Raw genomic sequence first — 72,089 nt, forward strand, 5'->3', positions numbered from 1 at the left:
GGGAACAAACGCGAGTTAATGACATCATAGTTGAAATCAAGAAACAGAAATGGGCATGGGCAGGATATGTAATGAGGAGGGAAGATAACCGATGGCCATTAAGGGTTTCGGACTGGATTCCAAGGGAAGGGAAGCGTAGCAGGTGGCGGCAGAAACTTGGGTTAAGAAGTTTGCAGGGACAGCATGGCCACAACTAGCACATGACCGGGGTAGTTGGAGAAGTATGGGAGAGGCCCTTGCCATGCAGTGGGCGTAACCAGGCTGCTGCGGCTGATGATGATGGTGATGGCCCCCAGATTTCAAGTTGCCCCACCCCGAAATTTTCATGCCACTTCTCGCGCGTTCGTCGACGCCTTCTGCAGCTGGCTGGCTCTATCTTAAAAGCGATCGTTACGCTATGGAGGGAGGCACGGAGTTTTATCGTTGGGTAACCATAGAAATGCTTGCGCATTTAAAATTCACACAGAACATCCTGTGGGAATTGTAGAAGTATGCGTAAGAATTGTGCCACTTGCCCTACTCTACGCAGCACGGTGTCATTATCTATGTTATCAATCTTGATCCGGCCAGTACAAACGACAGTGCTGCGGCGACACGAACTGGTGCGGGCGGCGGCGCAAAGTGCTTTGATAACGCAAGCAAAGTACTGCAGGTGGCGGCGCCAGGTGCGTTGATCACGTTCCGATTTTTATAAGGCATTATCGCTGTTTAGCCCCTTATCTATGCGCGCCGAACCATTATGAACCGTGACCGAACGTACTGAGATGGCACTTTTCGCTCGGTGCTTTTTGCTAGTCTTGTTAACGAATATAGGTCGGGATGCTTTGGTCTTGAATATAGGTCACTATATATATTCGGGCATGGTACCACCGGGCGGATCGCACCTTGAAAGCGATCTGCGATGCCGACAAAGAGTGCCGACTGCTGATAGCCGCGCCCGCTGTGTTCTTGCTGCTTACGTAGTGTTGAAGAAAGGCGGGCGGACCCGTATCTTGAAAGCGATCTGCGAAACTGAGAGTTACGTGAGCGCAGTGTTCTCGCCACTTCACTGGCGTTGCAGCGAGATGCAGCAGCAAAGTGAATTATCTCGCTGTTCTAGGCGCTATCCTTAAAGCGGTCGTCTTACGGGATGGACGGAGGGACGGTTTTCTCCTTTGGTAAGCATAGAAATGCTTACGCATTAAAACGTGTTGAAGATTGACCCAAATATAATTTAGAAAAAAATAACAATATCTTGACGATGACGCACATTTATTTACTATAAACTCGGTCACTAAACTTCCCTAAAGTTTATGCCTAAAGCTGTCGTCTCGTTGAAACCTGTCAAAGAAGGATTCCTCGTCGGACGCTTCGGAGGCGTCCTCGGCACCTCAAACTACGCCGTTCTCGGTGGAGTCGAGGGCGCTGGATAAGCAGCATTGCCGAAAGCCATCAGGGTGTATCCGGCAAGCGTGACGGAGGTACACCGTCAGCTCGGTGCTTTTTGCTAGTTTTGTTAACGAGTATAGGTGAATGAATGTATGGTGTTTGTTGGCGCAAGCGCCAGGTATGGCCAAAGAGCGCCAAAGTATAGTAGGCCGGGACGAATATAGGTCTGGATGCTTTGGTCTCGAATATAGGTCGCTATAGTGGGATATAACTTAAGTCTGTAGTGAAGCCCCGACCACGGCCTCATAACCGCCAGCCACTGTTCCTCCGCAAAGCTGCAAATAGTTCGTATTTCAAGATATCCTGGTTAGGTAAATAAAGTGGCAAACACAAAAATAAAATTATAAGCGTACTTTTATACATTTTCACTCGTCTATTGTAGTGGAAGGGTGAAAGCCTAATTCGTTAATGAACTAAAATAAAACATTTGCTTCGCTGCAACCATTTATTGTCCAGTTTCACTTCAACTTCGTGTGAAGTTTTGTGAGTAAAACGGGCTCAACAGTGAAACGAACTGTACCGTGAACTTTTAAGAGTGAAATGCTCAAACTCCATGTACTTTGTGCATGTGTGTTGCACCCCTCGCAGCTTCCGCCGATGAATAGGCTCTTGAAGAACAACAGATGATCCAAAGGTGTTCAGTACGACGCTATTTTGAAAAGGTCGCATGACGATAATTTTCTTTGCTTATGTGATTGGCTTGCGGTGTTACACAACCCAACGTGGTCCGTGTGCCTTGGTTGCCAACTGCTGTTTTTTTAACTTGTATTCTACTATAGCTCATATTGAGTAGCATTCTGAATATATGAAAAAAAAAAACGTTGTTCTGCATTGTCCTGTATTGGAATAAATACGTTACGTCGCCTACACGAAGCACAAATATGAACAAGTAATATGTGATTTGACGTAGAATTGCGCTCAGACGTTGTAGTCGCAATATATAAATAGTTTCTCTTTCTCTCTCTGGTATTTTCTCGAGAAAAACTTTCCATACCAAGAACAAGTACTCTGCGGTGCAGGCGGAGTGAGACTTCGATACGGCCGCACTACTTGCGCAGCGCTCTCTCCCATTTTCCTCAGTGCATATATATATATCAACGTCGGGCTATTCAGATACGTACCACTCGTAAGGAAAGCCGCCACAGAGCGCACGGCCTCTGCGTACATGCCTTCGTCCAGGTCGGAGAGCTGCTCCATGCGATAGACGGCCAGGGGCGCCGCCTCGTCCACGCAGATCACGGGGATCCTGTACGGCCCGAGGTATTCCACGCGCACGTCGAACCACAGCGCGGCACGCCAGTTCATGACCAGCTCCATAATGATGTCGAGTACTTCCATGCGCTGCGGTGGGAACGACGAATGGCTTGCGCTTTCAACTACTGTATGTGAAAATAATCATGCGGCTTCTTGCATCGACCGGATAACTGTACATCCCGCCGAGTATAACGTTGGAACGGAGAGAGAAAAGTCGGCACTTTTTGCGCTTATGAAGAAGGTTTCTGTTGGAGTTGACACCTATTTTCCTGCTCAAAAACGTTTAAATCCACGAGTGCTCTTACATGGCAACCGCTGAAGCAATTTAGGTAAAGTATTTTGTATTTAGGGAAAGAAAGGTAACTCAACAGAATGTTGGGAGTGGACTTTTGATTCAGGTCCTCGAGTAGGTTATCAAAGTTCTTTGAAATCTATATTGGTCTGTGAAAGTGAAGCAATATGTTGAGTGAATGAATGTGTGTGCTTTAGCGGCGCAAGGGACAGGTATGGCGAAAGAGCGCAGTGGAGTGAGTTCGTAGTGGAGTGATGAATTCGGAGAAGTACACGGGAGATGGCTGTAAAGATGCCTAAAAATATTTGCTGTAAAGTGCGTAAAATTTACATGTAATAACATTATGGCAATGACTAATGAGGTGGTACTATGACCATGAAAAACCTGTTGCGAAAGAATGATACAATATGGAAAATATCTCAGATACGAAAATTGGCAAGAAGCACTACTGCCTAAGCAGAGCCCTTGAAACACAAGGGCCTCGAGGCAGGCGCTATACAATACTTCTATCACAGCTGCATCCTCTGGAAAGAGGATAGGCCACGGATTTATTGGGCTAATAACATTTATGACAAGATTTTTCAAGAAACCTTGGGATGCTTTGTTTCTAAAAAGCGGTTCTTCACCAAGAAACATAATGGGATGGAGAGGGACATGACAGCGGTACGCTAGAAGAAACTGTTTCTTTCTCTCTGTTTCGGCTTCCCGACACTCCAGGAGGACGTGGTGGGCGGTCAGCCTCTCACCGCATCTACTACAGGTTTGCTGTTCATCACCAGTCAGCAAAAACTTGTGGGTGCCATATGTGTGTACGACAGAGCCGACATATATAGACATATGTACATATGTACACATATACACATATGTTTGACAGAGCCGACATATGTACGACATACGTGTGGACGACAGAGCAGGACATCAGTTCATCGTGTTTTCATTGCGGAGGGCCAGAAACGTAGCTGTGGCTTAATGAAGTGCAGCTTATTATTTTTTACGCGTCCCAAAAGCGTCGCCAGTGGCTTCACAGTTTCCATCGCCGAAGAGATTTCAGATCTGTGGAAGAGATAGCAGCGGCACGATTAATACCTTGCGATGTAGTTGATATGGCCAACTGGTCTGCTTGCACATTGCCCTCGATGCCTCTATGGCCAGGCACCCCGCGCAGAATTACATGCTGGTTAGATATATACGCTCTACAAAGAACGAAATAGAGTTCAATAAGTACAGGATTTTTGTATTTACAGAGTGACATCAATGATTTTAGGATGCCTAGGGAGTCTGTAAACATGATTGCTTTTTGAATTTTTTAATTCCTTATATGCTTCAGAGCGGGTAATAGTGCATGAGCCTCAGCTGTAAATATACTTTTTTCCGGGTGCGGTACACCGGATTCCAACAGGTATGGACCGACGGCTGCATAGGACCCCCCGGGTTGTGACTTGGAAGCGTCTGTGTAAAAATCTGCGCACGAGTACTTGCACTTGAGTTCTAGGAAACGCACTTGAATATATGCCTCTGGAGCATGCTTAGAGATATCGGCAAAGAATGTGTTACACTGTATGAGCTGCCACTGTCATGGCGGTAACAGTTTCGCTGGAGCCATAGGATAATGTTCAAAAACTGGAACACCCATTTCCCCACTATGGTTCCTCAGATGCAAAGAGCACGGCTTTCTCGCTGCAGGTCGATTATGGAAGAGTGTGGCATCGTTTATGGTTGAATAAGAAGGATGCTCAATGTTCGCCTGCACTTTCAGAAGATACGTAAAACTTCGATATAACCGCTGCTGATGAAGTGACCACTGGTCACCGATTCCAGTCTGCATAGAAGCTCTGGATCAGACTCGTCCTGAAAGCATCGGTGGCGAGACGGATAGCCAGATGGTGAACGGGGTCTAGGATTTTTAATGCATTTGGCGTTGTGAAATCCAAAGTTATAGCTTCCTACTCAAGGCGTGAGCGGATAAGACTGTTGTACAATATCAGGGAACACTTTCGATCACTACCCCATGTTGTGCCTGACAGAAGCTTAAAGAGGTTCATTGTGTTCATACATTTCTTAGCTTAGTCTAAAATAATTCCCAGGAATTTATGTTTGCGGTCAGAAAGAGTTGGTCTGCCTTGATCGTTATGCTTGGCTGTGGTGTTACCCCTTTTTTGTCTGAAAAATGTACGCGAGTACTTTTTTGGATGTTTATTTTGAAGCCGTTCACATCTACCCATTTAGACAATTAGTTCATTCGAAGCTGCACTTGTCATTCGCAGATAGTAGCATTGCAGAACTTGAAACTTAACTGCACGTCAGCGATATTACGCGGAATAAAAGGTTGCGCGAGGAATGACTTTATGCAGGGAGTTCATGTTTACAATAAAGAATGTGCAACTAAGAACGCCCCCTTTGCGGGACACCAGTCTCTTAGGCGATTGATCTAGATAAAGCATTGTCCACTTTTACGCGAGAAGTTCGGTTAGACAGATGACTTTGAATCGTGTTTAACATGTTCCCATGGACGCCCATCGCGGAAAGATCGCGGAGAATCCCGAATGGCTGTGCCGTGTCGTACGCTTTCTATAGGTCTAGGAATACTGAAAGCAAAAACTGCGTATGAATAAGCGCATCTCTGAGGTTTGCCTCGTTGCGAACAAGGTGGTCTGTTGTCGACCTTTCCTCGCTGAAACCACATTGAAGGGAGTCTAGTTTGTTGTTACTTGTAGCTGCTGGCTATGGCCGGGTCTCTGCCTTGTTTAAATACAGGGATGACTGGCTTCTTTCCATGACTGTGAAATATACGCAGCCGCCCACGTGACATTAAACAGAGATAAGGTTGTTTTCAGTATTTCATGGTGTACATACCTCATCATTTTGTAGAGGATACGATCGCCAGCTGGCGCTGAATTGTTGCAACAAGCGAGAGATACGTTAAGTTGAGCTGAAGTAAATAGGCAATTCTAAGCCTCATTCGATGAACCTTTGCGGTTAAGGGGCTGCCACTCTTCGCGTTCTTTGAATATTAGGAATATTTCTGTACATTGTGATGCAGTTGATAAATATTGAAAGTGTTCGCTTCGACAATCCGCCTGATCTTCCAGGCTATCAGCTTGGCTACTTACTATGGGTAAGAGATGTGACTCCCGACCTATTAATTTATTTACGCTATTCCACACTTTTGTTCATCGATGTACGAATTTATACTCGAGATGTGCCTATCCCAACTTTCTCTCTTTGCCTGTCGACGCATTCTCCTGCCATGTGACTTGACCTGTTGGAAGTTATTAACGTTTTGTTTTGATTTTTGCGCGCTTTCCGGCATTCGTCGTTCGACCATGGGATGCAACGCTTATTAGCCAGTCCGTTAGGTCGCTTAATACATTTCGTTTCAGCGTTACTAATAAAACCTGTTAGATATGGCACAGCATCGTCTATATTAAAATCAAGAATGTCATATCCATCCACCTAAATGTGTGAGCTCCCGGAAAAGTTCCCAGTTCGCTGATTCGATGTTCCATCGAGGAAAGTGCGCGAGCATGCATGTTGTTTTGTTAGGTTGAACACAATTGGGAAGTCGTTCCCAGTTCGCTGATTCGATGTTCCATCGAGGAAAGTGCGCGAGCATGCATGTTGTTTTGTTAGGTTGAACACAATTGGGAAGTCGTCACTCCCAAAGGGGTTCTTGAAAGCGCACCACTCCAGAGACGGAATTAGCGTGCTTGACATTACGCTTTAGTCTATGTAGGAGTATGCGTTATGTGTAACGCTGTGTACGTTAGCTCTTTCTTGTTATGTATACACGCGCAAGAAGAGAAAATATAATATTCTAATAGGCGTCCTTGTGCATCGCTACGAGAGTCGCCCCGTAGGGTGCTATGAGCGGGTAGCAAATTGGATATCTACCGGCTAACGTGCCTGCCTTTCTCATCTTTTTTTATCTCTCTGTACGTCACCAACGACTATGTATGGCGGAGGAAGTTCATCATTGAAGCTTTTAAATTGAAACTGCGTCTTGGAAAGTTGATAGCAAGGAAGTATGTAAATTGAACTAATCGTGGCTATAGTGTACCGAACAGTACTGCTCACACAGCAAATACCTCAAGGGACGTTCGGAGGTATCATTGCCGGCAGGCAACATTTTTATCGCGTATAAGACAGCGACACCACCCAATGAGGCGGTAGCGTCGTCGTGATTTCTGCGAAAAATGAGGTATTGCCTCAGAACGTTTGCATTTACTGATTTCAGCTGCGTCTCCTGGACACACAGCACCCTCGGACTATATTTAAGGAGGAGCTCTTTAACGTCATCAAGGTTGTGGAGAAGGCCTCTGAAGTTCTATTGTAACATTTGCATGTTCATGTTCAGAAGAAATTTGTGCTGTGTATGAAGGAAATTACATTTAGTTTACAGAGCCCTTGTCGGGCTTTATGATACGAACTTTCTATTTTTTGAGCGATCGCGAGAATCTCGCCGCTCCTTAGGCGCGGGCGGCGCCTTTTGACTAGGAGTCATGTCCATCGCCTCCTGACGGGCGCTGGGTACCCGCTCTTAGGAGCGGTTTGTTTGAGGAGAGGGCCCCTTTACAAGGGACAAGGCCTTTGAGGCCACCAGCCCGGAGGTCGATGGACCCTTCTAGGACGGCGGAGCAGTGCTAGCCGCAGCCGCCGAGGGGCCGGATAGCGTCACTGCCGGCTCACTATCTGTGGTTCGGACAGCCGTCGGAGGCCGTCATAGCGCTGTGTTAGGGTTGGCGTATGACACCACGTGGCGACAGGTCATTCACCCTAACTCCTGAGCCGGAGCCCACGTGCATCGGAGAGGTCATTCACCCTCCCCCTCCTGAACCGGAGCCCACGTGCACCGGAGAGGTCATTCAACCGACCTTCTCCCCGGATTCGTCGATGAGAGGATCGACCTCTCCTCCCCGTGCTTGGTATTGCAGGAGGAGGGGCCCTCTCTCCGTGCCTGTCACGTGTCATCGATGGAAGCAAGATCCCGCCCACACTTGTAGAGAGCTATTTAAGGGGCTCCGAAATGTACTTTGAGAGACTTCTTCTTGAGACTTCATACTTCATGCTTTCCTTATTTTCTTTCAACTACCTTTGAATAAACCGTGCAAGTTTCGCACTAGAAAATCGTCTCGCCCCTGCTTGGTCGCCATGATCTACCGGATGCCTGCAGCCCGCCGACAACGCCACGCTACCCAATAAGTAATGTCGGTCGAGCTTCGATAGGCAGGCGTCGCTACTTCTCGGCAGCAGTACGGTACGCTACCCTGGAGTACGCAACAAACTGGGGGCAGCGGTGGGGTACGGAATCCTGGAGACCCCTACTTGGACGACAACTACGAGATCGTAGCCTCTTCGTCCTGGCAACAACGTTCGGAAGGAAGGTGTCTGGATCATGACTGCATATGGTTAGTGCACGGCTTTTCTTCACTGAGATATCACTTGGCTTTTACGTATTTTTTGGAAAGTACATAGCAGTGATTTTTCTTTAAACCGCTGACGGAAGTTTGAGTACGTCAAGGTTGTATTGAGTGAAGGTTCAGCAGCACTAAGGGCAGCCATGAACTTGAAGGCACTAAAGAAGCCGGAATTGTTGAGCTTGGCCAAAGAGTTGGGCCTCCAAATTGCCGAATCAAAGAGAAAGCCGGAGATCATTGAGGCGATCGGAGCGACCGGGGCAGACGACGAGGAACTGACGGAATGCCTCGAGAGCATTAAAGAAAAAGAAGAAGAGCGTAAGCGCCTCGAGAAAGAGGAAAAAGAAGAGCGCGAGCGCGCCGCACGTGAGGCCAAAGAAGAGCGCGACCGTGTTGCACGTGACGCACTCGAAATGAAGCGCCTAGAGATTGAGCTTCTGAAAGCACAAAATAGCGAAAGACCTAGCACAGAGGCACGTGAAAGCGAGCGCAGAATGACAGACTTGATGGCACCCTACGCAGTAGGAGGGGACATAGGTCGTTTTCTGGTGCAGTTTGAGCGCACGTGTGAGTAGGCAAAATTCGCGAGAAACACGTGGCCGCAACGCTTGCTTACGTTACTGCCACGTGAGGTTGCTGATATTATCGCCCGCATGGGTAAAGAAGAAGCAGAGGACTTCGATGAAGTCAAAGCGACCCTACTTAATAGTATAGATTATCAGCGGAAGCATTCAAGCGACAGTTCAGGGAAGTCAAGAAGACCAAGAGTGAGTCATATTCAAATTTTGCGTAGACCTTGGAGGTAAACCTGAAGGAATGGCTCAGAGAAGAGGGTGCACTCGGCGATGCCGAAAAGACAATGCAGTGCGTTGCCTTAGAACAGTTCTACCGCCGGCTGCCAGTAAACATCAAGCATTGGGTTCAGGATAGGCCAGGCGTTGACACTATCACGAGGGCGGCCAATCTCGCTGAGGAGTACGTAACTCGCCGTGCGGACGAAGGCAGCGAAGCTCCTAAGGAGGAGATGAATAAATGCAGACCCGACAAGCCAGAACGATGGTCAAAGTCGAGTCGGTATAAAGCAAAGGAAAGATCAGATTCAGGGAAAAGTAGTGACGAGGACAGCGAAGGAGAAAGGGAGTCACCCGAACAGAGGGCAGAAAAGCAAAAGAAAAAGGCTTTCGAGGCCAAGAAACCAGTAGTTTGCTACAACTGCCGGCAAACGGGGCATATCTCCGTGGGATGCAGAAATCCCAAACTAGTGTTGATGTCACTAAGTAGTAACGCAGAGAATCTGAACTTGCTAGAACCGTACGTTCGAGACCTCGTGGTAAACGGCAAACCGTGTAGAGTGCTTCGCGACTCGGCAGCCACAATGGACGTAGTGCATCCGTCGTACGTAGATGCAGGCCAGTTCACGGGAGAATGTGCTTAGATAAGGCAAGCCGTACAGGCCTCCAGTGTTTGTCTCCCGGTGGCCAAAATTCGTATTGAAGGCCCTTTCGGAGTACTGGACACTGAAGCCGCCGTCTCGGCACATCTTCTGCCGCAGTATCCGTATTTGCTTTCTAACAAATCAGAGGATTTGCTACGACGCAAGGGAATCGGGTTTAGTGAGGGAACAGTGCAAGCCCTAACTCGTTCCAAGGCAAAGGAGCTCGCGGCTAAAGCAGTGGATGAAAGTCCAATGGTGAAAGAAACCGGTTTGACAGCTGATTGGTCAACTAGTACTAAACAGGATAGCCCTATAGGGGATGAGGCGGAAAGTACGCCAGCTAATGAAAAAACCAGGAAAGCAGCGGAGCCTGAAATGTGGCGAGAAGCAGAATGCAGCAAGTTATTGAACGTAAGCCCTGCCACAATGATTGCCGAGCAGGAAATGCGTAAAGCACAAAACAAGGCTGAGCATTACTATGAAAGGACGGCTCGCACGCGACGCTTTGAAGTTGCGGAAAAGCGAATGATCGTGAAACCCTCTTTGATTAACCAACCTGAGGAAATGCCTGTCGACTTTCCAGAGTTACCAGCAGTGACGGAGACAAAACACATTGACGAGACCATTGATAAGTTAGTAGAACAGGCGGAGTTGAATCCCATTCAGAGGGCCGAACTGAGGGAACTCGTGTTTGAATTTAAAGACGTATTTTCAGACACACCGGGCAGGACGACTGCGATCGTTCACGATATCGAGTTAACCTCGTCGGACCCGGTTCGTTCGAAAGCTTATCGCGTTTCGCCTCGTCAACGTGAAGTCATGACCGCTGAAATAAACAAGATGTTAGAGCTAGGTGTAAACGAGCCAGGAGAGAGTGATTATACCTCGCCTCTTATCTTGGTTGAGGTCCCAGGAAAAGAGCCGCGGCCATGTATCGACTACCGCAGGCTCAATTTAATCACGAAGGACCAGACTTATCCAATACCGCATATCGAGGAAAGGCTTGAGAAAGTGAGCAGTGCTAATTTCATTTCTACGCTCGATTTAGTCAGAAGGTATTGGCAGGTTCCGTTTACCGAGAGGGCAAGCAGGCTTGCAGCGTTTATTTCCCCGATGGGAACCTTTTGTCCGAAAGTCCTGAGTTTTGGAGTAAAGAATGCGCCATATTGCTTCTCCAGCCTTATGGACCAGGTGCTACGAGGAATGGAGGACGTTGAACTTCCCTATCTCGATGACATAGCTATCTTTTCTTCATCATGGGCGGACCATATGCAACACCTGCGAACCGTGTTGCGTCGGCTACGAGAGGCCAACTTAACTGTTAAGGCTCCCAAATGCCAATTAGGGCGCGGAGGTAGCTTGTCTAGGTCATGTAATAGGGCAAGGCCATCGTCGGCCTTCCGAGGTTAAACTGACAGCGATAGACAACTTCCCGCAACCACGCACCAAGCGGGACATCAGATCATTCCTTGGTTTGGCGGGTTATTACCAAAGATATATTCCGCGGTATTCCGAGATTGCGAGTCCTTTAACGGATGCTCTCAGAAAAACAGAACCACAAACGGTAAAGTGGGATGACACGAAAGAAAAGGCTTTTAGTATGCTGAAAAACGCACTAACGAGTCAGCCAGTGTTGAACGCGCCCGACTACTCTAAGCCATTCATTCTTCAGTGTGATGCCAGTGACAGGGGTATGGGGGTGGTGCTCTGCCAAAAGAAATATGACGAGAACGAACATCCTGTACTGTACGCCGGTAGAAAGCTTTCAGTTCGTGAGGAAGCATACAGTGCATCAGAAAAGGAATGCGCCTGCGTAGTTTGGGCGGTACAGAAGCTAGCTTGCTATATCGCTGGCTCAAGATTCACCATAGAGACTGACCACTGTCCCCTCACATGGCTGCAGTCCATGTCTACGAAAAACGGTCGTCTTTTGCGCTGGAGCTTGGCTCTTCAACAGTACACCTTCGATATTCGCTACAAGAAGGGTAAGCATAACGGCAATGCCGACGGTTTAAGTCGTTGCCCCTAGAGTATCGAAAGCCTCATGCTCATCCGGGTTTCCGTGGCATATTTTTCGTGCATTCATATGTTTTTCCGAAGTGAAGCCGATTGTTAGCTGATTTTAATAACCACGTCTTACCGCTTTCAAGAAATGGCTGTTCTTAGTGTTAAGGGGGGAAGGACGCGCGTAGGAAATGGGAAAGGTGTAGCGGGTTTTCTTTTTTTGTTAAAAGCCGGGTGTGTCTTGGGGGAGAGTGGTCGTGTGCTCGCTGCTTTGTGGTTGTGGGTCCGGCACCGTTCTGTGGTGATTGCTTGGCCTCGCAGGAGACGAAAAGTTGCGAGACCTGCTGGCAAAGACCAATTTCACCGGACCGGACCAAGGAGAAAAGTCAAGAGCGCCACCAAGGACGGAAGACCACTCCCCGGAATCTACCTGCTACGAACGAAGGGTTCGGGATCTCTACGGGGAATGCTGATACCGAAACGCCGATCCCTCGTACAGCGGCTGCTGGCCCCTACACGTCGGGATCTTCCTCCCCCGCCGGAGATGCTGTTAGGGTTGACGTCTGACACCACGTGGCGACAGGTCATTCACCCTAAACCCTGAGCCGGAGACCACGTGCACCGGAGAGGTCATTCACCTTACCCCTGAACCTGAGCCCACGTGCACCGGAGAGGTCATTCACCCTCCCCCACCTGAACCGGAGCCCACGTGCACCGGACAGGTCATTCACCCGACCTTCTCCCCGGATTCGTCGATGAGAGGATCGACCTCTCCTCCCCGTGCTTGGTATTGCAGGAGGAGGGGCCCTCTCTCCGTGCCTGTCACGTGTCATCGATGGAAGCAAGATCCCGCCCACACTTGTAGAGAGCTATTTAAGGGGCTCCGAAATGTACTTTGAGAGACTTCTTCTTGAGACTTCATACTTCATGCTTTCCTTATTTTCTTTCAACTACCTTTGAATAAACCGTGCAAGTTTCGCACTAGCAAATCGTCTCGCCCCTGCTTGGTCGCCATGATCTACCGGATGCCTGCAGCCCGCCGACAACGCCACGCTACCCAATAAGTAATGTCGGTCGAGCTTCGATAGGCAGGCGTCGCTACTTCTCGGCAGAAGTACGGTACGCTACCGTGGAGTACGCAACAGCTGCCACCTGTCGCGCCACTTCGGCAAAGCTATTCTTTTGCAGGAAGGATACCCGGCTGCGTGCGTCCTTAAACGAAATATCTTCTCCGATTTTTATTGCCGCTATTTTTGTTTTTTCCAAGATGGATAGGACCGCGAGTACGGCTTGCTCCCCATCACAATTCACACAGTGCGGACCGTTCTCGCATGATTCAGGCGGTTGTTTACGGTCGCTACATTTGGCACAGTTTAGTCGGCCTCGGCAGTTCTGAGCAACTGTGGCCGAAAATTTGGCATTTAAAGCATCGGATGGGTCAACTGTTTCGGGTAGCAAACGTGGACCGAATGTCAGAATTAGATATTAGTTTATATTTCTTTACCATCAGGCCTTATTTTGATTTGTTTTGCACTGATAACGATGTGCTCACTCCAGCCTTCAAGTAGTTCAGCCTCTGTCCGATGAATCATGTCACTATCGTATACGACACGGCTGGTGTTCGTGGTACAATGCGGGGTCACATTCACTCCAAATGACGCAAGATTTGGCAGCCTTTCATATGATTCTTGTTGCTGAATTCTCTCTTTGACGGCCAAAAAACCCAAATGCTTCTTCGGCGCGTCCTCGTTTGTGAGGGCGATCAGGAAGCGGGGGAAAAGAACTTGCTGTAGATATACGTAGAATTCTCGGCAGCACAGCCAGCCACCCACCATGTAGCCCAATGTGGGGACGCTGCGGGACTGTGAAAAGACAGGCCCTGCATGCGCCAGCTGTAGGCACTACTATAACCAAGTATGGTATACCTAAGTTTCACTACCCACACCAGCTTAACCCTTGCTGTCTGGGAAAAGGGAAGTAGATGTCATAGAAAAGAAGACAGGAACAATTTAAAGAAAGAAAGACGAAGATTAGAGAGAAGGACAGGGAAAGGCAACTACCGATTTCCCGCATGTGGGTCATTCCGAGGGTGCCGTCTACGCGAAGCGGAGACCACAAAAGGTGTGTTGGCTCCGCAGAGAGGCCATAAAGATCGAAACACACGGCACTGGCCCAACCCCCAGGATCCCCATTTCCCCGAACATGGCTAGGTCGCGTAAGGTTAAGCGTGGGAGGGTCGAAACCCCCATGTGTGCGGGTCCGTGCTGTCCTAACTCACCAAACGCCTGCTGGCGCAGACGCCCCTGCGGGCGGAGGAAGCACAACGTTGACGATTGCGTAGAAAAGGCGATGCCACAGTTTCGTTAACTGTGAATAGCCGTGTGAAAAGTATATATATATATATATATATATATATATATATATATATATATATATATATATATATATATATTGTCAAGAAGACAGAGCCGAGCTCGGGCTGGGGGCTCACTCGGCAAGCGCGAGGACGCAGGGGACGTCAAGGTAGAATAGGGCAGCCGGCCCGGTGAACGGGTGTTTTCATTGTGTCTGCTTTACAATGGCGAAGTCGCGAAACATGGAGCCATCGGCTCTTAATTCGTCTCCGTCCACGAACCTTCGAAGCGGACAAGTCATTTCGGACTCACCGTGACTGCCGACCAGGGACGGCGTCCAAGCCTCCACGGCGACTCCACGGCAGGACTTCAACACCTAACTTGGCCGGGCCTTGTACATTCGGCAGAACAGCTGGACAACATGGCAAGCAGCTCTACTTCCTGCATTCGATGCGCCGCACTTACTCCACTCTCTGCGAATGCAATTCCAGATTTTTATGGGTTTAAGGACGACACCACGAAATGGGTCTGCACCGTCGGCTCTGTTGCCGCAAAACACTTCTGCCTCGAGTCCATCAAGAAATATATCACAGAAGGGCGTCTCCGAGGACCTGCTGAGGCCTGGCATCGCTTATGGAAGCCAAAATGCGTCAAGGCCAACTTGAAGAGCAGCACTAACGTTCGCATGTGCAGCTGTTCCGCGTGCTTACGACGCTCGGTTCATAGAAACGAGGTCACGCCGGCAAGCAGCAACAGAAGACATCGTGGCCTACGCCTACGACAAACTGTGCCTCTTACAAGCTTGCAATAGCCTGGACTTCTCTGCGGCCCGACAGTATGTCGTCGACGGCATACATGACCCAACCCACGCGGCCATGCTTTCTGCACAGACAGTCCAGGATGATATGGAGACTTTCGTTCGACGGGTGACGCAGTTGCAGGAAACTGCTAGAGGGAGCCTGGATGCTGGCTCCTCACAGTAGCTCATTACATCGGACGCGTTTGCTTGTCGTGCTGTCGTTGCGGCCATGGACAACAGAACTGCCCACAAGTTCCCCGCCAAACAATCCAACACGAAACGCGACTGCTTGCAACAGTTGAGGTCCGCGTCAACCGGGTGAGGAGCTTACCACTCTTGATCACACTGGAGCTTAGCGCATGGTGCTGTTACGACGCCACGCTCGAGTCACCTTCTAGCCTTGGACCGAGGACTCCTGCGGGGCTTCGGTGGTTTCGTATTGCCTGTCGTTGCGCTTGACCTGCAGCTCCACACTGAAGCCGGAAACACGTTCCTTGCCGTCTTCGAGGACCTGTCTGCGGACATGGTACTGGGAGGCGACTACCTCCTCTCTGGTGAATGTCAGCTCACCGTAGACGGTGGTGCGGCCCACCTCCGCTGCTCGACTCCGAGTACTCTGTCGGTTAAATATTTCGAAGGTGAGCGGGCAACCCTGCATACACTGTCATCTGTAATCAAAAGGCACAGATCGCTCTTTGCCGATAGTATGGAACAACTTCCTGGAACCAGCTTGCTGAAATATCCTCTACCAACTGACAATCATCCACCGGTGACCATACCGTTGCGTTGTCGTCGTTGCACCGTCACCTTCAAAAAAATTAGGCGCACAGTTCGAAAGGCCCTCCAATATTACCGCACGCATGGGTGAGAACATTTGGCATGTGTGGTGCTCGGCATCTGACTAACACGCAGCCAAGAGAAAGCGAAACAACTTTCCCGTGCATGTGTCCAACATGAACTACGTCCCTCAGGAAACCTAAAGTACTGGGCGCTGTGTTTCTTGTTTAGTGGCACACCAGTCGCAGCATGGCGGGGTAGAAAGGAAACAGAGCGGAGCTCGCTCGGGCTAGCGGCTTGCTCGGCAAGCTCGAGGAAAGATATAGGAAGACGAGACAGATGAGAACAGCCAGCCCGGTGAACAGGTGTTGTCTCGGTACTCCTCTGATATATATATATATATATATATATATATATATATATATATATATATATATATATATATATATATATATATATATATATATATATATATATATATATATATATATATTGTAGCGAAGTGACGCAGCCGTGAGATATCAGACGCATCAACTCACCAGGGAGACGGAAGAAGAATGGGGATGAGCTCTGGCAGGGGAAAGTCCAAATCCGCAGGTACGACGACGAAAGTACATTTAAATAACTAGGTTTATTCACTTGGCATCTGCCGTAAGTTTAAACTGTACAAAAATATTTACAAACAGAACGATGTCATACCCGTCGTCGTCGGCCTGCCTGACCAGCCTGGTCTCCCCTGGTGAAGTTGCGCCGTGTCTGCTGCGGTCTACTTGCTCACTCTCAAAACTAACCCAAACTATTCCTTAAATAAGTTTCCCCAGCATCCAAGGGACCCGCGGACCGGCGGGAGGCGCAGGCTTCTTCACCAATGGGTTACTTCGTTACTCCGACCAATCAGGCAAGCCGACATCATCCAATAAGCGGCAGAGTTCAAGGGGTCAAAAAATGGTCGCGTCAACACTCCTTACACAAAAGCACTCTGACCATAACTGATCAGCTTTTGACAGCCGAGCGTGGGAAGACGACGCGACATGTGCAGGTGCGACGTCAGGCGCGGCGGTGGCGGCGGCCGCGCGGCAGCACTGTCCGCGGCGCCGTCGAGGTCATTTGTGTACAAAGGTTTGCCCAGCGTCAAGGACCCCACAAAATTCCCCGAAAGACAGCAAAGAGGGCCGCGGTACACTCTCTTCGCGACACCTCCCCCCTACGAAAAAGAGTGTCCCACTCGTTACAAATCATTACTGCAAAATAAAACATGGCTCAAGAAGTTAAACGCGCACATTAGGGATTCATATAAAAAACTGAAGTATCCGTAAGGAAGATTTAGCATCACGTAAAACAAAACAAACAAGTTTTGACAAAATGGAAACAAGATGCACAAGACAAGAAACAAAGTTCATTCGCGCGCGCTACACAATAAAATTACCAATGAAGGTTATTCGCTTGCGTTGTAATACACATCAGTGTCCGTGTCGTAAGCAGTGATAGTTCTCGGATCGGCCTCGTTGTGGAATGTCTTCCAGTCGGAGTGAAGTTCAGTCCCATCGTCCGAGTCTTCTACGACGCGCACTCTTTCACAAGTCTCTGTCTCGTACACACGATCGCTACGCGAACCGCACTCGCGCACACCACCATTCAAATCGCACTCGCGCACAGCACCACTTGGATCACACACCTCCTCTCGATGTCCGTCAACAGACTCGTCGTCCGCGTCGTCATTATCCGAGCACTGTCTGACGTGGCACGGTTTTAAGCGCGCAACATTAACAATGTCGCGTTTTTTGCCAGTTCTATCCACTACCTCCCAGTTGTTCTCGCCGATTCGGCTAACAAGACGGAAAGGCCCGTGGTACCGGTGAAGGAGTTTTGTTGTCTTTCCCCGAGCTCTGAAGGGAGTCCACAAATACACCAAGTCCCACGCATGGTAGACTGCACTACGTCGTTTAGCGTCGTAACTATGTTTGTTCTTTACTTGCTGACGCCTCACCCGTTCGATCACTAGCTCGCGAGCACGCTGCAGCCGGAGGGCCACTTTCCTGGCGTCCAGTGTGCAGTCGAAACCGCGTTCCGCGCCTAGCGCTACATCTATAGGAAGTGTGGGCTCATGTCCGTGAAGAAGAAAGAATGGGGTGAACCCGGTGGTCTCGTGGGTAGAAGAATTGTATGCAAAGAACACGTACGGAAGAAATTCGTCCCAGTCGCGATGGTGCGAAGAAACGTACATGCTGAACATATCGGCCAACGTGCGGTTGAAGCGCTCGCACAAGCCGTTCGCTTGAGGATGGTACGCTGTAGTAGTGGCATGCTCGCTACCTATAAGTCGGAAAATTTCTTCAGTCAGGTTGGCGACAAAATGCTGCCCCCGATCTGTTATCACTTTTTCTGGTGCCCCATGGCGTAAGACAATTTGCTCGACGAAGGCTTTAGCAGCTTCTGCAGCAGTGGCCGCTGTACACGCGAAAGCCTCGACCCATTTCGTGTGGTAGTCAGTAACCACGAGGATGCAGCGGTTTCCTGCTTTGCTTTTAGTGAAAGGGCCAAGAAAATCCATGCCCACTTGTTGGAAAGGGCGACCTGCAGGTGGGATCGGCTGGAGAAAACCGGTCGGCTTTCCGGGTGGTAGCTTTCGCGTCTGACAGTCAGGGCAGGAGAGGACATACTTGGTGACGTGGCAAAACATATTTGGCCAGAAATAGCGGCTGCGAATTTTCTCCCATGTGCGCTTGACACCGAGGTGGCCTGCCGTGATGTCGTCATGGCAGTGCCTCAGAACCTCCGATCTCAAACACTTGGGGACAACGAGTGCTGCGCGATCTTCCTGAAAGCCTTTCGCTCTTCTGTACAATACACCGTCGACCAGCCGAAAGCTCCGTGCCGTTCTTTTCGTTTTTCTGACAACGGGCGCACTCGGCTGCTCTAGGTGCTGTATGATTTCTTGCATCCAGGAATCCTCTCTCTGCCTTTCCCCCATGTCCACATGATCCAGCGCGAGCAACGGTAATGGGTTTTCTTCGCTTGCTGGTGCGGGATCATGAGGAATGCGGGAAAGCGTGTCCGCATTTCCATTCTTCAGGCCAGGGCGATGCCGCAACGTTATGTCGAACTCCTGAAGCAACAGAGACCATCTCATAAGGCGACCATTCGGATTTCTCACTTTCATTAGCCAGGCCAGGCTAGCTTGGTCGGTCACGACTGTGACCTTAGACCCAAAAATGTACGGACGAAACTGTCCGCAGGCGTACACGACAGCGAGACATTCTTTCTCAGTGGTGCTGTAGTTCATCTCAGCCTTATTAAGGTGTCGGCTAGCATAGGCAATGACTCTCTCTTGGGATCCGATTTTCTGAACTAGTACGGCACCAATTCCATAATCACAGGCATCAGTGTGCACCTCTATCGGCTTCCCCGGGTCAAACTGACGCAAAACGGGCGCCGTGATCAGCTTCTCCTTGAGGGATTGCATAGCCGCTTCGCAAGCCGCATCCCAGACGAAAGGGACATCCTTTCTAGTGAGGTTAGTGAGTGGCCGAGAAATACGAGAGAAATCCTTGATAAATCGCCGATAGTAGTTGCAGATTCCGAGAAAGCTCTGTACACCTTTCTTGTTTTTTGGTGGGGAAAACTTTTCAATCGCGACCACTTTGTCTGGGTCCGGTCGGATGTTCTCGCCAGTGAGAATGGGACCAAGGTACTTAATCTCCTGTCGCGAAAAGCTGCACTTTTCCGGCTTCAGCCGCAAGTTCGCCGCGTCCAAGGCCGAGAATACGCTTTTCAAATCTTGCAAATGAGCGGTCATGTCCTTAGAGAAAATTACAATGTCGTCCAAGTAAGCCAAGCATACCTTCCAAAGCAGACCACTGAGTACTTTGTTAATCATTCTCTGAAACGTGGCCGGGGCGTTACACAGACCAAAGGGAACAACATTGAACTCATACAAGCCGGGCCCACAGGCAAACGCGATCTTCGGCTTATCTTCCTCCTTGATTTTCACTTGCCAATAGCCCGATGTAAGATCAAGTGTTGTGAAGTATTTTGAGCCCTGTAGCACGTCGAGAATGTCATCGATTCGCGGCAGTGGATGTACATCTTTCTTCGTAACTTCATTCACCCTTCGAAAGTCGACACAAAAACGCCATGACCCGTTCGGCTTTTTTACGAGGACGACAGGTGATGACCAGGGACTGCGAGATTCCCTTATTATCCCATCGCGCAGCATTTCCTCTACTTGCTTCTCAATCAGGTTCCTTTCAAAAGGAGAGTGACGGTAGGGATGCTGATGAATTTATTCATATACCCTAAGGGCCCATTCGGGCATTACATAGGGGGGGGGGGAGCCAGCTACAATTGGAAACATGTAGAAAAAGAACATTGGTAAGATACAGTGACAGTGACATAATTATATACAGAAAGAATAACATACGCAAGTAGGCACTCAACACAGAAATAATCACACATTTAGGAAAACCTTCAACTTCTTAACAAAAATATCATGGTTAATGGCAGATACAATGTCCCTCGGTAGTCTATTCCAATGATATATTGCCAAAAGTAATGGTGAATGACGGTACAGATTAGTGCGAGAAAAAAGAGGTTGCACTTTAAATGGGTGATCAAAACGCTGAAAAATAGTATGAGCTGCATTGATGTAAGATTCGCGGAACGGGGATCTACTATGATAAAGCGCGTGAAAATGTGATAACAATGTTATTAGTCGGCGGTTTTGAAGAGAGGGCAATGAAAGTGATTCCTTGATGTCCGTAACACTGTAGTTTCGCGAGTATTTTTTTTGTGATATATCTTGCTGCTTTATTTTGTAATGCTTCGAGCTGATCGATCAGATAGGTCTGATGCGGATTCCAAATAATGGATGCATACTCTACCTTGGAACGAACAAGCGTAGTGGTCGAGAATCGCCTGTGTCGATAACGTGTTCTGCCATAGACGTCTGCTGAATGGGGTTGTTATCGCCAGTGAATAGGTGGCGGAAGTTGTCAATGAGCGAAAGCAACTCAGCCCTTTCACCTGGACGTACGTGGTCTACAGTCTCCACGTCAAAATCCCGAGAGTCTTGTGTGTCTTCGGGTGCGATGACTGCCAGTTGTGCATTGTGGATAGAAGTAGCCCATCCAAGCTTTGTTCCGCTGAGCAAATTTACTGGCGACATGGTGGGATTAGAATCCGAATCATTAGATCCGAATCACACCTGTCCCATGCACGACCTTGGTCACGGTACGAGCAACGTGAAGTACGTTTTTGAGCGTGCTGTTCGGTTCGATGAGATGGACTCCGTCCCTTGCGACATTTACTTGGACAGCGATTTCAGTGCGAGGTTCAATGCGAATATGCTCGTGGCACCGCGCACTGAGTGCATCATTGTGTGCCAGGGTGCTCGAATTTACATGCAACCGAAAAGTTTCACCGTTGAGTTGGAGCTCACTCTTGGAGAAATCTATTAAAAGACGCACTGCTCGACAAAACGGGAGACCACCTAATAGCTCGTAGGGACAGTCCTTCACAATCAAAAACTTCTCGCGAACAGTTGTGGAGTCGAAATCAAGAGTTATTTCAGTTTCACCTTGGGGGGAGAGCAAGCTTCCGCCGATTCCTCTGATGAAGACATCTTTTCTTGATTTTGATGAAGCACATATTTTTTCAGCGAAATGCGACGAGATGACATTTACCGAGGAGCTAGTATCAATTACGAGTTTTGTGTTGGTACCATTTGCTCGTATGGGTACTGCTAGAAGTTGACTATCTGACATAGTGCATACGGGACGGCTGGACTGGCTCCCTAGGCCCGGCCGTTCTCGTTTCCCGGATGGTTGGGTTGCCGACCCTGATTATTATTGGGCTCTCTCTGTTGGTTTCTGTCATCTTGAAACCGCGTCCAGCATTGGTGCGCGACGTGACCGATGCGACGGCATAGCTGGCATCGTGGACGCCCGTTGTCGGCACGGGAATTTCTTGCCGGCCAAGGCACCGGAGGACGGCGTACGTCTTCTTCAATAGCCTTCAGGCGGTCCGATAATGTGGCTATAGAGTCCGCGATCGCCCTTAAGTCCCTATCGCGGTCGGTGGCCTCTCGCGGGCGAAGATGTTCTGCCGCAGCGCAGGTAGCGAGACATGCCGGAGGCGACTGCGTTGTTACCACGGCGGGGGTCACTCCCGCGAAGGGTGCCGCGGCGAGTGGGTACCATGACTGCTGGCCGGCAGGGAGGTGGGTGCCGATCGCTTCTGGTTGGTATGTACGCGTCATCAAAACAGCCTGATTAATCCGCTGCAGAATTTGCAAGAAAGTTGAGCAATTGTCCGGATTAGCCATGATTATCTTCTCCTGCACGTCTGGACGCAGGCCGCGCATGAGGTGCCGTAGCCGTTCCTCTTCTGTCATAGAGGGATTAATTTTCGCGCACAGCTGCAGAACATCGTAGTAGTATTGTTGGGGGGACTCTGATGGCAGCTGCGTTCGGTTTTGGAGTCGCAAATGTGCGATCTCAACTGAGTGACGACTTGTGAAGGATGTTTTTAAGAGCGTCGCCCACTCTTCCCATGTATTAGGGGCACCCGTTAGAATTTGTGTGGTGTGCTACTTTTTCGCATTGCCATCTAATGCCAAATAAAAAAATTTTGCTTTCGTCCCTTCATCCCAGTTGTTGAGGGAGGCTACGTGTTCGTAACAAAGCAGCCACTCGGTTATTGACTCTTCCGGTGTGCCTCTAAAGACTGGCGGTCCGACGAAAGGTTTAGCTTGAGGGGTGGACATGGTAGCGAGAACAGTAGGGGGTTCGGTTATATTCGAGCTGTTAGAGCTAGGTTCTTGGGGTTTGTTGCCACGCCCATGATATTAGTGCGTGGCCTTCGGTACCCAGCACACTCCACCACTTTGTAGCGAAGTGACGCAGCCGTGAGATATTAGACGCATCAACTCACCAGGGAGACGGAAGAAGAATGGGGATGAGCTCTGGCAGGGGAAAGTCCAAATCCGCAGGTACGACGACGAGAGTACATATAAATAACTAGGTTTATTCACTTGGCATCTGCCGTAAGTTTAAACTGTACAAAAATATTTACAAACAGAACGATGTCATACCCGTCGTCGTCGGCCTGCCTGACCGGCCTGGTCTCCCCTGGTGAAGTTGCGCCGTGTCTGCTGCGGTCTGCTTGCTCACTCTCAAAACTACCCCAAACTATTCCTTAAATAAGTTTCCCCAGCATCCAAGGGACCCGCGGACCGGCGGGAGGCGCAGGCTTCTTCACCAATGGGTTACTTCGTTACTCCGACCAATCAGGCAAGCCGACATCATCCAATAAGCGGCAGAGTTCAAGGGGTCAAAAATGGTCGCGTCAACACTCCTTACACAAAAGCACTCTGACCATAACTGATCAGCTTTTGACAGCAGAGCGTGGGAAGACGACGCGACATGTGCAGGTGCGACGTCAGGCGCGGCGGTGGCGGCGGCCGCGCGGCAGCACTGTCCGCGGCGCCGTCGAGGTCATTTGTGTACAAAGGTTTGCCCAGCGTCAAGGACCCCACAAAATTCCACGAAAGACAGCAAAGAGGGCCGCGGTACACTCTCTTCGCGACAATATATAAATTGCGCTAAGGCTAGAGGAAGAACGGAGGAAGAGGACAACGAAGTGCACTTGTCTTTGCAGCGGCTCGGTGTCGGCGTGTCCCTTTTTCATCAATTCATCTTTAAACAAACGTACCCCATCGTAACAGTTTTGGTTGACGGTGCGGGGTAACACAACGGCGGCCCCGAATAACGACGACGAACCGCCCGCAGAAGTGCAATCCATGTAGCTTCACCGAATTCGCCGAATTGCCGGTCTGCCACCACAGAGAGCTTCCGACGGGGACAACTCGCCACCTTCTTCCAGCTACCCATGGCAGCCCTACATCGATTACTACATCGGTTACTCACCCAGACCACCCGCAGTTTCGCAAGAGTGGGATGGCTGTGCCAGTTATCCTGCTACTGACAATTTCGGTGCGTCCTGTGAACGCCCCATCTGCTTCCAATGCGGCATTCGCGGTCATGTCGCCAGGTTTTGTCCTAATCGCCGTCGCACATCACTACCGTCCCATGTGCGACCGCACACTTTTTATCGGCGTAGCAATCGGCATGGCGACGGGATACGCTGGCCTTCTGACTCCGATAGTAGGACAAACCACCAGGCGATTTACTATAGCGACTCAGCAGCTTCTGTGCAGAGCTTGACGCTGTCGCCTTCACGCCAGCGCAAGTCTCCATCTCCACGACGACTTCTCACGTCACCGCTGCCGGGAAACTAGGTGGCGCGACCAATAGAGGTGAGGTCGCCAGTCATCATCAACTACACGCCCCTATGCCTCCGCCAGTCACTATGTGTCATAACAAAATTCGGGTTTTAGTGGACGGTGTCGCTACGTTGGCCTTAGTGGACACAGGAGCGAGTGTCTCCGTTATCAACCCGGATTTGAGAACCTGCCTAGGCCGTAAAGTGATGTTTCGCTGGAATAACGCTAATGCATTTCGTTCTGTGAACGGAGAGTTGCTCCGACCTATTGGAGTGAGCCCCACGAACGTTTATTTCTCTGATAACGTGTATCAAGCCGAATTTGCAGTGCTTGCTCAATCCATTCATCGTAATTTTTGGCCTCGATTTCCTACAACAGTGCGGTGCCACTGTTGACTGCGGTACTGGCGAGCTTTTCCTGTCTCCTCTTGCCGACCAACCTGATACCTGTTCATGCGCTCTCGCCGTCATTGAAGGTGCTGCCTTACCAGTACGTTCCTTATCCAGAGTTCGAGTTGCTGCTTGCGGTGTCGACGACGATACAATTGCTGCAATTGTTGAGCCTGTGCCTTCGATGGTCGTGAAGAAAAGTGTGCTCGTACCTCGATGCGTCCTCTCTGTGGCCCGTGGAACAACTACACTGTGGGTGTCACATTTAGCCTCCCAGTCTGTTGTGCTACCCAGCGGTAGGCGACTTGCGTCTTGTGAAGTGGATACCAGTCTCAGCATAGACGCTTTAACTGATGACTCGTCACAGGAATCCCGAGGGCATGGGGCTGACCACCATGTCCCTGAAGACTCGTTGCCTTTAAAAAATAATCGACAAGTCACTGTCTACAGAGAAGCGTCAAACCCTGGTCAGCGTCCTTAGCAAGCATGCGTCACTATTTGATTTCGTGCAGAACGCTAACAAAGTTCGCGTTCCAACTACGCGAGCTCGCCACAGGATCGACACGGGGTCCGCGCATCCCGTCAGGCAGAAGCCTTACCGCGTGTTCGTGTCAGAGCGCAAGATCATCAACAGGTCGACAACATGCTAGCCAAGGGCGTCACCCAAGACTCCTCCAGCCCTTGGGCTGCTCCGGTCGTCTTTGTGAAAAAAAAAGATGGGTCCTGAAGGTTTTGAGTCGACTACAGGCGTCTCAGTTCCGTGACGAAAAAGGATGTGTGTCCACTTCCCCAGATCGGGGACGTTATCGACTGCCTTCATTCCGCATCCTACTTTTCATCTGTAGACCTCCGATTGGGCTACTGGCAGATACCCATGCATTCAGCTCAGAAAGAGGAAACCGCTTTTGTGACCCCAGACGGCTTGTTTGAATTCAACGTCGTGCCGTTTGGTTTATACGACGCGCCTGCAACATTTGAAAGGTTTATGGACACGGTACTGCGCGGCCTGAAATGGGAGGTTTGTTTGTGCTACCCAGACGAGGTCGTCATTTTTGGCCGCACTTTTAAAGAGCACAACCATCGGCTGGACATTGTTCTGACGTGCCCTGAACAAGCTGCCCTTACCCTCAACTCCAAGAAATGTCATTTCGGCCAACGAGAGGCGCTAGTACTTAGACATCTAGAGGACAATCAGGGGGTACGACCAGACCTACAGAAGGTCGCTGGAGTTAGCGGCATTAAACAACCACAGTCACAACGCGAGCTGACGAGCTTCTTCGGTCTTTACTCGTACTTCCGACGTTTCGTACCCAATTTTGCCGATACTGCCTACCCTCTGACTTGATTGTTGCGCAAGGATAACCTTTTCACCTGGACAGCAGACTACGATTCCTCGTTTCGTCAACTGAAGTTCCTGATCTCTTCTGGACCCATACTTGACCATTTTGACCTCTCTGCCACAACGGAATTGCACACCGACGCGAGTGTAATCGGCCTCGGCTCCATCATCGTCCAACGTTTTGGTGACGCCGAGCATGCCATTGCCTATGCCAGCCATTCGTTAAGCAAGTCCAAACAGAAGTACGCCGTCACTGAGCAAGAGCGTTTCACTGTGGTCTTTGCAGTCCAGAAGTTCCGCCCATATCTCTTCGGGCGCCGCTTCACGATCGCTACTGATCACCATTCATTATGTTGCTTAACTGGTCTCCGCGACCCGTCTGGCCGCCTTGGTCGATGGGCGCTACGTTTGCAGGAATTTGACTTTGCAGTCCGTTACAACAGTGGCCGACATCATGCGGACGCCGACTGTCTCTCGAGGCTCCCTCTACCAAGAAGTGAATGGGACGCCGGCAATTTTGATGAGTTTCTGGCCGCCATCGACATTTTCTTCCTGACCTGGCCACTTTCCGGGAAGAGCAGCATGACGACCGCAGGCTGGATTCCCTCTTCGCCTCAGCTGCTCAACCAACAGGTAAAAATGTCTTTGTCATCCAAGATGACCTGCTCTACAAGAAGAATTATGTAGCTGATGGCGCCCGCCTCCTCTTAGTGGTCCCCAAGAATTTGATAACCCACGTGCTCCGTGATATGCACGACGACTCGACCATTGGGCACCTAGGTTTCACCAGAACATATCCGCCGCATTCAGGGCAAATTCTACTGGACTAGTATGCGACGGAATATAGAAAATGTGTGGCCAGTTGTAATAAGTGCCGGCAACTCAAGCGCCCTAATATTGCTCCGGTCGGACACCTTCACCCTGTGGCGCCACCATCATCCCATTTCGAAATGGTTGGAGTCGAACTTCTCGGCCCATTCCCGCGCTCAACAAACGACAACCGTTGGATTATAGTCTGCGCCGACCACCTGACTCGCTATGCTGAAACCGAAGCGATGCCAACAGCCACGGCTCTTGACGTTTCTAGCTTCCTCCTGTCCTCCGTTATACTGCGTCATGGACCCCCTCGTGATATTGTGAGTGATCGTGGTCGCCAGTTCGTGGCCGACGTAGTCGAAGAGCTGTTGCGTCTCTGTGCTTGTCAGTTTCGCCACGCGACCCCGTATCACCCGCAGACAAATGGTCTCGTGGGGCGCAGTAACAGAACTTTGACCAACATGCTTTCGATATACAGCCTTGTCCACTCTTAGGTGAACACGGCTCACCGTGGCAGCGCTCCGCGGGGCGCCAGTGCGTCTGGCGCGGCCGCGCATCGAAGTGAAGCGGCGCAGGAACACACGGACCCAGGGGAGGTGCTTCGCGTCGTCTGCTACAGCGCTGGAGCGCGTCGCCTGCTGTAAAGTACACTTCGCTACACCCAGGTGACTGAGTGCCCCAGGCGACATTGCGGGAAGCCGCACTTCCCTAACTGGAGCATTTTCCAGCTGGTTCCGTCTACAGCTTGTGAACAGCCTGCTTAATCAATATACATAAACAGAAACAAGCTTCTCACCACATAAATCACTTAGCATGTTTTTTATAAGTGATGAGGGTAAAAATACAATCATTTTTCTCGCGCTCTTTATTAGGCTGGGCCCATTGTATTTTACTCTCACAGTAGTTAGTGTAGTGCGTACCAAGAAACCTATTAGGCGCGCTCTTGGTTGGAGTCATCATGTGATGAGCCTAGCGCGCCGTTTCGGGCATGTCTTGATGCTAGAACAAATGTGCTTAATTGGCTTCAGAAAACGACCTAAACCCGCTATATGTTTTGCAGAAAGTTAGAGAGCCATTGTTCCATCACGCATCATCATGTTTGCCATGGATTTTACCATTAAGGAGGGCAATACTATTACTTCGACAGCAACTAAGAAGTGGTATCCGCTGATTCGCACTCTCTTATTGACGCGTTAATGTCGCTGGTAGGAGAGCATGGAGCGCTTTACGCGATGTATCAAAGTGCTCTCCCCGGTATAGCAACTGATTTGGCGGCAATTTCGTTTACTCGCCCTTTTCATCTTCCTACATCCTATAAAAGAACTAAATTCATTTTCGTTTTTACAGTTTGGGTAAAATCACCGAAGCGGTGCCGGTCTTCTGACGGCTACCTGACGCTAGAAGTCGCATTCTCATTTAGAGGAATCGTCGGTCAATTATTTGATTACGTTGATTAGGTGAAGTAAAACATGTGGTGCCGACGTTTCCTTTTTTTTTCTCCTTGGAGTCAATGCACGCCACATGCGAATGCTGTTTCCGTCGGTTTTGAATAGGTAGTTGGAGTGGAAAATCTATAATCTACATGTCTGTTTTCTAGCTTATATTACGTCTTGCCGGGTAATTAGGTCGCTATTCGCTTCTATTTCATTTCAGTGCTTCCTCGGAATGGGCCATATGCATATTCTCACTAGCTTATCATAATTTGTTATTTGTGCGGTATACGTCCCGAAGCGCCATATGACATCTGAGTTACGCCATAGAGGTGGGCATCGGATAAATTTGGAGATTAGGAGGAATTTATTTCTTCTTTTATTTAGGGGGTAGGCGGGGGTGGGCTGGGCTGAGTGGGTGAAACCCAAATATGAATACGGCACAGGAACCCTTGCCGCGAACAAGCGATGCTGTTGCCGTCGTGGGGAAGTGGCCGGTACGTGTGTTGGACGAACGCGGCCAAGATATTTAAACCGGCGGTAATGATGCCGACCCGGTGTCGTCTGCCCACAGCATGCCGGTGGTCTGCAAACGGGCTCGCCATTTGTAAAAGCTAAGCCCGGCCCAGTCTACTTCCTAACTGACCATGGGCGTCAGCCCGATCAACCGCCGAGCCCCCCCCCCCCCCCCCCCCTTTTCTTTTTTTTTTTTTGCTTAGGTCATGCTACCCCATCTCTTAGCTTAATATGATGATGCGGTGCAGCCAACGACTACTCAACTGAGTGACTCGCCGCTCAGGAGTTAAAGATTCTGGGATGACTCGCCAAATCGAAAGACACCAGAGGTGTTTCCATTAAATGCATTTCCGTCGACTTGCATGATGAATTGCATATTGTTCGGTTGCTGGATGCCATGGCACTTCGGCGATAAAAACGCTGTAACAGTGCAGGATAATTTCATTTCCCCGGTGCACTTTGGAAACTAGCCATGTCGCGGGTACTGGAAAAAGAAAGACGCCGCATCGTAGATCTATGCCTACAGAACTATGCTCAACGCGTTATAACGGAGATGACAAAAAGGCCACTGAAAACAGTAAATAGAATCGTCCAGGCTTACAAGAAGCATGGAACAATTGCGGATGCTCCCCGTAAAGCCCGGCAAAGAGTGACCATTGTGGCGGCGGCTGCTGCAAACCCGACCTCCACCGAGAAATTAAGAACAGCCTCAGGCTTGGTGACGTCCCTGACACGACTATCACGCGTCTCCTCTACGCCCCAGCCTAATAAAGAGCGCGAAAGAAATTACTGTATTTTTACCCTCATCACTTATAAAAAAACGTGCTAAGTGATTTATGTGGTGAGAAGCTTGTTTCTGTATATTGATTAAGCAGGCTGTTCACAAGCTGTAGACTGAACCAGCTGGAAAATGCTCCAGTTAGTGAAGTGCGGCTTCCCGCAGTGCCGCCTCGGGCACTCAGTCACTTGGGTCTAGCGAAGTGTACTTTACAGCAAAGCAAGAGGCGACGCGCTCCGGCGCTGTAGCAGACGACGCGAAGCACCTCCCCTGTGTCCGTGTGCGCCTGCGCCGCTTCGCTTCGATGCGCCGCCGCGCCGGCCGCACTGGCGCCCCGCGGAGCGCGGCCATTAGGCGGCCACGGTGAGCGGTGTTCACCCTAAGAGTGGACAAGGCTGTACGTCGATTCCAGACACAATAATTGGAATGATATCTTGCCTTTTATAGCACACGCCTACAACACTGCAAAGCATGAAACTACCGGCTACAGTCCTTTCTATCTTCTTTATGTCAGACCACCCTGCAGCTTCCTTGACACCATTCTACCTTTTACTCCTCATGCGGACTCTTTTATTGCCCAGACTCTCTGTCGCGCTGAGGAGGCACGCCGCATAGCTCACCTCCGTACCGTTGGCATCCCAGCACCGCTCCAAGATCAGCTACGATTCACGCCATAAGAATGTGTCGCACGACAAAGGGGACATAGTACGGCTTTGGACACCACTTCGCAAGCGCGCCCTGGGCCAGAAGTTTCTGGCTCGTTACATCGGGCCTTTGGTCATCACCAATGCCCTATGTGATGTGACCTATTCGATTGCTCGTCTCGTTTGTAATGGCTACCGGTCTACGAAGACGCAATTTGTTCACGTCGCCCGCGTGTCATCGCTGTCATCCCCTTGGCAACGTGTGGACGCAACAGTTACTCGCCCAACGGGCTTCGTATGTGAAGGGGGGGGGGGTGTTGTTACGCAAAGGCTACAGGAAGAACGGAGGAAGAGAACGAAGTGCGCTTGTCTTTGCAGCGGCTAGGTGTCGGCGCGGCCCCTTTTCATCAAGTCATCTTTAAACAAACGCACGCATCGTAACTATATATATATATATATATATATATATATATATATATATATATATATATATATATATATATATATATATATACGTGTGTGTGTGTGTGTGCGTAATCCGTAAATTAGGGATGCACATCAAAGCCCCGTAAATTAGATCAATTTTGTACGCCTCCAACGTCTTAATTTATGCAGGTCGGCATTGTGATATCTGAGGCTCCATTATAGATATGCCACCATTTTCTTCGAATCGTGACGTAGGAGTTCCTTTCACATAGAATGCAACGTGAAAGCCGCAAACGCCTGCCAGGGTGCCCTGCAATGCGATGAAATATTGATAACGTACTTATTGCACATCATTACGGTCAATCGGCCAACTTCTCAGCCGTCACGGTTGATCACACAGGTTCTGTTCTCCACTGGATCCGCTTCTATAAAGAACACCACTTCTATAAGGCACGAGCAGGTAGCTATCGCCCTCGCTCTCCTTTACGATTCTAAGCAACAGATCTACAGACTCACGAGCAGCGGTCACGAAATTTGCGTTCGGATCGGTATCAGCTGAAGTAACTCGCATTTTAGGTCATAGCGATATTTCTCCTCACACAATCACCTGGTTTCCGGCCATACCTCGGATCGCATCTGGCCTCCATGGCCAACCTGAACGAGATCGCCCACACCCGTACGCGCGAACTAACTCACCGCGCTGGGTAGCACGGGGGATCTTCGGACTCCAATCTTGCGGTCTTTAGTGATGTTCTCCTCATTTTTAATGGTATCATCAACCATTATCAGTTGGGTAGGAGTGTTTTCGCCTTCCTCAGGAGAAGCTCTCTAGAGCACAGGCATCTACCCTCCGCATGCTTCGTACCAGGTCATACTGTAATCTTTATTCCCACAGCCAGTGCATCGAAGGCCTTGATCCAACATACCCAAATTGGGGCGCTGATTGTACGCTAAATCGCATGCTCTGGAAGGGACCCTCATTACAGGGTCCTAAACGCGCGACCGAAGAGGAACGGAGTTCAATGCTTTGAAGCTCAGTCCTTCCACATCAACTCGAGGCCGTCCAGAGGGCCCGTGATGCGGCGGTGAGGCTCGTCCTACCCGTCCCGACGTAGGAGTGGCCCACTGCTCTACCGCCTTGAACGGTAGCGTACCTCAGTACATAAAGTCTGTCTGTCTGTCTGTCTGTCTGTCTGTCTGTCTGTCTGTCTGTCTGTCTGTCTGTCTGTCTGTCTGTCTGTCTGTCTGTCTGTCTGTCTGTCTGTCTGTCTGTCTACTTATTGTGCATCTTAATAAAAGAAAGCCAGGCTTTGTTTGCCTCCGTTAAACGACATGGCCAGGAACAATACATCGAGGGTCAATTTGCTATGGCGTCCTCTTGCTACGGCAACAGGTAATGACTCGTCATTGAGTTTGCTGTGTTCGTACTTTTCGTCAAGCCATCTTCGTCAAGCCACTTCGTCATCACCAGCTTCGCCATCATGGCACGACGACGAAAAAAATTTCGCCAACGACCACCTCTGGGTTTAACAAGGTGGGCGTGTTGGCTATTCGGAATCGATGGTGAAGCAGCTCAGAAACGCTTCAGCTCATATCCTTTGCCATAGTGTTTCTGCGCTGGTTCGCCATTGTTATCACCCTTGGACTATAAGCTCAGAAGCAGGAAATAACATTCAACAGCATAGGAACTAAGGTCCCACTACAGGTCCGTTTGGTATGTAGCTCAGGTGTCCTAGCACATTCTTCATGTGTGACACAAGAGGCGGCAACCATTCTTTCCGGTTATCTTGCTATTCCACCATAAACGTGGGCCAATCTCGAAGAGTGCAGTCTAAAATGTGGGCCCTTCAGGAGGCTATGTTCAAATGCTTATATGCCACCGCGTATGTGCCGTGCTCTTCAGTGAACCTCTTTACGCCAACTTTGGTTGGTCCACGGACTTCATGGTGGCACCGCCAGAAGGCACAGCGTGGCCAGAGGGAAGTGCAAGAGAGGAGCGCTGCCACAGAACACACCTCATACATAAGGCGTTTCCGCAATTCGCATACCTGGATAGTCATCGTAAATGAATTCTGCCCCAATTTCTAACACGAAAGTGTTCTCTGCAATGATCCACCGAAAATGTACCCGATGTACGTACGTCACGCAATCCTCCTCAGGCTGAAGTCCAGGCATTCGCGCGAGATGGCGCTACTTTGCCATTTGTGGGCTAAAAGTGGAACTGTCGGGGAGTGCCACTGGTTGCCGTCTGCGCATCACTAGAGTCCCTGTATATGCGCCTAAAGGGAGGGGGAAAATAGAGGACAATACTCATCATCTCATCTCAGCGGAGCACCTTGGCGGGCGGTCGGGACAGTGGCCGACGCGAGCGTTCTGGTCCGACCATAAAAAGTTCGACCGAAACACTTATGATGTTTACACGTGTGAATGCGAAGGCATTATACCGTTTGCCGACCTCTAAACGTCACGAATGCGCTCATGAACGCCATCACTAGCCACATATTTAGTCAGCCAGAGCCGTCGTGACGTTGGGGTAGTGTGCTCCTCTCGCACCCCGGAGGCCCAGGCTGGATTCCCACGCAGACGGCAGCAACTTTGACATCAGCATACCTTCAAACACAAGGCTTGACTGTATCAACCGATAAATGTGCATTGATTGCATTCATACGTAAACCTATGACATCATACCCAGTCTGCATTAATGGACACCTTACCACCTATGGAAAGACCCATCGATTCTTGGGTGTAATAATCGATCGAAATCTTTCCTGGAGCCCTCATTGCATGTACCTGAAAAAAAAAGCTTGTCGATTGCTCAGGTACTGAGATTCATGTGCGAGAACACATGGGGCACATCTGTACTCTCCATGCTTCGGTTGTACAGAGCTCTATTTCTAGGATGTTTACACTACAGCTTTCCAATGTTGTCCAGTACGTGCAAGTGAAATATTTGCTCATTGGAGAGCTTACAGGGCCATTCATTGCGCACGTGTTTAGGACTTCCTCGCTGTGCATCAACAGCTGCAACAATCGTGCTCGCGAAACATCATTCCACTCGAAAATAAGTTGTTGCTGTGGATTGTATCAGGACGCATATCCGTTATCTTTTCCGCGTTTTTGATCACAACTTGGTGTTCTTGCCATCGCAGAGACCGCGTGCAGCTTTTTCTGTATTTAAAATCACCCATACAGATTGTCTTCCATTAGGACACATACCAGCAGCAAGGCTTTCATCACCCTTGTGGTGTCTCCAACAGCCTCAGGTGCGCCTATGTATTCCGGGTGTAAAAGGAAGGCCAATCACCCAACAATGTGTGAAACAGATGACATTGCCATTAACCAATGAGACATACGGGGACCGAATACACATCTATACTGATAGTTCGGTCTCACCTCTTCAGGTGCCGTTGTTATTCCGGCTACGAAAACCACAATCAAATTCAAACTGTCCTACGTGAGAACATCAACGGCGGCAGAGCTTGCTGCCCTGCGTGCTGCTGTCAAATATCTCCTGCAAGAGACACCTCAAAAATGGGTAATTTTCTGCGACTCTAAAGCAGCACTTGAGAGTCTGCATTTGGCATGTATCATAGGACTCATGAACAGCTGACATATGAAATAAGAGATCACCATCAAGCTATCGCTAAAGGGCATGAAATTATATTCCAGTGACTATCTGGATATATCGGTATTCCTGGTAATGACCTCGCGGACGAAGCCACCCGGTCTGCCCATCTGGATGCCCGACCATTTCCAATCCCCTTATCAAGAACCGACGCTGCAAGACAGCTTCATATTGTGACTAAAGCTATGACCCACAAATACTGGTCTTCTCCCTACATCCGGAAGTGTCATCTTCATAGGCTGGATCCAGCCTTACAGCTACAAGTGCTATCAAAAATTTCCCGCTCTGAGATGACAGTATTGTGCCGCCTCTGGCTCGGGGTGGCATTTACGAAGGCCTACTCCTTCCGCATCGGAATGGCGGACACGCCCATGTGCGACTCTTGCGGAACCACAGAAACGATTGACCGCATTCTATGTGTCTGTCCCCAATACGACGTCTAGCGCGAAGTTCTCCAGACAGCATTGAACCAGCTGGACTCTAGACCATTTTCTGTAATGAAGATCCTTGGGCCCTGGCCGTTCGCTTCGATGGTACAGAAGGCCACGAAAGAGCTCTTGCAATGCCTCAAGTCGACAGGTTTTGGGAACCGTGAGTATACTCGGTGCGAACCTTCCAATGTGCGCGAAACTGTGCTCTCTCTCTCTCCATCACCATGCCCCTTCCCCCAGTATAGGGTAGCAAACCGGACGTGCGTCTGGTTAACCTCATTGCCTTTCCTGTCTTCTATTTATCTCTATGTCCCACGCAGACCGAAATGCACCAATTTTACAGTAAAGCTGTCAAGAGCTAGTTCCCCCAAAATCGCGTCCGTGTGTCGACACAAAACTGTCATCACGATTGGCTCTAGCGTCGTCGTCTTTTTTCACAGCTGGCTCGTTGGCGCCCCTCGCCGCTACGGTGCGAAGGCGCTCGTCGTCGTCGTCGTCATTATATTAATAAACAAACAAATAAATAAATAAATAAGAAACACAAAGACGTAACCAATTTTAGAGTGAATTATAGTGAAGCTGTTCAGGGCTAGTTCCCCAAGATCGCGTCCGTGTGTAGACACAAAAGTGGGCCGACCCCGAAGATAGTGCAATACCAGGGTGACCCGCGGCGGATATGTGGGTCGATCCTGAAGATAGCGCAATACCGAGGCGACTCACGGCGGAGGTGCAGTTCACCATTAAGCGGCCTACATACACAGCTTCGCTGGTCATCCTTCATCTCGGAGTGGAAGGGCACTGAGCTTTCTTTTCAATGCCATTAATTTACTTTGTTTGCAGGAACCTCCCTGAAAAATTTGGCGTTAATCCGAGCATTTCTTGACGTGTTTTTACCCTTTGCACCATCGGCCATTTTTGGCAGCATCTTTCGGTCACGCGGACTGATTTTCGCGTAATGGGGCAAATAATGCATTTGCATTAAAACAACACGAAGCACCATTAGGCACGAAGAACTAGATTTAGGTGCACGTTAAAGAACCCAAGGTGGTCGAAATTTCCGGCGCCCTCCACTACGGCGTGCCTCATAATCAGAAAATGGTTTTGGCACGTAAAACTCCATAATTTAGTTAATCAGGCATGAAGATACACGGCAAGTCTGTGCCACGTTTTCATTTCCTTCGGTCGGGTGCTGTCGCGTCCACGCGGCCGTTGGTTGCGCGTCGCGTTTTCGCTAGATAACAAAGCAGTTTCGCCACATACGGCCTCACCTTCGTGTGTGATATACCCACGGAAAAAGGATTCAACAAGGGCGCACACTCCCATAGAGCGCAGCGGCCGAGTTGACTGCAGCTCACCAACCGCAGGCATTAATACCTGAACCACACTTTCGGTTTCGGTTTAAGACGCAGCGCGTTTTGAACGCTAGCTGGAACGCGTTACGCCGGCTGCGCTGATAGGCGCGGCATTTGTGTTTTACCGCGATGTCGTTAAGGGCCCTGTGTCACAGAAAATGCGGTCGTTTCCGCAATAAGATTTTCGAACCACCCCTACCCAGGCCCTCCATGTGGCGCAAGGAAACTACTGAACTGAATTTCTCAAACTGAAATACATATAAAAATAAAATCATAAAGTGCGGCTGACACGCAACCTACAGACATGATAGCGTCGGATTGTAATTTGACTTTACGAGAAAATTTATTTCTGTTACGCGAAAATTCAAAGTAACTCCTTTTCCAGCGTTTCTACCATGTTTTTACCATTCATAAACCGGCCACGGCGTCCGCCATTTGCGCGCGCCAGCGCATAAGTATCTTGCAATCCACAGGGAGGCGCGCCCGGTTCCTCGCAATACCTCCAGATGCCGCATCGCGGCCCACGCAAGAGGCCGCGTTTCTACCAGAAAGGCCACCTTCGTGCACAGTGTTCGCGGCCAGCGTTTCCCGGTAATGGATGGAACGCTTTATTCATCGGCAGAAGGTTGGAGGACGGTGGGTTGTTGGTGGCACGACCTCTTTGGCCCGCTCGACGGCCCGGAGTTGTACTGCCGGGTCGAAGTTGAGCAGCACGGCCTCCCACTGCTCAGAAGTTAGGTGCTGACTCAGTTTCGGGGGAGGCGGGTCCTCCGGAGAATTCCACAGTAAGTGATTTAATGTGGCTCTATCGCCACAAAGAGTGGATGAGGGAGAGTACTGACCAGGATATATGCGAGAGCATACTGTCGGATTGGGGAAGAAATAGGTTTGTAATTGGCATCAGATGATTTCCTGGTTTTTGGTAAACGTCTTGCAAGGGGGTGGGTAGAGTTACCTGTTAAGGCGATAGTGGTACATCATATCGTGAAACGAGACCAGCCTGTCTCTCGTAGACCTCTGGTCGGAGACATCCGCGGCCCGGCGGCCGAATCCTCGGGTGCTAGTGTGGGCTGGCGCGTTCCCTGGGTTGGAGGAGTGGGCTCGTTGTCCAGATCAATTCAATCTCTCGGAGGGGACATGCGCTGTGACGAAGGAGGTGGATGGTGGTGGAGGATATGCGTATGGCGGCATTCGAGTCGCTGAATATCATGCGGACGGTGGCGTTAAATATCGCTGGAGCGAACGCAGCTTCTTCCGCTGTTCCGGGAGAGGTTGAATATATGGGTGCAGCCGCGAGAGAGGTGCCGGTCCCAGTTACCGCTGCCAGCGCGAGCGCATCGTTGGTAGTGTATTGGGCTGCGTCGACGAAGATGGAGTATGAGTACTGGCCATATTTGGCGTTAAGGGCACGTGCTCGTGCCGTACGGTGACCGTTATGATGGATGGAGTGCACATATTTTGGAAGAGGTTTTATTTATAACACCTTGTGAATGTGGGGTGGGAGTTCAAGGGCGTCCGGGTCTGAGAACTGGAAACCTATCTTAAGGCAGTAGAGGATAGCCCTGCCCGATCGAGTGGAGATGAGGCGATTATACTGGGAGGTGAGGTGGGCCTCGCAAAGCTCGGGGAGAGTGTTGTGAATTCCTAAAGCGAGTGGCGTCGCTGTGAAGGTTGTCTGTGGGATATGTAGCGCCGACTTATATGCTTGGCGAATGAGACCGTCTACCTTTAGTTTCTCGATGCGAGTAAGGTAGAGATGAGGTGGGGCGTATGCAAAGCGGCTCAGGACGAATGCTTGCACCAGTCGACGGAGGTCAGCCTCCTGCATGCCTTGGTGTTCGTATGTAATTCGCCCGACGAGGTGGGTAGCTTGAGTGAGGGCCTCAGTACTGAGCAAGGTTCTCAGTGCTCCTATGTTTGCTCTGGATGGGCATACCCAGAGCGCAGATGGTGGAGACCTCCTTTACAGGGAGGCTGCCTGCAGTTATTCGGAGGAGAGGGTGGCCGCCAAGGGCCGGCGTTGTGCCCCGGGTGACCAGGAGTTCGGAATACTGGTGGGAGCACTCGAGTCTTACCCCAAGATGTGTTGTTCGATTACGTCGACCGCCTTCTGCAGTGTCTCCTCTATTTGGCCGTCATGCCCAACAGTTACCCACAGGGTGAAGTCACACGCGTAAGAGTGCTGCAGGTCCGGAATGGTGGCGAGTTTAGGGGGCAGTTTGATAAGGGCGAGATAAAAGAGGAATGGTGAGAGAACCGACCTTTGCTCTTAGCCTCGACTGCCTAGGGGTATTGGACCCGTCTTAAGACTGTCTAGCGTAATCTCGGCAGTCAGATCGGAAAGGAACGAGCGTATGTACAGTTGCACAAGCGTTCAGCAGGGTTGATGAAGAAGATATTAGTGAGGATGGCTTTGAGAGGTTAAGGCTTTGGTCAAGTCGAACCCGGGAATGGCCTTTACAAGCGGGGTCCAGAACATCTCGTGAGAGTTAAAGCATGGTGTCCTGAGCGGAGAGGCGGGTACGGAATCCAGTCACGGTGGAGGGGGGGCAGAAGGTCGTGGTCTTCCACGTCATTTTGGAGGCCGTTCAGGATAACGCGCCATCAACTTGCCTATACAGGAGGTGAGAGATATAGGCGAAGGTTTCCGAACGACAGAAGTTTGCCAGGTTTTTGAATAAATGTGACTCGAACATTCGCCACGCTTGGGGGAGTTCGCCTTCCCGCCAGTAGGAGTTCATAAGGTCGGTTAACGCCGATACGGAGGTGGAGTGAAGGTTTCGGAAGGCTTTGCTAGAGACCCCGTCTGGGCGCGGGGCCGAAGTTCACGGAGTTGATTTAGTGCGTAGCGCACTTCAGCGTCAGTGAGGTTCACGTTGAGGGCCTTGTTAGGGAGACCTGCCTAGATGGGGAGGGGGTCGGTATGTGACGTGTTTAGATAGCGGTGATGTAGATCCGCGAGCACATGTGTTAGTATCTAGGAATTGATGAATCAGGCGTGATAAAGCCTCGCGTCGGGAGGACGCTGCATGGGATCAAGCAAATCTCGCAAGAAATGCCACGACTTTTTGGAGCCTAACTGTCCGTTCGTGCTGTCACAGATCTGTTCCCACTGCTGTCGCGTCCGAACGCGCGTACAGTCTTTGATCTGGCGTTCCAGTTTTGCGATCCTGCGACGCAGCTGGTGGTTGTGTCGTTGACTGTTCCAGCGTTTAAGAAGCCTGACGTGTGCTTCCCACATGTGGAGGAATTTGGCATCTGTTGCTGGATTGGAATGCAAAACTACCGTGTCTTTTGTAGTGGCTGAAATGTCTTCCTTGAGTGTGTGCGCCCACTCGTCGAGGTCATTAATCTCTGTGGGTGTAGCTTGGTCGCATAGGCGTCTGAACTTGTCCTATTCTGTGATTTGCGTACGGAGAGGGAGAGGTTTGTGAGGCATGGTGTCGAAGGTTAAGGAGAGAAGGTAGTGGTTACTGCCGAGAGGCTGACGAGTGTTAGACCAGCGGGCGTAGCCAGGGGGGAGGCTTATGGGGCTTCAGTCCCTCCCAAATTTTTTCACGCTGTCACGCACCGCCGACTAAAACAACCCCCGCCGCCTGAAATCGTTCTAGATTTTATCTAGAATGTAGTTTTCACGCGCGAAAAGACATTTCGGCGCGAACATTGCGAACTTGGGCCGGATTTCATGGCAACGCCCATGCACTTGGAGTCAGATAATGCAAGGAACCTCAGTCCAGCACAAAGTTTCAAGGGCGTTTTGATGGTCGCGGCATCTCGCGGGGACCGTGGAATCTACGGAGCGCATGAGTTTCGGTTCCGATCTTTATGGGTATAAGGTTATCAAACTGTTGGTGCATAAAGCGCATTGACATTTCCAAAGCCGTGCTTTTGGATTTTCAATTCCGGAACTTTGTGGGTTTAATGTTCTTATAAACATTTGAAGCCAAAGGGGCACTGACTTTTATAAAGTCGTACATCGGACCATACAACGAGAGAAGCCAAATAAACACACTACCAGACAAGTTGACAAAGCACGCAGGGAGGTCAGATGAGACGATGTGTCGTGGTGGTATATCTGTACCGTCACATCACAGAAAAGAATACAGATACATGCAGATACATGCATATTGCGTGTTTCTTGTAGCCCATTCACGTGGGCGCCCCGACGAAGACGACGAACGCCCTCTGGCTCTCGAGCTGTCGGCTGAACTGGCCAGCGCTGCCGTTACTATTTGTATATATTGTCACGTGGTGGTGACGTTGAAGAACACAGTAGAAATACTGTGAAAGACAAAACTAACTATTATTGGGCGAGCATGTGCCCACAAAAACAGGCTACACTTATAGCACAACGATAGCGGCGAACACGGTCGGCGTTCGTCGGAAATCTGATCTGCGGGTCAAGCGCGTCGGCTTTTATAGAGCAGTCGTCGAATGTTCCAGACTAATCATTCGGACCCGAGTGCCTTCCACAAAGTTCGACACCATTCGCGTCAGGGGACGAAATCAGATAACATAAGGTTCGGCGACAACAGACAGCTGATAGAAGCATCGATAACTTTCCAGAAACTTCGGATATACGCAGGCGCGTTCCACGCTGTGCGATTACATTTGTTAGGCGGCGAAACGTGGTTGCCCGATAAAGATAAGTACACGTGTCAATACCCCCCTCTTAAAAAGCATCGACCCGATGCTGCAAACAAACGAAAGCATTAAACAAAAGCACTCGTAGCAAAGAAAACAACAAAAATAGGAAGTTCGTCAGCATCCGTAAAAGGGTTGAAGGCGCACCACGTGGACCACTTCAGATCGTGCGCGGCGCCGCTGTGAATGCGAAATGCCGTCTGGCACGACCTCATAGTCCAGTACGCCAATACGTCGGATGACCTTGTAGGGTCCGAAATAGCGTCGCAGTAGTTTCTCACTCAGTCCTTGTCGGCGTATCGGGGTGCATACCCAGACACGGTTGCCGGGCTGGTACTCGATGAAGCGCCGTCGGAGGTTGTAGTGTCGGCTGTCGGTCCTCTGCTGGTTCTTGATCCGCAGGCGGCGAGCTGGCGGAATTCTTCGGCGCGCTTGAGATAGGTAGCGACGTCAAGATTCTCCTCGTCAGTGACGTGCGGCAGCATTGCGTCGAGCGTCGTCGTCGGGTTCCTGCCGTAAACCAGCTCAAATGGCGTGATCTGTGTTGTTTCTTGCACCGCCGTGTTGTAAGCGAATGTTACGTACGGCAGGACCGCATCCCACGTCTTGTGCTGGACGTCGACGTACACTGCTAGCATGTCGGCGAGGGTCTTGTTCAGGCGCTCCGTGAGACCATTCGTCTGCGGATGGTGTGCAGTTGTCCTCCTGTGATTTGTCTGGCTGTATTGCAGAATGGCTTGCGTGAGCTCTGCTGTAAAAGCTGTTCCTCTGTCGGTGATGAGGACTTCTGGAGCACCATGTCGCAGCAGGATGTTCTCGACGAAAAATTTCGCCACTTCGGCTGCGCTGCCTTTCGGTAGAGCTTTAGTTTCAGCGAAGCGGGTGAGATAGTCCGTCGCCACGACGATCCACTTATTTCCGGATGTTGATGTCGGAAACGGTCTCAACGAGTCCATCCCGATCTGCTGAAAAGGTCGGTAAGGAGGCTTGATCGGCTGCAGTAATCCCGCTGGCCTTGTCGATGATGTCTTGTGTCGCTGACAGTCTCGGCATGTCCTGACGTAACGGGCGACATCGGCGGTTAGGTGCGGCCAGTAATACCTTTCTTGTATCCTCGATAGCGTCCGGGAGAAACCGAGGTGTCCAGCGGTCGGATCGTCATGTAGGGCGTGCAATACTTCTGGACGCAGCGCCGACGGAACAACAAGAAGGTAGTTGGCGCGGACTGATGAGAAGTTCTTCTTCACGAGTAGTTTGTTTTGAAGCGTGAACGAAGACAATCCACGCTTAAATGCCCTAGCGACAACGTCGGTGTGCCCTTCCAAATACTCGACTAGGGCTTTCAGCTCCGGGTCCCTTCGTTGTTGTTCGGCGAAGTCTTCCGCGCTTATTATTCCAAGGAAGGCGTCGTCATCCTCGTCATCTTGCGGCGGCGGGTCAACGGGGGCGCGTGATAGGCAATCGGTATCTGAGTGTTTTCGTCCGGACTTGTATGTTACAGTGATGTCGTATTCTTGTAGTCTGAGGCTCCACCGTGCCAGCCGTCCTGAGGGATCCTTTAAGTTCGCTAGCCAACGCAAGGCGTGATGGTCGCTGACGACTTTGAATGGCCTGCCATATAGATAAGGGCAAAATTTCGCTGTAGCCCAAACGATGGCGAGGCATTCCTTTTCGGTTGTAGAAGAATTGCCTTCCGCTTTTGACAACGACCGGCTAGCGTAAGCTATCACGTGTTCATGTCCATCTTTTCTCTGGACTAGGACGGCACCGAGGCCTAGGCTACTGGCGTCAGTGTGGATTTCGGCATCGGCGTGCTCGTCGAAGTGCGCAAGTACGGGCGGCGACTGCATGCGTCGTTTGAGTTCTTGAAATGCGTCGGCCTGCGGCGTTTCCCACTTGAACTCGACGTCACATTTAGTTAGCTGTGTCAGCGGCTCAGCGATGCGTGAAAAGTCCTTGAGGAATCGCCTGTAGTAGGCACACATGGCAAGAAATCTACGCACTGCCTTCTTGTCGATGGACTGTGGGAACTTTGCTATGGCAGCTGTCTTCTGCGGGTCGGGGCGGACTCCAGACTTGCTGATGACGTGGCCTAAAAACAGAAGCTCATCGTAAGCGAAGCGGCACTTTTCTGGCTTCAGAGTGCACTCTGATGACTTGATGGCCTCTAGTACTGTCGCAAGCTGCCTAAGGTGATCGTCGACATTTCCGGCGAAGACAACGACGACGTCATCCAAGTAAACGAGACAGGTCTGCCACTTCAATCCTGCTAAAACCGTGTCCATCACGCGCTGGAACGTTGCAGGCGCCGAGAACAGTCCAAATGGCATAACCTTGAACTCGTAGAGGCCGCCTGGGGTGATGAAGGCGGTCTTTTCGCGATCTCTTTCATCGACTTCTATTTGCCAATAGCCAGACTTGAGGTCCATCGACGAGAAGTATGGAGCGTTGCAGAGCGGATCCAGTGCGTCGTCTATCCGTGGGAGGGGGTATACGTCCTTCTTCGTGATCTTGTTCAGACGACAATAATCGACGCAGAAACTTAGGGTTCCGTCCTTTTTCTTTACCAGGACAACAGGGGATGCCCACGGGCTTTTCGACGGCTGGATGATATCGTCGCGCAGCATTTCGTCGACTTGTTCTCTCATAGCTGCACGTTCTCGCGGCGAAACTCGGTAAGGGCTCTGGCGGAGTGGTCGAGCGCACTCCTCGGTGATTATGAGATGCTTGGCGTCTGGTGTTTGTCGAATCCTCGATGACGTCGACAAGCAGCCTTTGTATTGTCGGAGCAGACTTTTGAGCTGCTGTTGCTTAATCATAGGGAGATTTGGATTAATGTCGTTGTCTGGTTCGGGAACCATGGTCGTCGGGGTAGACGCGGCGGAATCCGAGAGGACAAGCGCATTACTGGTTTCCAAAATTTCCTCGATGTACGCGATCGTCATGCCTTCGTTGATGTGCTTGAACTCCTGGCTGAAGTTTGTCAGCAACACTTCAGTTTTCCCTCCATGCAGTCGAGCGATCCCTCTTGCGACGCAATGTTCACGGTCTAGCAGTAGACGTTGGTCGCCTTCGATGACGTCTTCTACGTCAGCGGGTGTTTTGATGCCGACCGAAATAACAATGCTGGAGCGAGGCGGGATGCTCACTTGATCTTCGAGCACACTCAAGGCGTGGTGACTACGAGGGCTCTCTGGCGGTATCGATTTATCTTCCGACAGCGTTATTGACTTCGACTTGAGGTCGATGATTGAGCCGTGTTGGTTCAGTAAGTCCATACCGAGAATGACGTCTCGTGAACACAGTTGGAGGATAACGAAGGTGGCAGGGTAAGTCCGGTCATGAATGGTTATTCTTGCCGTGCAGATTCCAGTCGGCGTTATGAGGTGTCCTCCAGCGGTCCGAATTTGAGGGCCTTCCCATGCGGTCTTAACTTCCTTCAACTGGGCGGCGATGTGTCCACTCATGACGAAGTAATCAGCCCCTGTGTCCACTAAGGCGGTAACTGCGTGGCCATCGAGAAGCACGTCGAGGTCGGTGGTTCTTTGTCTGGCGTTGCAGTTAGGTCTTGGCGTCGGATCACGGCTGCGTCGTGCTGAACTGAAGCTAGAACGTCGCGTGGTCAAGTCGTCTTTCGTCGGTGCAGTCTTGGCTTCCTGACTTCGTCGGGACGGCGGCGTGTCATTATGTCGTCGAGATGGTCTCTTCGTTGTCTTAGTCGGCGGGGGAGGATCTTCGTCAGTTCGACGAACAGCAACCGCACCTCCATCGGTTGCTGCTTTTAGTTTTCTGGATATGGGCTCGCAGAGCGGCCCCGGGCTGGGCCGGTGTATGGTCGGCGCTGCGGCGACAGGTAGCGGCCTGGTGACGGCGAACGGGACGGTCGTCGAGGGCTCCACTGAGTGGCGGCCAGGTAGTCGGCGATATCGCGAGGTCGTTCGCCAATCTGTGGTCGTGGCGCGTTAACGGCGAACCTTCGGAGTCCCATCTCCCGGTATGGGCATCGGCGGTAGATGTGCCCGGCTTCTCCGCAGTGATAGCAAAGCGGGCGGTGGTCGGGGGCACGCCAAACATCAGTCTTCCTTGGAACGCCGCGTGAGGTGACGGCTTGACGTGCTGGCGGCGGGGGTGCTGGTGGACGACGGAACTGTGTCGTCACTGGACCCTTCCCTGAGCGCGAAGGAGGAACGTGACGGCGGGCTTTAGCGGCGTAAGTGACTGCTTGCGGCTGAGGCTGTGGCGATTCAGGGCGTACTCCGAGTTGTTGCTGGAGCTCCTCACGTACGGCGTCGGAAATCGAAGCCACTTGAGGCTGTGATGAAGGCAACAGCTTCTGTAGTTCCTCCCGCACGACCACTCGGATAGTCTCGCGCAAATCGTCCGTGGCCAGTGACGCAACTGCGGCGTAGTTTGTCGAGTTCGTGCGGCGGTTGAATTGCCGGTTCCGCATTTCCAGTGTCTTCTCGATACTAGTGGCCTCGTGAAGAAAGTCGTTGACGGTCTTCTGTGGGCTTCGTACCATTCCGGCGAAAAGTTCCTCCTTTACACCACGCATCAGTAGACGGACTTTCTTCTCCTCGGACATTTCCGGGTCGGCGTGGCGGAATAGGCGGCTCATTTCTTCTGTAAAGATCGCGGTTGTTTCATTAGGTAGCTGCACCCGGGTTTCTAACAGCGCTTGAGCTCGTTCTCGGCGTACGACGCTTGCGAATGTCTGCAAGAAGCCGCTTCGGAACAGCTCCCAGGTTGTTAAGGTGGCTTCTCGGTTCTCGAACCACATCCTGGCAGCGTCTTCCAATGCGAAGAAGACATGTCGCAGTTTGTAGTCACTGTTGCAGTTGTTAAAAGCAGCGACTCTCTCGTATATCTCAAGCCAGCTTTCCGGGTCCTCGAACGTTGAACCGCGGAACATCGGAGGCTTCCTGGGCTGCTGCAGCACGATGAGGGACGCCGGGGCTGCCATTGGGGTGGGCTTGGTGGCGATCTTCTTGGTCGTCTCAGGCAAAAGTCCGTGCTCTGGGGCAGTCCTTGCAGTCTGCGGCTACCTCGCTGGTTCTTGGTGACGTTGGCGTTCTCTTTGCGGTCCGGGCTAGGATCACGGCTTGTCGGGGGCGTCCGGTACATGAACGAAAAGCACCTCCACCAGATGTCACGTGGTGGTGACGTTGAAGAACACAGTAGGAATACTGTGAAAGACAAAACTAACTTTTATTGGGCGAACCTGTGCCCACAAAAACAGGCTACAGTTATAGCACAACGATAGCGGCGAACACGGTCGGCGATCGTCGCAAATCTGATCTGTGGGTCAAGGGCATCGGCTTTGATAGAGCAGTCGTCGAATGTTCCAGACTAATCATTCGGACCCGAGTGCCTTCCACAAAGTTCGACACCATTCGCGTCAGGTGACGAAATCAGATAAGATAAGGTTCGGGGACAACAGACAGCTGATAGAAGCATCGATAACTTTCCAGAAACTCCGGATACACGCAGGCGCGTTCCACGCTGTGCGATTACATTTGTTAGGCGGCGAAACGTGGTTGCCCGATAAAGATAAGTACACGTGTCAATATACTTTGTAAATAGTCTCGGGTCTTAATCCTTCGCTCGCGTAACATTTTGGTGGAGAGTGCCGTTCCCCGTCCTCGCTACGGAGCTCCGCAGCGGTTGTACTGTCCTGCTTTCCGCCATAGCTCCCGGTGACGACACCTCGTCTGCTTCTACACCTGCGACCCCGACAACAACGTACGTTACGGTTACCAATCCCCGCGATCCTGGCATATTCTCCGGCCAAGACAACGTCGACGTTGAGGACTGGTTCAGCCTGTATGAGCTTGTTAGCCTAGACAACCGCTGGGATCCTACCATTATGCTAGCGAATGTCCTATTGTAGTCGTGTCTCGTTCCGGACACGTGAGGACGAGATCTCTAGCTGGGATGCTTTCAAGGAGAAGCTCAGCGACTTTTTGGCAATCCCACCAGTCGGCAGCTGGCTGCTAGAAAAGAGCTTGCTACCCGAGTTCAGTCATCTACTGAATCGTATGTACAAGACGTGCTCGCTCTTTGCGGGAAAATCGACGAGAAAATGACCGAGGTTGGCAAATTCGGCCATCTACTCAAAGGGATCGCGGACGTCGCGTTCAACTTGTCGGTCTTCAACAATGAGTCCACCATCCACGTCATTGTCAAGGCATTCGGCTGCTTTGAGCTCGCCAGAAGCCGCAGCGTCATTTTACAGTTCTCCCGGCTCCCTAACATGGCTGCGACGTCGTCTTGCGTCGACCTTACCGCTTCACAACCCTTAAATGAGCACTACACACGTATTGTTCGCCGCGAGCTCGAAGCCACAAGTCCTGCGCCGTTCCTTCCACGCCCACTTGACCTCACCATTGTCCAACCAGCCCCAGCAATCTCTCTCGTTCAGGCAGTTGTGCGGCAAAAACTTGCAAACCTAGGCTTTCCTGCTGCCTGCTCCATCTCCCGACCTGACGCCCGACCGGTGCCGACTGCGACGCCTCACGGCGATCTGTATGCCCCTTCCAGATACCGTAACCTACCGAGTGGAGAACTCCGGACAAGCCAATTTGCTTCCGTTGTCTCCGCATTGGCCACGTCGCATGCCACTGCCGCACCACCTGGACGCCGCCATATTCGAGCTCCTTTTCCCCGTCTCCTCGCCCATATGCCGACTCGCGCCATTACTCGCTTCGTCATATGCCTCCCACCTCTGGCGTATCCGTTGATGTCAGTCATCCTGCTCGCTCGCCGTCATCTCAGCGCCGTCGGTCCCCCTCGCCCCAGCCACGCCGCTATCTGCTGCCCATGAATTATGGACCCTCCCGGACGGAAAACAGGACCATGCAACTCCTGGAGGTCATCATCATCATCAGCAGCCTGGTTACGCCCACTGCAGGGCAAAGGCCTCTCCCATACTTCAACAACCCCGGTCGTGTACTAATTGTGGCCATGTCGTCCCTGCAAACTTCTTAATCTCATCCGCCCACCTAAGTTTCTGCCGCCCCCTGCTACGTTTCCCTTCCTTTGGAATCCAGTCCGTAACCCTTAATGACCATCGGTTATCTTCCCTCCTCATTACATGTCCTGCCGATGCCCATTTCTTTTTCTTGATTTCAGCTAAGATGCCATTAACTCGCGTTTGTTCCCTCATCCAATCTGCTCTTTTCTTATCCCTTAACGTTACACCCATCATTCTTCTTTCCATAGCTCGTTGCGTCGTCCTCAATTTAAGTAGAACCCTTTTCGTAAGCCTCCAGGTTTCTGCCCCGTACGTGAGTACTGGTAAGACACAGCTGTTATAAACTTTTCTGTTGAGGGATAATGGCAACCTGCTGTTCATGATCTGAGAACGCCTGCCAAACGCACCCCAGCCCATTCTTATTCTTCTGATTATTTCCGTCTCATGATCCGGATCCGCAGTCACTACCTGTGCTAAGTAAATGTATTCCCTTACCACTTCCATGCCTCGCTACCTATTTTAAATTGCTGTTCTCTTCCGACACTGTTAACCATTACTTTAGTTTTCTGCAGATTACTTTTTAGACCCACTCTTCTGCTTTCCCTCTCCAGGTCAGTGAGCATGCATTGCAATTGGTCCCCTGAGTTACTAAGCAAGGCAGTATGATCAGCGAATGGCAAGTTACTAAGGTATTCTCCATTAATTTTTATCCCCAATTCTTCCCAATCCAGGTCTCTGAATACCTCCTGTAAACACGCTGTGAATAGCATTGGAGAGATTGTATCGCCCTGCCTGACGCCTTTCTTTATTGGGATTTTGTTGCTTTCTTTATGGAGGACTACGGTGGCTGTGGAGCAGCTGTAGATATCTTTCAGTATTTTTACATACGGCTCGTCTACACCCTGATTCCGTAATGCCTCCATGACTGCTGAGGTTTCGACAGAATCGAACGCTTTCTCGTAATCAACGAAAGCTGTAAATAAGGGTTGGTTATATTCCGTACATTTCTCTGTCACCTGATTGATAGTGTGAATATGGTCTATTGTTGAGTAGCCTTTACGGAATCCTGCCTGGTCCTTTGCTTGACAGAAGTCTAAGGTGTTCCTGATTCCATTTGCGATTACCTTAGTAAATAGTTTGTAGGCAACTGACAGTAAGCTGATCAGTCTATAGTTTTTCAAGTCTTTGGCGTCCCCTTTCTTATGGATTAGGATAATGTTAGCGTTCTTCCAAGATTCCGGTACGCTCGAGGTCAATTGGCATTGCGTATACAGGGTAGCCAGTTTCTCTAGAACAATCTGCCCATCATCCTTCAACAAGTCTGCTGTTACCTGATCCTCCCCAGCTGCCTTCTCCCTTTGCATAGCTCCGAAGGCTTTCTTTACTTTTTCCGGCGTTACCTGTGGGATCTCGAATTCCTCTAGACTATTCTCTCTTCCATTATCTTCGTGGGTGCAGCTGGTACCGTATAAATCTTTATAGAACTCCTCAACCACTTGAACTATCTCATCCATATTAGTAATGATATTGCCGGCTTTGTCTCTTAACGCATACATCTGATTCTTGCCAATTCCTAGTTTCTTCTTCACTGCTTTTGGGCTTCCTCCGTTCCTGAGAGCATGTTCAATTCTATCCATATTATACTTCCTTGTGTCAGCTGTCTTACGCTTGTTGATTACCTTCGAAAGTTCTGCCAGTTCCATTCTAGTTGTAGGGTTAGAGGCTCTCATACATTGGCGTTTCTTGATCAGATCTTTCGTCTCCTGCGATAGCCTACTGGTATCCTGTCTAACGGAGTTACCACCGACTTCTATTCATCATCATCATCATCATCATCATCATCATCAGCCTGGTTACGCCCACTGCAGGGCAAAGGCCTCTCCCATACTTCTCCAACAACCCCGGTCATGTACTAATTGTGGCCATGCCGTCCCTGCAAACTTCTTAATCTCATCCGCCGACCTAACTTTCTGCCGCCCCCTGCTACGCTTCCCTTCCCTTGGGATCCAGTCCGTAACCCTTAATGACCATCGGTTATCTTCCCTCCTCATTACATGTCCTGCCCATGCCCATTTCTTTTTCTTGATTTCAACTAAGATGTCTTTAACTCGCGTTTGTTCCCTCACCCAATCTGCTCTTTTCTTATCCCTTAACGTTACACCTATCATTCTTCTTTCCATAGCTCGTTGTGTCGTCCTCAATTTGAGTAGAACCCTTTTCGTAAGCCTCCAGGTTTCTGCCCCGTAGGTGAGTACTGGTAAGGCACAGCTATTATATACTTTTCTCTTGAGGGATAACGGCAACCTGCTGTTCATGAATTGGGAATGCATGCCAAACGCACTCCAGCCCATTCTTATTCTTCTGATTATTTCCGTCTCATGATCCGGATCCGCCGTCATTACCTGCCCTAAGTAGATGCATTCCCTTACGACTTCCAGTGCCTGGCTGCCTATTGTAAATTGCTGTTCTCTCCCGAGACTGTTATGCATTACTTTAGTTTTCTGCATATTAATTTTTAGACCCACTCTTCTGCTTTGCCTCTCCAGGTCAGTGAGCATGCATTGCAATTGGTCCCCTGAGTTACTAAGCAAGGCAATATCATCAGCGAATCGCAAGTTACTAAGGTATTCTCCATTAACTTTTATCCCCAATTCTTCCCAATCCAGGTCTCTGAATACCTCCTGTAAACACGCTGTGAATAGCATTGGACTTCTATTGCACACTCCTTAATGATGCCCACGAGATTGTCGTTCATTGCTTCAACACTAAGGTCCTCTTCTAGAGTTAAAGCCGAATACATGTTCTGTAGCTTGATCCGGAATTCCTCTATTTTCCCTCTTACCGCTAACTCATTGATCAGTTTCTTATGTACCAGTTTCTTCCGTTCCCTCCTCAAGTCTAGGCTAATTCGAGTTCTTACCATCCTATGGTCACTGCAGCGCACCTTGCCGAGCACATCCACATCTTGTATGATGCCAGGGTTAGCGCAGAGTATAAAGTGTATTTCATTTCTAGTCTCGCCATTCGGGCTCCTCCGCGTCCACTTTCGGCTATCCCGCTTGCGGAAGAAGGTATCATCCGCATCTTATTCTGTTCTGCAAAGTCTACTAATAACTGTCCCCTGCTATTCCTAGTGCCTATGCCATATTCCCCCACGTGCTTGTCTCCAGCCTGCTTCTTGCCTACCTTGGCATTGAAGTCGCCCATCAGTATAGTGTATTTTGTTTTCACTCCTGGAGGTAGTGCTGCATTGTCTTCGTCTTGTCGAAACCAGAACTTACCTGATGTTGACATCGACGGTGCCCCTTTGACGGTGCTAAAAGATACTGGAGCCCAGGTATCCAAAACAAGTTGTAACCTCCGTCATCAAATGAGGAAAGTTCTCACGCCTCCTACAACTCGAGCCGTACGCGCGCCCTATGGCAGCACTGTTGATATCACTGGAATGTGTGCTTCCCGTATAAGTATCGCCGACCGCCACGTTCCTGTTTTTACAGTGCTGACCAATTGTTCCTATGACCTAATCCCCGCATTCGACTTTCTTATTGTGCATTGAGCTTTGATCGACTGTTCTGCCGTTACCCTTTGCCTCGAACTTCCTCTACTCGCGCATATTTGTGCCGAACTGCTGAACTACTTTAGCACGACCGCCTTCGTGCGCCTGCCGCCTACAACCTTGACTTTCGTCAACGTGCTATCATCTTTTCCTGTGCCCGATAGTGATTAGTTCGCCACACCTGTTCCTGATGACCTTTTGAGGCGCAATATCATTGTGCCCCACTCCGTGGTCATCGTCGGCGATAGCCGGACATGCCTCCCCGTCGTCAATTTTGGCCTGACAAAGGAAGTTCTACCCAAAGGCATATCGGTTGCAACGCTCCGTGCTATCGGAGATGACCACGTCCCGACGTTTTCCATAGACGTCAGCTCCGGTTATTCACTATGTCCAAAAGATGCTATTTGCCCTGACGCAACATTTCGTCCCATGAGTGCTGCGGATCTATTGCCTGAAGAAGCAGCAGCTCTGTGTCGCCTTTAAGTTTCCTACCATGACATCGTCGACCTCAGCAATCGCCAATTGTGCCAGAGTTGAGTTGTTAAGCATCACATAAGTACTGGTGATGCCAGTCCTATTCATCGCCGGCCATTTCGAGTTTCTGCTTGAGAGCGTAACGTTATTCAAGATGAAGTGAACAAGATGCTGACGCCGAAGTGCTCCGGTACAACACTCCCTGCGTAGAAAGGAGCCAACCTGGTGACATAGGCAGCAGACAGCAAAGGCGAGTCGTAGCACGGTTTAAGCCGTGCGACATGAACTGTTTCGCGTCCTCGGAAACGATTTTCAGGAGCTGGCTCGACCGGCTCGACGACATAGTTCACAGGCGCCGTTTTCTCTAGGACTCTGTAAGGACCGTTGTATTTGGACAAGAGCTTGGTAGAAAGGCCGAGAGGGGTGGATGAAACCCATAGCCAAACAAGCGTTCCGGGGGGACGGTTTGCAGTAGATGCAGATGCGTCATGGCGAGATTTTTGACGACACTGGTCTTGCGTGGTAAACAAACGCGCCAGTTGATCACATTCTTCTGCATAAGCAGCCGCTTCGGAAATAGGCTCCGTTTCAGAAACGTCAGGTCGGTAAGGCAAAATTGTATCTATGCAGCATGATAGTTCACGTCCATATAGAAGAAAGAAAGCTGAGACGCCAGTGGTAGCTTGGGTGGCGGAGTTATAAGCGTAGGTTATGAATGGAAGTACCCGGTCCCAATTCGTGCGATCGTCGGACACGTACATCGCCAGCATGTCGGCAAATGTACGATTGAAACGTTCCGTCATGCCGTTAGATTGAGAATCGTAGGCTGGAGGCGGTGCTATGTACAATCTGACATTCTTTTAGGAGGGCTTCGATGACCTTTGAGAGAAACACGCGGCCACAGTTGCTTAGCAATTCGTGTGGTGGACCATGTCGCAGAATGACGTGATGAAGAAAGAAGTAAGGAACGTCCTTCGCGGTGGCGCTTGGCAGCGCCGATGTTTCAGCATACCGTGTGAGGTGGTCAACGGCGACAATGGCCCAATGGTTGCCGTGAAGAGTGTTCGGAAGGGGACCAAAAAGATCGACTCCAACGCGGTCGAACGGTCGGGAAGGGCAAGGCAATGGCTGTAGAGGACCGGCGATGCTGTGAGGAAGTGTCTTGCTGCGCTTACACGTAGAGCATGGCCGAAAATACTGGCGAACGTAGTGATACATGCCGCGCCAGTATAGCAGTGTAGACGATGACGGGAGTACGTCCTGAATGTGCCAGCGTGGCCACATTGGAGGTCATTGTGGAAAACACTGCAAATGTCCGAGCGCAGGTGACGAGGAATAACAAGGAGCCACATGCGGCCGTCAGTTGGGTAATTGCGACAGTACAACAAGCCTTCGCGAACTGCACAGTGTGCAACTGGATGATGGGTGCGTGAGGGCGAGCCAGGCGAAGTTCGAGATGTATGGTCAAGCAGCGAAGCGATCCAGGCGTCTTTGCGCTGTTCCGCGGGCATGTCGGTGACCGCAAGGGATGACGAATCGCAGGTGAAAGTGGTTGAGCAGACGGGTTCAGAAGGTAGGGGCGAACGGGAGAGGGCGTCAGCGTCTGAGAGTATTCTTCCTGAGCGATAAATGACACGAATATCATATTCTTGAAGGGGTAAAGCCCAGCGAGTGAGGCGTCCAGTGCGATCTTTCAAGGACGATAACCAAAAAAGGGCATGGTGGTCGGTGACAACGTTAAACTGACGATCGTAAAGGTAAGTACGAAATTTACCGGTTGCCCAAACAATGGCCAAGCATTCCTATTCCATTACGGAGTAATTTGACTCTGCCTCTGTTAGTGTACGGCCGGCATATGCCACAACGTACTCGTCATAGTCACGCTTGCGTTGGGCGAGTACGGCACCAAGTCCGATACCACTAGCGCACGTGTGGATTTCAGTAGGTGCGGTGGGATCGAAATGTCGCACTATTGGAAGGAGTGTGAGGAGTCGGCGAAGCGTTGGAAATGACTCATCACACTCGGGATTCCAAGTCAAGAGGTCAGTGCTGCCGGCAAGAAGCTGCGTCAAGAGGGCGATACTGGAAGCGAAATTGCGGATGAAACGCCGGAAATAAGAGCACAAGCTGATGAACCTACGGAGCTCCATGAGAGTGCAGGGCTTGGGGTAATCAGCAACCGCACGAAGCTCTGCAGGGTCCGGTAAGATGCCTTCTTTCGAGACTACGTGGCCTAAGATCTTAAGTTTACGGGCGCCAAAATGACATTTTGTCAAGTTTATCTCTAATCCTGCGGCAGTGAGACACTCACAATCTTGTTCAAGGCGAGTGGTGTGAGGGGAAAAATCTGCAGGAAATACTACTATATGTTCTAAGTAGCACAGACAGGTCTGTCATTTTAATCCTCTCAGAATAGAGTCCATCATCCTCTCGAAAATTGCAGACGCGTTGCAAATGCTGCAAGGCATCACATTAAATTCATATAAACCGTCAGGGGTGACAAAAGCTGTTTTTAGGCGGTGGGATATCGCGATGGGCATTTGCCAGTAGCCGGAGCCCTGATCCAGCGTCGAGAAAGATTCGGCTACTTGAAGGCAATCCAGAGCGTCGTCAATACGCGTTAGCGGATAGACATCCTTGCGTGTAATCTTGTTTAGTCGGCGGTAATTGACACAAAACCTGATCCAACCATCCCTTTTACGCACAAACATGACCGGAGAAGCCCAGGGACTGTGGGGTTCTTGAATCACGTCGCGTTTCATCTTATCGTCAACGTGGTCTCGGATAACGTGACGTTCGGTCGGTGATATCCGGTAGGGACGCTGGCGCAGTCGAGCATGGTCACCAGTGTCAATACGGTGAACAACCTCAGACGTGCACCCCTTGGAAGGTTGCTCGAGGTCAAAAGATGCACGAAAACGTTGAAGTAGTTGAACGACTTGGCTGCGCTGGGCCTGAGTGAGGGCGTTATCTATGCTGCGCTACAAGATGTCTTGGTCACGTTCAGTGGGTGTGGTGGCAGAAGTGACTGCATCAAGAGGCAGTAGTGTCACATCAGAAGATGCCTGGGATGTTAAATGGCATGAAAAGTGTCCAGATGGCCGAGGCATTCGCGTTTAATAAAGTTGAATGGCAGGGAAAGGGATTGCACGCGTAAACTGCGCCGCAACCATCAGCAAGTTGGACAACGGCAAACGTAACTACGAGGTTGCGGCGACGGGTATAATCTTAGGACGGCGTGAAAAAACGCTTGAGTCAGTGACAGAGCTACAGCGCATGGAGACTAAGGCGGCCGAGAATGTAGAAATGAGGACGTCGGCAGTGACAAGCACTTTATGAGACGGGCACGTAGGGTCTGCGATTATCGTACTCAACGGATACAGGGCCAGTTGTGCACAAACGCAGTCGACTACAGCATGATGTTCGGAAAGGAAGTCCCAACCTAGGACAACATCATACGACGCACGCGAGAGGACGACAAATTCTACGATATACGGCACATCTTCATTCAAAACACAAGTGGCGCACGTGGCCAAAGGCTTAACGTGCGGTGAGTTCGCCGTCTGTAATGACAGGTCAGAAATCGGTATCATAACTTTTTTCAGTTTTCAGCACAGTAGTTCACTTATCACAGAAACGGCGCACGTGGCCAAAGGCTTAACGTGCGGTGAGCTCGCCGTCTGTAATGACAGGTCAGAAATCGGTATCATAACTTTTTTCAGTTTTCAGCACAGTAGTTCACTTATCACAGAAACGGCAGCTCCTGTGTCGACAAGAGCTTTGGTTGCGACACCATCTATAAACACTGCGATTTCAATAGGGGGCAAGGTATGAGGCCCTGTTAAGTTCGACGACAGCATAGTTCTTGCGTCAGGAATAGTTCTTGCGTCAGGAATAGTTCTTGCGTCAGGAATTTCGGCTGTTAGTTTTCCCTCAGCAGAGAATCGAACCGCCGAAGCATGGGGGAAATGAAGCGGCGGCGAGGTGAAGGCGACTGACGTGAGCTGAAGGTGGCACGGCGTGAATAGGAGTCCGAAGCGTCAGCGTCAACATGGCATTCTGGTAGTTCAGGGGTATGTACAAAGCGGGGCGCGACGTGGCGAAAATACCCTACACGGCGGCGACAGTGGCGCGCAACATGCCCAGCGATACCGCAGGCGTAGCAGACTGGGCGGTTATCCGGAGTGCGCCATGGGATGTGAGAGGTTCCGCGCGGTGGGTACGCTGCCACGTGAACCTGGCGTTCGGGACGTGGCGGCGAGTAGAAGCTGGTAACTGGTCTGCTTAGCGTTGGCGGCGGTCGCGCATATGAGCGAGTGAGCCATTTCCTCGCGGATGTACTGCCGAATTTACGGCGGCAGGGTGGAATATTCAGCTCCTGTACGTGTGGTTACCAAGGCTGAAATTTTTGCGGATTGCATAGTGGTACAGCGCGTGGAAAGGCGCTCCTTACGCAGCTCATCAAAACTGTGGCACAGTTTGATTACTTGGGCGATTGTCTGAGGGTCCTTAGCTACCGGCATATGGCAGGCGTCGTCCTCTATGCTTTTCAGGATGTGCCTTATTTTCTCGATTTGCGCCATTGAAGCATTCGCCCGCCTACAGAGGCCGATAACGTCTTCAATATAGCTCGTGAAGGTCTCACCACTTTGTTGAGCTCGGCCACGCAGGCGGTGTTCAGCGCGAAGCTTGCGCGCGGCTGGCCTACCGAAGAACGAAGTGAGGATTTGCTTGAAAACCGACCAGGTCGTAAAGTCGGCTTCCTGATTGTTAAAACATATAAGCTGGCCACATTAGTCAGGTAACAGATGACGTGAGTCAGCTTGGCAGCGTCATCCCATTTGTTATGAGCGCTACGGCGTTCATACTCGGACAGCAAGTCTTCGACGTCGCGATCGTCAGTACCGCTGAATATCGTAGGGTCACGCTGACGAACCACACCTGCGCAGATGGCAGGTGCGGGGCTAGCTATGTAGTGACGTCCTCAGTCATTGCAGCGGGAGATGGTAAAGTACAGCTGCCGAGCTACAGCACGTAGAAAGGGACTACCCAGCCCGTCCACCGAATGTAACAGGCGAGTTCGTCTCAGGTACATGGGCACGGCGTCTGGAAAAGGGCCACTAACACAAGGCAGCCACAGCCCGAAAAACCAATAGAGCGAAACACACACGAACTTCAACTTCTTTCTCTGTGCTGGCAAAGAACTGGCACAAAAGTGCTCCGGTACACTTCTTATATCTCGGTTTATAGGTGCATGTTCTAAGGCAACCTGATCTCATTTCGAAAAGCAACGAGCTTCCCTTTGAGTTATCATAAATTGTTCCTTTTCTGATTACGTTTTTTTTCCTCTTACGTAGTTACTCATGACAGGTTTCTTTTCCATTGCCGCCCCTCATGTAGTTATTTCAGCGTCTCTGACTTTCCGCTTGACGTTCTTTGTTGCTTTGTTGCTCGCCCTACAGACCGCATACATGCAGGTAATGATGAACTGTGAATCAATGTTTTTCCTGCACAAGTACCTCAACACTCTCCCAGCCCATTTACTTTCACCCATATTCCTCAGTCGTTATTCATAATCAATTTTACTGTGAGCTTCCCTCACTTCAAAACTTGTCCAGACCATATGACCTTGCACAGCTGCATTTGTAGTCTTCCCGTGAGCGTCCAATGCGAGGCGTCCCGCTGACCTTTGGTTGCCATTGAGTCCTGATTGTACCTTGATGTCAAACAAAGAACCGCATTTCCAAAAGTAAGTCCTGGAACAAACCACGGAGGATGTCGTACTTATTATATCCCCATAGCGCTCTGTGCTTCCATTACGGCTGCATTTCTCTTCCCCTTTTCTGTTATTGTTTTTTTTTCTACGTTTTCACATATCTATTGCCTTCGTTTATCCATACACCAAGATATTTATATTTCTTTGCCAGAGGTATTTCCTGGCCCTGTATTGTCAGTCTGTTCACTGTTTTCATTGCATACCATAGCACCAGATTTTCTAACGCTAAATTTTAAACCTAAATTTCCGCCTACCTGTCCACAGATATTAGCCAAACGTTATAAATGACTTTGCTTGTCAAGAACAACAAACACTGCAGCAGCGCCACACTGAGGTTAACCAAGCGGATCTCGCCCCTAAGATTCGCACTCGCTTCAGGCGCATGCAGTTTGCAAAAGCACGGACTTCGAGATACGATTTTGTTACACAAACGAAGTCGTAGCTGAGAGGAGGGCCGGTATTTAGGCCCCATTTGTTGGGGTTCCTGGGCAGGCTTCCTCATTTATCAAACATATACAGGGGTTTAAGCCGCACCATGAGTGAACTTTAGTCGGCGAACACGAGCCACTCAACGCGCTGCCCGTGCAGCTCCGTCTGCTAGCAATGGCAGGAGGTCCACGGGCTTCTTTGAGAGCTACCGAGCACAAATTCATGATCAGTGCCCATATGATTTAATATTCATAGATTTCGAAAAAGCTTTCGACCGTGTGTCTCACACTAAACTGCTGTTAAAGCTACAAACAATACTTAAAAATTATTCTTTGATTTCATGGATTTCAGCATATCTGTCGTTAAGGCGGCAAAGTGTGTTTATCGACGGCGCGCGTTCTGGATCAGCACCGGTTCGGTCGGGCATTCCACAGGGGTCCGTCGTTGGGCTTCTTTTCTCTCTAATCTTTGCCAATGACTTAATAAAAGAAGTAAACGTGAAAATACGTTTATCTGTAGACGACTGTATACTATATCAAGAAGTTAATAGCGTAAATGATCAGGTCCGCTTGAATTCTTCACTAGCCAAGGTAGAAGCGTGGTGTGCCACATGGAAAATGAATATTAATGCGAAGAAAACGGTTGCTATGTCAGTAACACGAAAACGCCACCCCTTAAAGATTTCTTACAGTTTCAGTGGCAATAATATATCTACGCTTAGTAGCTACAAATACTTAGGCCTCGTAATTTCATCCGACCTTAGATGGAATGGAATGGAAAAACTTTATTTCTCTATATCTCACAGAGATTGGCGGTGGGCCGGTGTCTTCATGTTTTGAGTCCTGGCCGCTTCACAAGGTCGGCGCCCCTATTCCAGGGCACCGCTGAGTCTTGCTGCCTCGCAGGCGTGCTGCACAATTGCCCGTTGGGCTGCGAGCTCGCTGCTGGTGAGCAGACCCTCCCATTGTTCCGCACTTGGGTTATTTACTTTATGGAATGCGAACGATCACATATCTCATATTTCAAAAAAGGCAGTGCGCCAGCTTGGTTACTTGAGAAGGTCGCTTCGACAGTCCACACAAGAAATCCATCTTTTAGCGTACAAAACGTATATTAGGTCAATTCTTGAGTACGCCTCGGTAGTGTGGGACCCGTACACCCTGAAGAACATTACTCAATTGGAAAATATTCAAAGAAAATCTGTTAGATTCGTGTTTAACTGTTATAGCTAGCACGTATCTCCGACAGTTCTTATTAACGAAATTATCTTGGAAACATTAAAATTAAGGCGATATAAGGACCGTCTGAAATACATGTATTTACCATGATAGGCTGGGGATAGATAAGGATATGTATATTACTTTAGTCACTAGGCGTGCAACACGGTCTAATCATCAGAAGAAAATAAAGGAATTTTCTTGCAGAACAAACGTATTTAAAGACACATTTTTTTCTCGGACGATAGGTGAGTGGAACGCGCTCTCTGCCAGTACAGTGGAATGCCCGACCGTCCAGTCATTCTGCAACCAGCTGAATAGCATTTAGACTTGATGTTATATATGTATGTATGAATCTAATTTTTCTTTTTCCTTTTTGATTTACGATATACGCAAGTGCTATTTTCGCTTGCTTGTCATTACTATTTGTAGATTTTTGCTGCTCAACCTACCGAGCATGCGCGATGTCTTTCAGCATACCAGTATGAAGGCGACTCCTTATCAATATCGCGTTGTTATCAGTATGCTCTGTACAGCTTTTGCGGCTCAGCGAATATCCATATTCTAAAATATATATTGAAATTTTCTGATGTTTTTTTTTCGTTGGAATGCTCTGTACGGCTTGTGCGGATCAGGGAATATGTCTATTGCAATGTATTGAATTCTTGTAATTATTTTTGCTGTTAATTTTTGTTTTGTTCTTCTGTATATCGCACTGTCCACTCCTGCCCAAGGCCTAAGACTAAGGCCGGCAGTATCCTGTAAATAAAATAAAATAAACATACAGGTTTCCTACGACGCCAATTGAGTGTCGTATTTTCGAGAATATGCGCCCTCATCTTGAATTGGCGAGGCCATATTTTCTCATAGCGTCGGAAATAAAGACGAGAAAACGTGGCGATGGCTGGTGTGCTGCAGCAGCTGGAGCTTCGGCCGAAGTGCAACAAGCGTACTGTTTGCAAGCACGCGTAAACCAACAGATGCGGCCGTGCTAGGTTCACTTTCGCTACTTTCATTGCTGAGTCAGACAACTGTTAATTATTCAATTGTGCGCCCAAGCAAGCAATTAACGGGATTCGTGCTGTCGTACTTCTCTTCGACCACGAATTTCAACACAGCGATGATCCGCAGTTATGAAAGGAAGAACAATTCTAACAGCGACCGCAGGTACTGCATTTGTGAGACAACCAAGCTTTGTGCATAATTTGCATAGAATACTATAAGAAAGGTTCCTTAACAAGCTGACATAAAAAGAAAGCGTCGCGAACAAAAATAAATTGGCTTAAAATACGTCAAAGAACACAAAAGTGCAACTATTTTAGATGGAGCAGTGGTAGCTCTGCGCTTTACACGGAGAAGTAAGTGGTGCGATTCCCAATGTATAAAAGTCTTTCTTTTTTACAGTAGAACAAACATTATAAATCCACAATTTCACTGTGTAGGACACGTATATTTTACGTTTGCTTCTGCTGATTACATGTGAATGCGAAGCAAGAAGTTATTCTGTCTCCTTGCTTTCTTTTAAACTGCACGAAGGAATTATCACTGTAGTACTCTGGCATTCGTACTAATTATTGTATAACCAATATTGCATGTTATGCTTCTTTATTGCAGTGTTAAATGAGCAAATGAATCAATTAAATGCAATTTTTATAATTTTCTTTAAACAAGAGAACTTCGCAAACCAACTTTTTTAAACCAACTTTCTTCAAACGTAAGTAAAAACAGAGCTACCAACTTTTCTAAAACTGTCTTTTAACAAACTTTCTTTAAATAAAAGCAAAAACAAAACTTACCAACATTTCTCAAACTTTCTGTTATCAAAATTTCTTCAAACGAAAGTCGGAACGAAGCCTACCAACTTCCTTGAAGCTTTCTGTTAACAAAATTTCTTCAAACGAAAGTTGAAACGGAGCTTACCAACTTTTCTAAAAATTTCTTTTAGTAAATTTCTTCAAACGAAAGCATAAACAGAGCCTATCAACTTCCTCTAAACTTTCTTTTCAACAAACTTTCTTCAAACAAACGTAAAAACGGAGCTTACCAACTTTTCTAAAACTTCCTTTGAACAAAATTTCTTCAAACGAAAGTAAGAGCACAGCCAATCAACTTGCCTTAAACTGTCTTTTAACAAACTTTCTTCAAATGAAAGCAAGACCAGAGCTTACCAACTTTTCTAAAACTTTCTTTTAACACACTTTCTTCATAAGAAAGTAAGAACAGAGCCTACCAACTTCCTTTAAGCTTTCTGTTAACAAAATTTCTTCAAACGAAAGTAGAGACGGAGCTTACGAACTTTTCTAAAACTTTCTTTTAACAGAATTTCTTCAGACGAAAGTAAAAACGGAGCTTACGAACTTTTCTAAAACTTTCTTTTAACAGAATTTCTTCAGACGAAAGTAAAAGCAGAGCCTACCAAATTCCTTCAAACTTTCTTTGAACAAAATTTCATCACACGAAAGTAAAAACGGAGCTTACGAACTTCCTATAAACTTTCTTTTAACAAACTTTCTTCAGACTAAAGTAAAAACGGAGCGTACCAACTTTCTTGTAACACGCGTGGCTCCCGGCGATGACAACCCGACTCCGCCGGCTCCGACACCTGCTGCCACCTCTACGACCTACGTCACTCTCCCCGCTCCCCGTGATCCTGGCCTATTCTCTGGCAAAGATGGGGAAGACGTCGATGACTGGATCAGCCTGTATGAACACGTCAGCCGCAATAACCGGTGGGACCCTACTGTTATGCTCGCCAACGTAGTCTTTTACCTCGGTGGCACACCTAGAGTTTGGTATCGCACGCACGAAGATGAGCTCACCAGTTGGGATTCGCTCAAGGAAAAGCTCCGAGGCTTGTTCGGCAACCCCTATGGTCACTAACTGGCCACGCAGAAGGCGCTTTCCGGCCGTGTGCAGACGTCAACAGAGCCCTATGCCACGTACATTCAGGACGTCTTGGCTCTGTGCCGCAAAGTTGACGCACACTTGATTGAGTCCGACAAGGTTTCCCACATCCTCAAAGGCATTGCCGATAACACCTTCAACTTCCTCGTATTCAACAACGTCGAGAAGGTGGATGCAGTTATAAAAGAGTGCCGCCGCCTGGAACTCGCTAAAAGCCGTCGTATCGGCCAGCAGTTTGCCCAAGACCCCAGCAACATTTTCCTGTGCCAATGCTCCTCATCCCAACAGCACTGGCGATATTACCAGAATCGTCCGGCATGAGATTGAGGCCGCCTATCCGGCTGCCTTTGACTCCAGCCCCACCAACGCACCTGCAGTCACAGTTTACCTGATCCAGGCAGTTGTCCTCCAGGAGTTCGAAAACATGGGTCTTCACACCATCTGCTCGGCCCATCGTCCTGATACCCGCCCGGCTTCTGCGATTCCGCCCCGTCCCGCATCTTCTTACCCACCACGTTTCCGCAACCCATCTGAATGGCGCACTGCTGACGACAAGCCCATTTGTTTCCACTGCCATCGAATCGGGCACATTTCCCGGCACTGTCGCAGTCGCTGGAGTTCCCCGACCCGGCCTACTTATACTGCCTACTCTCGCCCTCCAGGCGGCCTTTCTCGTCCCTATGCCGCACGCTCCGATAACGCCGCCGCTGACTCTCCTGCACCGAACCGCTCCTATTCTCGTTCGCCTTCGCCCCAACGACGACAATGTCGCTCTCCCCAGCCCCATCACTCCTATTAGCCGACTCCCTTCGGACGCCGCTCCCAGCCGGAAAACTAGACGATGCAGCGCCTCGAGGTGACGCTGCATTTCTCCCTACGCCGCCAAATCCTCTCCTGACGTTGCCCACTCATCTGAACCTTCTTGACGTGCAAGTCGACGGTGTTTCTGTGTCTGAACTCATAGACACTGAGGCGCATTTGTCCGTAATGAGCGCTGACCTTCCTAACCGGCTCAAGAAAATTATCACGCCCGCCACGACGCCTGTTGTCCGTGTCGCCGATGGCGGAACAGCCCCCGTAATTGGTATGTGTACCGCCCGCGTCTCCTTCGCCGATCGCTCAACAATCGTGCTATTCACAGTCGTCGCTCACTGTCCCCCCGACATCATCCTCGGCTTAGACTTCCTCTCCGCACATTCTGCTCTCATCGATTGCTCCGCCAGTACTCTCCGCCTCGACCTGCCTGCTCTGGATCCCGCTGAACAACACCCTACTCGCCTCAGTTCCGTCGACTTCGTTCGCTTGCCACCTTCGGCACTGACTTACGTTGACTTCGTGTCATCCCGACCAGTCCCCGATGGTCACTACATCGCGGCTCCTATGCAAGACGTCCTCCTTACATACGGGATCACAGTACCTCATACAGTTTTATCTGTTACGGCGAATTGCGTCTGCCTGCCAGTGGTCAATTTTGGCTTGACGACACAATTGCTGCCATGCGGGATGTCTCTGGCCCAACTTTGCTCATTCGAGTATCACTCTGTAGCATCGATTTCGGTAGAAGACCATTCAGCCGATCCTCTTCTACCGTCGCAGTCGGCAACTTGTACCATCGCCAACTTACAGATAATGATTGCACCCGACCTGCCCTCCGAGCACGCTCGTGCGCTCTACCGCGTGCTGATTTCCTACCAAGATATTTTTGACTTGAACGATCGTCCTTTGGCCCAAACAACAGCTGTCAAACATCGCATTAATACCGGCGATGCCTCTCCTATTCATCGCCGCCCGTATCGAGTATCACCAGCTGAGCGTCAAGTTATTCACACCGAAGTTCGCAAAATGCTTGCCGAGAACATTATTGAACCGTCATGTAGTCCATGGGCGTCACCTGTTGTGCTGGTAAAAAAGGATAGCTCATGGCGCTTTTGCGTGGATTATCGGCACCTTAACAAGGTTACCAAAAAGGACGTGTATCCCCTACCTCGGATTGATGACACCCTTGACTGCCTCCACGGTGCTCGCTATTTCTCCTCTATTGACCTTCGCTCCGGCTATTGGCAGATTGCCGTGGACGATCTCGAACGCGAGAAGACTGCCTTTGTAACACCCGACGGTCATTATCAATTCAAAGTGATGCCGTTCGGTCTATGCAACGCTCCTGCCACTTTTGAACGCCTGATGGACTCCCTTCTTCACGGTTTCAAATAGTCCACGTGCCTGTGCTACTTGGACGACGTTATAGTATTCTCCCCAACATTCGCTACGCACCTCGAGCGCCTCTCAGCACTCCTGGACGTTTTTCGGCGAGCCGCTCTGCAACTCAACGCATCGAAGTGCCAATTTGGTCGTCGCCAGATTACCGTCCTTGGACATCTCGTTGACGCGAACGGAGTGCAACCGGACCCAGGCAAGATCCATGCTGTTACGCACTTCCCTGTTCCAAAGTGTGTCAAGGATGTGCGCAGCTTCATCGGCCTTTGCTCGTACTTCCGCCGTTTCGTGAAAAATTTTGCGGCCATAGCACGATCACTAACCAAGCTTTTGAAAAAAGACGCCCCTTTCCAGTGGGGCGAAAACGAGGCCTCTGCATTCTCGCTTCTAATTGACCTTCTCACAACGCCTCCCGTTCTGGCCTATTTCGATCCTTCTGCGCCTACCGAAGTCCGTACTGATGACAGCGGTCACGGAATTGGCGCAGTACTGGCACAACGCCAGCGTGGCCACGACCGTGTTATCGCTTACGCCAGCAGGCTCCTCTCGCCCGCGGAGCGCAACTATTCCATCACTGAGCGTGAGTGTCTGGCCCTAGTGTGGGCGGTTGCGAAGTTCCGACCATACTTATATGGCCGACCCTTTTCCGTTGTCACAGACCATCACGCGCTTTGCTGGTTATGCTCATTGAAAGACCCTACAGGAAGACTTGGTCGCTGGGCCTTACGCCTCCAAGAATATTCGTTCTCTGTCACCTACAAATCTGGCCGACTACACAAGGACGCTGACTGCCTGTCTCCCTACCCGGTAGACGAGCCTGACGACGCCGACAGTAGTATCGCCGACGGCATTTTCTCTGTGTCTGCCTTCGCTAACATCGCCGATGAGAAGTACCGAGACCTATCGCTGCGAGTACTCATCGAGCGTCTGCGCTCTACACTTACCGACGCATCCGTTCGCCGATATGTCCTCCAGGGCGGCATTCTGTACCGAAGGAACTTCCTCCCTGATGGCCCTGATCTTCTTATTGTCGTGCCAAAACATCTTCGACAGACTGTGCTCTTTGAGATGTATGACGCACCCACTGCAGGACATCTTGGGGTAACCCGCAGGTACGACCGCGTCCGCCGCTGCTTCTATTGGCCTGGTCTCGCTCGCTCCGTCCGACGCTATGTTGCTGCCTGTGATCCCTGCCAGCGTCGGAAAACACCTCAGGTGCAACCTTCCGGTTATTTACAGCTGATCACCGTCCTTGTGGAACCGTTCTTTCGTGTTGGATTAGACCTCCTCGGTCCATTTCCCACGTCATCCTCTGGGAACAAATGGGTAGCCGTCGCAACTGATTACGCCACCCGATACGCTATCACGCCGGCTCTCCCTACCAATTGCGCCACTGACGTCGCGGACTTTCTCTTGCGTGACATTGTCTTACTTCATGGCGCCCCGCGACAGCTGCTTACTGACCGTGGTCGTAACTTCCTCTCGAAAGTTATCGCCGACATTGTGCGTTCCTGCTCTATTCAACATAAGCTGACTACCTGATACCATCCTCAAACCAATGGCCTGACAGAGCGGTTAAACCGTACGCTTACCGACATGCTGTCCAAGTACGTTTCAAAGGACCACCACGACTGAGACGTTGCCCTTCCTTACGTCACATTTGCTTATAATTCTTCCCGGCATGACACCGCCGCATTTTCTCCATTTTATCCACTCTACGGTCGCGAAGCGACCTTGTCCCTTGACACGGTACTTCCTCCTGCTGCGATCTCAACAACCGAGTATGCGCGCGACGCCATCGCCCTCGCCAACCATGCACGCCAGCTTGCCCGTGCTCGACTGACGGACTCGCAAACCACGCAGCAGCGTCAGTACAACGCCCGCCACCGTGACTTACAGTTTTCGCCTCGTGCTCCTGTGGTCGCCCTCTCGTCACGTCGGACTTTCCGAAAAGCTCCTTTCGCGATACACAGGGCCCTACCGCGTGCTGCGCCAGGTGACGCCTGTGACTTACAAAATTGCTCCTGTGAGCTCAACGTCGTCATCTACTCTGGCATCTACTGATGTGGTGCACATCAGTAGGCTCAAGACCTACTACACTGCTTCAGACTCCGGCCTTTAGTCGCTCCGGGACGGCGCTTTTGCCGCCGGGGGTAGTGCTACGGGATAGTATTTCCAATGACGGAGCCGAGCAGTAAGAAGACGACGACGACGATTTGAAGCTAGCGCGCGCTGTTGCTTTTTGGCCAAGCGCAGCGTATTTTCCTGTAAATATACGTGTACATAGCTTTTCGTCTGCGTCTTCCTCCGTAACAATAGGAAGTAAAAGTGCATAGGATGTTAATCAATTTGATAGAAAGTTGGAACCAATTATAAAGAAAGTAAGGGTGCATTTTGTATGGGAGGAAGAGGAAATAAAAACCCAGTGGCTTTTTGCTGCACGCGTGCGCTCCTTCAACCGTCTCGACATGGCAATTCTCCAGCCACGTGTACTTGAATAGACGCAAGCATAGGTGGCTAAGGCGGTCTTCGAGCATTCAAACTTGAATAATGGGGCCACCTATTCAAATATAATCCATTTTCATTTTATATTGTCCTCCACCGGCCAATCAGGACAATCCGCGCTAAGAATGGAAAATGAAAAGTTGCGAGGGTACGGACAACGATCTTCAAAAAATATGTGTATACAAGCGTGAATGCAAGAAACACGAAAGGGAAAACCCGAGACGCTAGCTCCCTGTCAACTGAATTGTCACGCCATGGCGGAACAGCATTAAAAGATGCACTGAGATCGTCTGTTTGCCATTCCTAGAGCCGATGAGAAGCTTTTAAGTTAGCTTCACCTTGACAAGCGTGTTGGGCGATGCCGGCCAGGGGATTGATTCCCCGTTCAAGCATGAAGGCGGTGAAAAGACCGTTCGCGTCCGCAGTGCTGCGATCGAGACACGCGTCCAGGGCCCTCAGTGCCTTGACGGCGGACGCAGACCCGTACGCGGATGAGAAGGCGGTGGTCCAGTGGTTGAACGCGACCACCAGTTGGCGGCCTTGCTCGCGGGCGATCGTCATTGGTCGAGGCTGAGTGACAACGGACGTAGGTGTCCCGTGTGAGCCGGCCCCGCACACGTAAGCGTAGAAATCTGCGTGGGTGTCCAGTCCGAACAGGTGAATACCGGCAGCCTTTCACGGTGCTGGCTGGTACGTTCTAGAATGCAAGTAAGTTTCAATGATTATTATGGAAATTATAAACAGCGGGCGCAATTGAGTTGTGGATGGCATTTCGATCGCCAACAACTGTGGCCGGCGGCGAGTGTTCGAGTGTTGCTTGGTAATTTTCTGCGCGTAAGTTTGGCCCACTAATAAAATCACCGCCTTCCAATCCGTGACGATGGTCGAACAGCGAAGCTGTGTTAGTTGCACCGAGTGTTACACCATGCGAAGTCAAACTTCGCGAGCAGTGCACGTTGCAAGTGCTAGGCGGCGCCCTGTCTTTCCGACCCCTAGCGCCATCTGACGAATAGTTGCGCGAATGCGGTAGGATTACTCACGGCGTCAGCAGCTCGCGCTGCGTGTTTGGCGCCCTGTCAAACGGTAGCGATGGCGCGAAACAGAGCGCCGATATTAATTTTAACCGGGTTTCGGGAATTACAAGATCTTGACGGCTTTTTTCGTGAAAAGAATTGACTGGAAGGAAGTCGTCTATTTGAAGTGGGGCACGTCTACGACGTGAGGAAAGTGTTGAACTCGCACTGATCGAAGTCACTGCTAGGTGTATTCAGCAAACGAAACATAACGCACCAGCGAGATGCGTGAAGCTCAGCGTAAGTTACTTCGCTATCTACAGTGTGGACGCATGAAATTATAGGTGACATTGATTCTTGAAGATCGGCGACAGCAGACAAATCCTAGCGGGGAGCTGCGATTGCCGTGCTGGCTTCGCAGGGAAGTACAAGGACGCCGCGGTAGTTTCTCTGAACATACAGGACGGCAAATGCGAATCCAAAACATCTCATCCAAGAACGTGGGGCGTACGATCGACTCGTAAAACCTACCCGAGGTATTCTAACGTTGTTCTCCCCAAACACAAATAAAGGTGAACTTACCAGTTGTGTTAGACTACGCTGGGAAAATATTTTCGCCCAAGTTACTGGAAGTGCGATACTTTTATGTTGCGATTTTTCAGTGCGTGCAAAGGAGGTTCCAATAAACCATGTCGTCAAAAATTTTGGTGATCTCAACTGCCCCTTAGTTGATATGCTGGACGCAGAAGGGTGTAGCCAGCTTAGCCAGCTGCAGCCCCTCCTCAAGTCTCTCAGCAAGCCCTAGCGCTGTTTGAATGGGAGAGGATTGGGAAAAAGTTCCACAGCTTTACTGCAGTACAGTGTGGAAACAAACTACTTTGTTTGCTGCATTTCCTGGTACGCACTGCAGGTGTCCCGTTATTGCCATCATTGCTGTAAAAGCAAAGAATTCAGCGTTAACGCACTTGTCATAACGCCGGAACATAAAACAGCTTATGCCGTCGGACGTGCGCTATCCAGTGTTGACGCCGTTCTGCTTCATACGGTCGGCTTGGAAACCTGTAAAACTTTGTTCCTCGTGTGTTGGTGTACATGCTGTTGCAGCCCACTATGCAACAGCTCGGGTTGCACTTCGGCATTGCTCAGAAAAGGCAACAGCTACGCGCGAAACAGTGCACAGACAGGCTTTCCGAACGCAAGCGGGCCGGTCGCATCCTACCGGTTCCGCGCTCGCCGCCGCGAGGGGCGCCCTAGTAGGCGCGGCAACTACGTTCGCAACCTGCCTTATCTTGTTTCACCATGCTTTTACCTCATTTTCTCTTTTGGTGCTTCGCGTGGTGAACATACTTTAGGAGGGCTTTTTTTTTTGCGCTTCTCCCAGTGTTTTCTTCTTTCTTTTTGCGCATGAGCTTTCTGTCTGTGTTTTGCCGTGGGGTCAGCCTCTCGGCGCTGTGGTTGAGCTTCGGCTTTTCATGCGCGCAGCTCGGGGTCGGCTTCCCGGGGCTGCCGACGTGTTTCAGCGTCTCGGGCGTGCACTTCAGTATCGGCCTCCTGGCGCTGCCGTTTAAACTCGGCATCTCTGGAGCGCAGCTCGGGGCCAGCTCCATGATGACGCGTTCGTTCACAAGCCAACTCTCACTGACGCTCGCGATAGGCAGCTTCTTCCTCAGGAGTACGCAGTACTCGCGGTCTTCCCATAGTTCTAACTGGAATGGAATGTGCAGAACCACTAATCCAAAGCTCCGTATAGTGGGTGCAGGACCCATCACTGGAGAAGCGGGCGCTGCCATAGTTTTGACGATTGGTTGGATTGGTTTGACAATTGACGTGGCTGCCGGCGCTTCTTGAGCAAGCAAGAAGTGCCGGCAGTCACGCGCTCCTAGCATCGCGTTGCGATCGCTGGGCACTGTTTGGCGGCGCCGCAACCCGCCAGCACAGCACTATAGTCTTTTTTTTTCGCTGCAGGGCGGAATCAATCGTGGATAAATTCGATGCCAATCTGGATCGATCGCCGAAAATGTACCGTGTGACAATCGTTATGAGATTCGCGTATAATATAGCATTCTCACAGGGGCAAAAGAGTCACTCCAACCCCTTTCACCCTGTTGAGGAAAACAACCTCTGCCGCTAGGTCACGTGGTCCCTTTTGAGCTAAGTCCGACAACGACGGCACAGGGTCTGCATAAACAGCTTCGCTCTAAAGGTTAGATTTTGAACTCGTTGCAGTTTGACAGTGCTCGGTTTCTTCAGCACCACTACAACGTAACAGTAGAATCAGCGCCTTACTAGGGCGAGTGCAACTGTTGAGCACGAGCCCGCACGGCGGTCAAAACACGTGCGAGGCGGGTTCTCTGCAATCTGCTAACATCATTCATCCCTTACAAACATTCTTAGGAAAACTGAATAAACCCTCTTTAGACAATTGTTACTACAACCTGTCAACATTGAATAAACCGTCTTTAGACCGTAACAATTTCCTAGTAACCTCCCACCGACTATTGGCCACCGATATTGAATTGAAAATCTCGATATAAAATCTCGATTGACTTCTTTCTGAATGCTTATTATCTTATGTTGGTAGAACGTGCCAACTGTGAAGCGAGAATTTATTAACAACTTTTATACATCCTAAGAATTCACTAGTAACATCCTGTCAACTATTGGCCGCGGATATGTTGCAAGCATATACAAACGTTTTATTATCCCCTGAATAAAATTTTTGTGTACTTCCTAAAAACCTGTTTGCAACTGCCCAAGAACTCCTTGTCGGACTTCACTGAGCACTATAAAGACATACTGAGTAACGCACATTTGTTGCCGTTTTAAAAAATATGTACCATTCAACTAACTGCAGTAATCATTTAGTGAATAGCATGCAAGCTTTCGCGAAAGCTACTTAATGTACATAATGATGCAGCATTAATTAGCTTGACATTTCTCAAGAAACTTTTAAATGCTGGCTATATAAGGTACATAGCGACTATGTACAGGAATTGTTTCCCTCATAGAAGCAGGCACTAAGAAAAGGCAGGTGTAACACGTTGCCAACTGGCTAGGTGTGGCATGCAACAGAAGAAGACAGGTTTACATGTGTGCTCGAACACATCAATTTGATATCCCCGGGCTAGTAATGAGGACAACGCTTTCTTCAGCTACCCCAGAAGAACGCTGAAATGTTGCGTTGTGTAGCCTAGAAATGAGAAAAAAAGGCAGTATATTGGTTTGGTTACTGTGACACTCCAGCACACCATGCATCTGTTTCTGAGAAAGGAAGGGCACAATACGCAAGTTCACAACCCTGTGGGCTCTAAACATCTCCGTCTGTTTTGTGCAAAGTCCTTCTAAAGTGCATGAAATGGCTGAATTAGTGCATTAGAGCTGGGAGCGTGATGGATGTGCGCAATACCAACAGATGCACGGCACATAAGCTCTATCATACGAATTGTCATCTACAAACAAAAGCTGCAAATCAATTTCAGTTTAATGAAGTTCCATATTTATATAGTGAGCAGTACATGAAAGTTTCATGTGTGTGAATTATCTTAGGAAAGGGAAAGTGCCAGTCTAAACTGTGTAGCAGCTTTGCTTGGGCACAGCTACATAGACGAGTTGACTTAAGTCCATGGCAGTGTGTATAAGCGCGACTGGACGAGGACGAAGAAAGAAACACATACACAGACACAGCGCTTTTATACACAGATACACATAAGCGCTGTGTCTGTGTATCTGTTTTTTTCTTCGTCCTCGCCCAGTCGCGCTTATACACACTACCATGGGTTTTAACCAACTAGCCCGCCAACGTGTTTTGACTTAAGTGTGGCACCTAGGAACCAAGAAACGGTACAAGTAACATGTAAGCAGCCGAATAGGCATTATGGACGTTCTACAGCAAGATTATAAAATGCCTTTGCTGTGCTGGCGGACATTGTCTAAGTGAGCTTATTGCTAAACATGTTAGCTTTCCTAAAGCCAGGACATTGTAATATCAGTGCATTCATATGACCGCGTCCTGTATCACAAAAATACATATGCCAACAGTAATGACAGTTTTCCAGTTATGTTGCCAAAGTTTGTGTTATAATACGCTACTATAATAAGGTTGATAGCTATTTTACCAGGAAAGCAAGCACTATCCCAAGATAGCACTGAAATTACCATGAAAAGAGTTTTGTTGAAAACTGCACAAATAATATTAAGATGCTTCTTTGTCACACACGTACTGAGCATGCGTTGACTTTCTTGGAATACAACGGCTCCTTCTGTGGAAGGAACTTTAAGGCCGCACAAAGAAGGACTTCCCTTCAACCTCTTCTTTTGTAAAAAAAGCTTTTAAGGAAGCCCCGCGAGAAATAGAGGCACGAATTGTTAGCATCCAGGAGCAGCCTCTTCAGCATGCCCTTTTCAGCGTATACACCGTCACCGATGTCTACCTGTGAAACAATAGACAGGCAGATTCATTTTATACACTTTTGGTCAAGGAATGGTTAGGAAATAGGGTAAGGTTCGCAAAAACGGCAGCAGCAGCTTCTCGCTGATTCAGTTTAAAGAACAAAGCAGCCTTAGTATACCATGTATGCACCGTGTAGCTCCATCAATTTGC

This window comes from Dermacentor variabilis, chromosome 8 (genome assembly GCF_050947875.1).
Source record: "Dermacentor variabilis isolate Ectoservices chromosome 8, ASM5094787v1, whole genome shotgun sequence".
NCBI lineage: Eukaryota > Metazoa > Arthropoda > Arachnida > Ixodida > Ixodidae > Dermacentor > Dermacentor variabilis.